We start from the raw sequence: 68,801 nt of genomic DNA on the forward strand, positions 1-68,801 counted from the left end.
TCGAAGGATGAGTTGAAAATGCATCGCTGGTAAGTGACACCGGCATTTTTCAGACCAAAAGACATCTTTACATAGCAAAAGACCCCAAAGGGCATTACAAAAGCAGTGTTCTCCTCATCTGCCCGATACATTCTAATATGATGGTACCTTGAACGGGCGTCTAAGAAGATAAACCTCCATGTGCAGTTCCTTAGCTTAGAAGATAAACGTCCATGCACACCTTCTAGTATGAAAAATCACAGCTATCAAATAGCGAAATCTTCCCAATTCTTTCTATTGTTGCCTACGGATCACAAAAGCAAGTTAATATCAACAAGTGATCAAATTGGCTTTGATACAAATTGTAGGAGAAAGAACGATGACTCGAGGGGGGGGGTGAGTAGATGTCTTACTAAATTCTTTCAAATCGGATGGCCTTCTCCTTTTGTTTCACCTAACGCACCTCAAAAAACTCAAACGAGAGCAAAATCTGGAAAGTAGCAAGATGCAATCAAGAACGCAAATGAAATCATGGCTCTCATGGTTATATATGAACCCTAGGTTCCATTGAAACCAATTCCATGAGTCATAACCACAAAATAATGCAACTTGAAGGAAGAAACACTATGATAAAAAAGGAATAGACACCGAGGGAAGGAACACTCAAAGTTGATGATTTAGAGGCAAGTGAATTCAATACCCAATTGTATACATTTGTACACGAATTTTAAGCCTCTAGCAACGAGAAGAATGACTCCAACAAGGTGAAATTTTTTAGCATAAGCACAAAAACAAAAATCACAACCGAAAACTTGCAAACTCACAAAAGAACCAATAGAGAGAAACTAGAAGTAGATGAATACAAGCATGAGAAGAAAAATAAACTTTATTAATTCCAAAGGTTATCCCTATTTTAAACAGATTACATAGATTTTTTTTCTCACAAAGCTCTCATCTAATATATAGGCTAAGCACTTCTCTTCCTCTCCTCTAAAACCTTAGCAGAAGGCTCTCATATGGATAGCTCAAAGGGCTCAAGTGGCTGGTTCAACCTCTCTCATATCTCTATCCCTCTATTTATAGGCCTAGGTTTCTTGAACCCTAAATTTTCTATTTTTTCCCAAAATACCCCTCTCTTGTACTACACTCCTATCTACCAACGTGAATATTTTGGTCTATTTTCTCATCCATCCATCGGATGACCGTGGTGTCTTCATGACTTAGCTTTACCTTGACGCAAGCTTCGTGATGATGTCATGTACACTCCACCCTTCCATGATTTTGAGGCCAAACTGCGAAACCGCCTTACACGCTTCTCAAAGCATGATTCACTATTGCTTGCTTTGACCCCAGCAAGAATCCCGATATCGACACGTGTACTACATCTTGTTATCTTGACTACCAGCAAGTTTCTCCCACTCCCGATCCCTCGGACCGCCTTGTCACTTGCATCGACATCCCCTCCGCTTGACTTTGTCAACATGCCGTCTTTATCTTTCCTTTCAAGTTTTGCTTGACTTCCATGTGCACAGTTAGGACCACCCTTAAATTCGCCTGACCTCCTCGATCATATGGCACCAAGCACCCCACTTGGTCTCGATCATCCCGTCGTCAGTCGCCAAGGTGTATCCATCACCTACACAACTTTAGACAAGCAAACACATATATCTAATTCTATTATAGATTAGTCCATAATCAAAATCCTTAGTTAAATCACATCTCAGAGAAATTGTGAACGCCGGATGATCCAGCTTGCACACCTCCTGAGAGCCGGACCATCCGGCGTGTGCAACTCTTCAGACCATGCAATCTGAAATCGTCTCTACAGAAAATACTCCGGTATGCTCATCAACCCATCACCTGAACATCCGGTGTGCACAACTTTGCCAGACCCAAGTTTTGCAACCTCTCTGCAAGAAATACTTCGGCAATCTCTCCGGTGTTCATATCTAGCATCATCGGACCATCCAGTGAGCATTTGGCCCACTAGAGCCAACTTGCAGACTCTCTACGTGTACTTGGTCTGAACGCCAGACCATCCGACACATTCATTTTTCACAACGCTGGATCATCCGGCGTGCACAATCTTCCTGAACTCAAAAATACCGACTCCAATTCTTCTGCAACTTTGGTTAGTCAAGATCAGCATTGCAGTACATATATATGATCAAGCAATCCAAAAGTCATCGAACAAAATTCACATAAACTTATTAATCACTCATCGCACATGAACCAAGGTATATTTTTACTTGGTTTCTCAATCTCCCCCTTGATGAGTGCATTGACAACCCTCAAAGCACAAAGAATTTGGATTGAACAACACCAACAAGAGAAGCTCATCCAAGTGAACAAAAAACTTAAGAAAGAGCAAAATATGTCACTTGGCATAAGAAATATTGCAAATGCCTGAAGAGAGGCAAAGACTTAGCCATGAACCTCAAAAGCTCAAAAATGCACAAATGCTCCCCCTTGATGAATGCATATTTTTCACATATTTTTAGATTTTTTTTCACCTTTCGATTATGCAATATTCTTCTTTATGGCTTAGTGCATATTTTCTCCCCATTTACCAATGCAAACATCAAGGATAAAACACCATGCAATATATGAATATGCAATCCTAAGGAGCTTTCCCAAGTATACTGCAAAGCATTTACAAGAGCTAGAAGCATCAAAGGGTTATGAAGGGTAGAAAGCGGAGCTTACAATCGCACAAAGGCTAAAAAAGATACAATATCACAAGAACATAAAGCGTGACAAGCTAAACTGAAGAATTAATGGCTCATTTAAGTTCAAATAGGCGAATCATGATAAAAGTGACCACCACATAAGCATCTACTCGTGCCAACGCAATACAAGTATTAAGAACTAACTAACTTCAATCTTATATGAGAAAAACAAGAACTCATGGTAGAAGGCTTTGCAAACACTCACATATAAAACCAAGACTTAGTTTGATCAAGTGACTAAAAAAGATTAAACATTTTAGGCACATTTCTTTGTATTTCATTTTATTCTCAAGTTGCCTCTTATCGTGCGACTGGGTACAATAAACACCTTGAGGCTTCAAGACAACCGTATTCGATCATATTTTTTCATAAGAGACTTGATTGCTCAAAAGAATTCAATTTGCACAAGTTATCAAGTTTTTCACAAGATCAAGTTAAGTAGTGTCTTTGCGACACAAGAAACACATATTCTCCTAAGGTTTTATCATGAGCTAAACATTTAACAAAGATAGAAAATATAGTGTAATATTTCCCAATCCACTATCATGAATCAAGATGCCTGGAACAAGATATTCATCTAACTAGCCTTATCACAAGCATTGACTAAGCCAAAGCAATTATGAACATGGTGATCAAGAATATATCATTTCATAGTCTACATAATTCATAAAAATGTCAAACTTCCTCTTTAGGAAAGCTAGCTTGCTTAAAATATTTCATGTCAAAGCCTCAAAACAAGCCTAAGATTAAAAGCTCGCTCTACACAACTACTCAACTTAGGCCAAATTTAATATTAGCAAAATAAAATACTAAAGACATACAAATCAAAGCTCAACTACTATGTTTATCTTACATGATGAGATACAATGCAAATATAACAAAAGTAAAATAGAGTATATACAAGAACAAATTCCTCTCACACAATGCCATAGGGATGGCATACTCCAAGCTCACCTCTCAAATAGGTAAATTTTGTTGCATCTAGAGGCTTGGTAAAGATATCGGCTGGCTAGTGTTGAGTATCTATGTAGCTCAACTCAATATCTCCTTTCTTATTATGGTCTCACAAGAAGTGGAATCTCACATTTATGTGTTTTGTTTTGGAGTGTTGAACTATGTTATTTGCAAGGCTTATGGCACTAGTGTTGTTACATAAAAGTGGCACGCTCTTGAGGTCTAACCCATTGTCCCTCAAAGTAGCAATCATTCATAAAATCTGTGAGCAACAACTAACAGTAGCTACATATTCAACTTCAGCAATAGACCGCGCAACGTTAGACTGCTTACGAGAAGACCAACACACAAGAGAAGTACCTAAGAAATGATAAGTACCGGAGGTACTCCTTCTATTAATTCTATAGCTAGCAAAATATGCATCCAAAAAACCTCGAAGAGAGAGAGAGGGAGAAGAAGAAGAGATAGAAAACCAAAGACTATACTCACTGATCTATTTGAGAAACCTCATTATGCTCTTCACCACTTGGCGGTGAGAAGTCCTTGGTGATGCTTAGAATCAGGTACACAAACAGACAACAAAGTGAATGTCAGGTCTTGTCGCCGTCAGGTGCAGGAGAGAGACAATCATGCTCATGTACTCCTATTGGTCTACCTCTTCACCATCTTCATCTGGATCAAGCTTGGTTGAGGTAGCCAACGGTGTTGCCAAGGGCTTTGCGTCGCTCATGTTGAACTTCTTTAGCAAGTCCTTAGTGTAGTTCATCTGGTGGAAAAATATACCTTGCTTTCATTGCTTGATTTGAAGCCAAAGAAAAAAAGTTGAGCTCACCCATCATCGACATCTCAAACTCCCTGCTCATAGTTTCTGCAAACTTGGTCACAAGTGCACGAGAAGAGCCAAAAAAAATAATATCATCCACGTATATCTGAACAAGAAGAAAATCATTGCCATGCCTAAAGAAGAACAAAGTTTTATCAAGCGACCCCGTTACATACCCGTGCTCTAACAAGAATGACTTTAGCCTATCATACCAAGCCCTAGATGCTTGCTTAAGACCATACAAAGCTTTCTGAAGTTTGTATACTCTATGTGGGTATTTGGGGTGTTCGAAACCTGAGGGTTGCTTAACATAGACCTCTTCTTCTATGGAACTATTTAGGAAAACACTTTTGATATCCATTTGATATAACTTGGACCCTTGGGATGCTGTAAATTCAAGGAGGATCCTAATGGCTTCTAGTCTAGCTACTGAAGCAAAGGTTTCTCCAAAATTTATCCCCTCTGCTTGAGTGAAATCTTGAGCCACAAGTCTAGCCTTGTTTCTCACTATAGACCCACCCTTCCCCTATTTGTTCTTGAATACCTATTGGTGCCTATGGTGTGAATGTAGAGAGTGGCTATATAAGGACTCAAACTTGATTTCTCTCAAAGTTTTCTTGTTCTTCATGCATGGTATTGACCCATTTGAATCAGATAAAGCATATCCAACATCATGAGGCTCAAAAGAAACAACAAATATAGAATCAGTGAAATAAGCATTATAAGCAGATTTGGACCTCGTTACCCTTTCATTGATGTGGCCAATCATCATCTGTGGATGGTGTCACCGTTGAATATATTGAGGAGCTTCGCAGTGCGAAAAGATATCTCCCTCAAACACTACTGGTGCAGGCTCGAAAGCAGCTGAAGTGGAAGTAGAAGTTGCAGGACCCTCTACCAGTGTAAAAGAGGCAGGTACCATCTCGAGAGCAAGTGGTAGTAGGAAGTAGGGGATCATCCTCGTCATCCCCGAGAGCTGGAAGATCATCATTTACAAAGATGCTTTAGCTCATCTCCAGATTACCTGCGCACTCAAGAGCAGGATTAGCACAAGGGGTTGATTCATCAAATGTCACATCACAGGAATCCATGATGATTTTAGTATCAAGATTAAGAACCTCGTAGGAATGACCATGAAGAGAATACTCCAAGAAAATCCCATCAGAAGAATGTGACTCGAACATATCAAGATTGTCATGCTTTAGGATAAAGCATCAACAACCAAAAACTCTCAAATGGAAAACCTTCGGCTTCCTCCCAAAATGCAACTCATAAGAAGTCAAATTCAAGATCGAGCGCAAAAAAAATCTGATTGGAGACATAGCAAGCCCTCCGCCAAAAACTTTCCAGGAGTCATATGCTCATCAAGCATCATCCTAGCCATCTCAACCAAAGTATGATTCTTCCTCTCAACTACACCATTCTGCAAAGGAAAATATGGGGTAGAAAACTGATGCTCAATACCATATTCAAGATAGAAAGCATAAAAGAGATAATTCTTGAACTCAATGCCATTATCAGTGCGAACTACTTTTAATGCACCAGAAAGTTCTTTGAACAATCTAAAAGCCAAGCTCTGTAAGTGTTAGAATACTTCATCCTTACTCACAAGAAAGAAGACCCAAGAATAGCGAGAGTAATCATCAATAATGACAAGAGCATACTACTTTTCACCCACCAGACGAACCTAGAAAGGACCAACAATGTCTATATGGAGAAATTCTCATAATCGTTCATTCATCACTAAATTAACTGATGGATGAGAGGCGACAACCATCTTGACATACCGACAAGGAGCACAAATAAGGTTTTCTCAAACTTGAGCTTGGGCAATCCTCAGATCAAGCCTAGGAAACTCGAACGAGTAAGCAAATCAAAGCTCATGTGTTCTAGTCTTCTATGCCACATCCAAATCTCAAAAGAAGGTTGAGCAATCAAACAACGAGAAGAACCAAGAGACTCAGAAAAATCATCTCTAGAAACTCTCCTAACTCAGGAAATACGATAAATCAAAGCGTCAAAAGAATCAAGAACTCGAGAAGTATTACGTTTGAAACGCACTTCCAAGTCCTCATCCAACAACTGAGATACAGAGAGAAAGTTGTATCCTAGATGCTCCACCAAAACTCCATCCTTGAGAGTGAAAGTCTCATTCACCCTTACCATACCTTTGGCTTTCACCCTTCCTTTCTGATCATCCCCGAATGTGATGTACTCATGTCGCTTAATGGGGGTGAAGCTAGAGAACCATGATGCATCTCCGGTCATATGACACAAACAACCGGAGTCGATGAGCCACTTATTCTCCAGGTCTCCGGTTGCCACTTAAATGCGAGAAGAATAGTAGGTGGATGGCTCAGTAATAGGGTTAATCATAAACTTCTTGGGAATCCAGTACTAGTTCATCCACCCTGAAGCAATAAAAGCAGGTGCATGCAAATCAATACTAGCACGTTGGGGGCGAGAACCACAAAGAGGAAAATGTGGTCTGCCAACGCACTACAACTCAAGGCCTCTTACATGTGAACCAAACCATATGAATCATGGTAAGATCCACGCTAGACACCACCTCTAGGAGGAAGCTAAGGAACGCTTGAAACTCGTGAGTAAGAATAAGGAAAAGGCTCTTGTACACCAAAAGAGGGGCGGTACATGTCTCGAGTACTCCACACTCACTCACGTCGCTCATCCCTCCTACGGCGGAAGAAAAATTCAACCAAGTAACCCTCTCTCTGGCAGTAGGTGCAGTGGTAGTGTCTCTCGGAAACTCGACTATCGGTCACTTTGGGCTTTCTCACAGAAATTCTCACCTTAGGTTGCGGAGCTTTTTTAGTTGTGGTGCGGGTTTCTTCTTAATGGGTTGTAGTGTGGGTTTCTTCTTGATGTGTGGTCATGTGGCATTAATCTAGATTTTTCAGCTTCTAGGGTAGTAGATGTGGTGAACATAGTCTTACCCTTCCTATTGTAAGCCACCCTCTCAAACCCCAAACCAAGAGTCAAACCCGCATTGTGAGCACACATCTTGGTCTTGGCCAAGATCAAATTCATTTTTTCCTTACCATCTGAGCACTTCTCCACTAGAGAAATGAGGTACTCATTCTCAATCAAGAGCTTCTAAACTTGGCCTCTAACCTAGCTGAGCTTGTCACAAAAGACTATGCAGGTGGAACAATTCAGTTGCACGTCCTTCGAACATCAAACACTTTCCAAACTAGATTCTAGCTCCTTAAAGCGCTTGTTTTTCAGTTTGACATCATTTACAAGCAAAGGACAATTCTTACAAGCGCCTAAGAGAGTAGACCTAGACTCTTCCTCAAGGAGCTTCTTCTCTGCACTCTCAAGCTGACACATTCCGAAGCTCGGCAAGTTCAGCCATGACAATTAAATAGCTCTCACATTCCTCAACATCAAGCATAGACCTAAACAATGCAAGTTCAGTAGGCACAGACTCATACTTCGGCCTAAGCTCCTTCAACTCACACACAGCTTTGTTAAGTAACGTATCCTGACTAATGAGAGCATTATTCAAGGTATCAACTTAGATGGAAAGCTGGTCGTAGGAAGGCGATACCTAGGCGGAATCGAGCTCGAGGTCGTTGTCATTATCGTTGTCGTCTGCCATGAAGCAAAGGCCGATGAAGTCCTTATTCTTCTTCTTGTTGTCCTTCACTGGCATCTCCTCCTCCTTCAAGCTCACCTCCTCACTTGAAGAGGTGTTGATGTCGCTGAGAGCTACTACAAATGCCCTCGAAGCTGCCTTCTTGGCTATCTTGTTACGGTTCTTCTTAAAGAAGAGCTTCTTATTCTTCTTTTTTTGCTTGTCGTAGTCGTGGTCGTGGTCTTCTCTTTTCTTGAGCTTGGGGCAATCCGCCTTGAAGTGAGTGGTATCACCACACTCGAAACAAGCATGAGAGCCTTCTCTCCTCTGGTCTCTTATGTTGTAGAAGCGAGTTGACTTCTTTACAATGAGTGCAAGGTGCTCATCATCCAGTGCGTCCACTTGCTCCTCTGTGATAGAAACTAAGGAAGACAAAGCAAATCCACTCGGTGATGTGTTAGCACAAGAGAAGCTAGCTCCAGCCTGACTGCCACCATTAGATCTGGAAACTAATGTCATGTTCTGAGATCGGGGGTTTCCGAGACCTATCCGAGCCGCCTTAGTTATCTCGATGGACTTGAGCTTGCTGAAGAGTTCATCACAAGTCAATGTGTCATAACTTTGTGACTCTTCAATGCTTGTGATCTTCACTTCTCATATGTTACGATCAAAAGCATAGAGAATCTTGAATGCCCTCTCATGATCAGAGTAGGGCAAAACACTAGTGGATCTAATGTTGCTAACAATTTCATCAAATCTAGCAAATATAGCATCCAAAGATTCACCGGATCTTTGCACAAATATTTGATATTTTTGGTTGTATATGCTTTGGCGTCTAGCCTTAATCTGATTAGTGCCTTCATGAATGATACTCAAAGTAGACCGGATCTCCCAGGCAGTACGAAGGTGCTGGACCCTATCAAACTCATTCTGACTTAGGCTGGTGAACAAAATATTTCTGATCTTATTGTTGGCCTCATACTGTTCAATTTGAACCTGAGTCGTGCGAGCAACAGTGATCTTATAGTTAGAATCAACTATTTCCCAAATTGCACTTCCTTAGCTTAGAAGATAAACCTCTACGCGCACTTTCCAATACGAAAAATCACGGCCATCAAACAGTAGAATCTTTTCACTTCTCTCTATTTTTGCCTATGGATCACAAAAGTCAGTTAAGGTAACAGGTGATCAAACCGACTCTAATACCAATTGTAGGACTAAGAACCATGACTAGAGGGGAGTGAATAGGCATCTTACCAAATTCTTTCAAATCAGATGGTCTTCTCCTTTTGTTTTACCCAATGCACCTAAAAAACTCAAACAGAAGCAAAATCTAGAATCAAAAACGCAAATGAAATCATGGCTCTCATGGTTGTATATGAACCCTGGGTTCCATTGAAACCAATTCCACGAGTCATAAACACAAAAGATTGCAATTTAAAGGAAGAAACACTTTGATGAAAAAGGAATAGACACCGGGGAAAGAAACTCTCCAAGTTGATGATTTAGAGGCAAAGGAATTCAATACCCAATTGTTTATGTTTGTACATGAATTTTATGCATCTAGCAACGAGAAGAATGACTCCAATAAGATGAAAAATTTCAGCATAAGCACAGAAACAACAATCACAACCGGAAACTGAAAAACTTACAAACTTGCAAAGGAACCAATAGACGGAAATTAGAAGGAGGTGAATACAAGCATGAGAAGAAAAATAAACTTCATTACTTCCAAAGGTCAGTCCTATTTTAGACAGATTACAAAGATTTTTCCTCACAAAGCTCTCACCTAATATCCTAGCACAAGACTCTCATATGGATAGCTCAAGGGGCTCAAATGACTAGTTCAACCTCTCCTATATCCCTACCCCCTCTATTTATAGGCCTAGGTTCCTTGACCCCTAAGTTTCATAGCTTTTTCCCAATATACTCCACTCTTGTAGTACACTCCTACCTATCATCGAGGGAATTTTGATCTATTTTCTCCTCTATCCATCGGACGGTTGTGGCGTCTCCATGACTTAGCTTTGCCTCGACGCAACTTCGTGATGATACCACGTGCACTCCACACTTCCACGGTTTTGAGGCCAAACCGCAAAACCGCCTCTCACACTTATGAAAGTGTGACTCACTACTGCTTGCTTTGACCCCAAGTAAGCATTCTGATGTCGACACGTGTACTCCGTCTTGCGATCTTGACTATCGGTAAGTTTCTCCCGCTCCTGATCCCACAGGCCACCTTTTCACTTACACCGGCATCCCTTTTGCTTGACTTTGTCATCACATCATCTTCATCCTTCCTTCTAAGCTTTGCTTAACTTCCATATGCACAGCTAGGGCCACTCTTGACTCTGCCCAGCCTCCTCGATCGTCTGGCACCAAGCACCTCGCTTGGCCCCGATCATCCCGCCGTCGGTCGCTAAGTTGCATCCATCACCTACACAACTTTAGACAAGCAAACACATATCTCTAATTCCATTGTAGATTAGTCTATAACCAAAATCCTTAGTTAAAGCATATCTTAGAGAAATTGTGAACACCTGATGGTCCGGTTGTACACCTCCTGAGCGCCAGACCATTTAGTGTGTGCAACTCTACAGACCATACAATCTGAAATCCTCTCTACAGAAAATACTCCGACATGCTCATCAATCCATCACCAGAACAACCGGTGCGCACAGCTTTGCTAGACCCAAGTTTTGCAACCTTTTGCAAGAAATGCTTCAGCGATCTCTCTGGTGTTCATATCTAGCATCACCATACGATCTGGTGAGCACTTGGCCCACCAGAGCCAACTTGCAAGCTCTCTGAAAGAAATACTCCAGCGTTCATATCTCTCAGTCACCTGATCACTCGTTGTGCACTTGAGTTTTTGCTTCTGAGTTGCATTACTCCAGCGTGTACTTAGTCTGAACGTCGAACCATCTGGCGCATTAATTTTCCATAGCGTCGGATCATCCGACATGCACAATCTTCCTGAACTCATAAACGTTTGTTCCACAACTTTGGTTAGTCAAGATCAACTTTGGTTAGTACATATACATGATCAAGCAATCCAAAAATCATCGAACCAAATTCACACAAACTTATCAATCACTCATCGAACATGAAACAAGACACATTTTCACTTGGTTTCTCAGAGCACACTAGGCTCGTCTGGGTTGTTTCCCATGACGAAAACCTCGCAACGAGCGAGGTCCTCGAAATGGACCCTGTGACCGTCGCAGATCCATACATGGGCCCTATTTGGCATAGTTGAATATTATGAGCTTTTGCTAAAAATCAGCTTTTAGCATACTAGTTTTTCAGAAAAGTCACTCTCAACCAGCTTATCAGCTTTTAGCTCATTTCATTAGAAGCCTGTTTTTCAGCTTTTCAAAAGTCAGCAATAAGTCAGCCTATTTGTTTCAACTTATAGCTTCTGAGAAGTAGAAGCCAGTAATAAGATGTCTCAAACAGGGCCATAGGTAGCCCAACCATGGTTTTGAGCTTGAAGAAACGTGAAAAAATACGCCCCTATCTGGCGCGCCAACTATCAGGGGATAATCCTTGACAATGAATCCAAGGTATACCTTTCGATGTACACGTTGATCTATATTTCTTGCGTTTGGATCGAAGGGACACAAGAACATAGTGATTTATCCAGATTTAGGTCTCTCGTGAGATAATAGCCCTACGTCATATGCATTTTCTTATGAATTAGATGAACTTGTTACAGAATGTCCTCTATAAATTGAATCCTCTTATTTTTATATAACAGGGGAAAATGATAGCATACAAACAGACTGTGCCAAGTATAGTAGCAGACCTACTTTTGACGAAGCCAACAACTCCTATGGCATCATTACGGGGGCATGCATGCCCATCCTGTCCGGGTCGTTGTGCAAGCCCTGTCACGTCCGCAGAGTGTTGTCATGTTCGCATGCGAGACCGTCCTATAGCAATAAATGCTACAGGACAGGTCATGCCAACTTTACATCTGTGTCCAACCATACTCGCTAAAAGGAGGTGACTGAAAAAGGAAAAAAACTTAAGTAGATAGTATTTAATTTAATTTGACTGGTTAGTTGAGTATCTGGCTTACGACCAGCAGGGACTGATGGCAAGATTGCCATCATCGACTAGGAGGCTGGTCGCCTGAGCTCTGTCCTGGTCGCAAGGTGAAATTATGATCCTATGGATATCAACCGCCGGTTACCATTTAGCTGCACGAGACCCATTTTATGGGGCACCCCTTACCCATCGCACCGATACTACTTTTTAAAATGGTGGCTAAATTTGTTGGTCTAATTTATTTTCGCCATTTAAGATTATGACCTCCGATATATTGATAATGAAGAAGCACACACAGTTTACGCAAAAGGTGAGGAACATGATTTGAACCCTGCTAATTTATTTTCTATATTCATAAGAACTAGAATGGTTCAATTGGTCGGCTAAGATTTATTTGCTTATTTGAGTATACTGGTGTGTCATGTCACCAAATACTCTCAATGTCAGTGAAAACCGCTTTGTAAACCGCCATTGCTTTGTAATTTGCTTCAGTTCTGATATGTGCAAACACGAAGTAAGATCCTGTTAAGTATCTTTTTTTTTGATCTAGAATATAAATAAGTTGACTTATTTAAGTACTTACAGGTACTCTCAGTTTCAACTTTGCGATTTTAAATATCCTACTTCAAGAATTTTAGATAGTGTTTGGTTCGGTCAAATGTAACGCATTCGGATTACAGTGCTATTCGAAGCCGTTAGTTAGCGTTTAGTTACGGCATCCTGTAATTGGAAGCCGTGGTAACTGAAAATAGACCAATGCAAAATCGATATCACGGAAAATTGGGTGTATCCCATACCGTTACCGTGTACATCAATTCACCATCTCCTTATCTCTCTTTCACTCGTGAGTCTCTTCGCACACACCGCGCCTACGATGGCCATCGCCCTCTTCTTCCTCCTCATCACCGATCTGCGCTCCCCCTCTAATTTGTCTCCCGCACCCACATACTTGCTGTCTTCAGGCTTCAGCCACCCCTTCGCTTGAACCCCCTCAGCGCCGTCAGGAGGTGGTGAGCAGATGCGCAGATGCAGATCAACCGATGGTGACCTCAGTATTTAATTGGTCGTTTCTCCGTTTTGCTTCCCTTTGCATGGATCGATTTGTTTGTAGCTGTTGAGATCTAGCGGAAGATAACTTTTGTTTGTTCTTTGATGCAAATGATGTCGTTTTCTATTTCTACTCGGATCTAACCCTGGTTTTTTTTTCAGATGAGGCTTTCGATTTCTAGTTATTTAGATTTAACTCTGATTTTAGTGACGAAACACCGCAATGGCTTTCAATCCGATTCTAATTACGTTTGTGTTACAAAACTTAAACAAAGACTATCTTAAGTTAAAACTCTGCCGACTAGGTTCTAAATTTCATAGATCATGTTGGAATTTCGTTTGTGGGATGCGGACACCTGGATATATATAATCCAGATAGATAGACGCGGATGGGTCGGGACTTAGGTGAGCCCAAACAAGACCTCGCACGTTGCTTCTTGCAGGCAGCTGAGGCGCTGCGCCGGCCGCCGGGCACTGCACGGTGGGCCCTTCTGCTCCGGGGCCCCGCGAGGTGCGGACGTGGAGGAAAAGGCTGACGGCTCCGCTCCGGCCTTCCCGTGCGCTGCTTTTCCTCCGATTTCTTTTCCAATTTCTTTTGTTCGTAGTAGTAGTATCTTTACGAAGGGTGGGCCCCAGCCCTGGAAAGGCGAACAGAAACAGATGGCCGTGCTGCTACGCGCACACGCATCGCTCCGTGTGCGGGACCCACCTACTCCAGACTGCCCAAAAGTTCATCCACTGCTCCAGTACAATTGCGAGCCTAGGAAATGGAGCCGCATGACGTGGATCTGCGACCGCCTTGCGTGACCGGCTGCAGCCGGTTACGCATCGTAGGTACAGCGTACATAGCCGCTTTTGGGGTTGGCGGCATCTTTTCCTTGCGATCCGTTTATGTTCGGTGCCGTTTTCACTGTTTTCAACTGAGGCAAAACTTGCAGATCGGCTACTAATACAAGCCATTGAGCACCGGCTACTAATACACGTTTATCATGTTGCATTTTAAATAGTTTTTTGGCTGTATTTAAGTCTTACGGTCACCGTTAGTTTAATTTATTACTTGCAAAACATAATTCATCTCTAAATTGATATGATCCTAGAACGGGTCAATCTAAGCCTATTGAAAACCTTTTAACGATATCAGTAGTTTAGCTGATGAATTAACCGTATTATGTGTGCCCTTCTCTATGCAACACGTTGGAGATTTAAAAATCGTATCTCTTGACACCTCATCATAGATTAGAGATGCCAATTTCATATGGAGCTATCACAAAAGCTCAAGACTAACATGCCAACATTTTCTCTATATAGTCATGACACACTGTTTCTCTTTTAAAAGTATTTATATAGCAATCCAGCACAAAACAATCAACTATTTACACTATTATATACATATCCATTGTCTATTCCCCCTCGCTTGTTATATAAACCTATCCAGTCCCCATTCCACACTAACTGCCACCAACGCAAGTGCCCCCCCCCCCCTGCTCACAATCTTCTTTTTTGTCGATGGCACCGCCTACGATGCCAGTATATCTCGTTGACTTCACCATCCATCACTTGTTGTTTCCTCACCACCGTTATGTTCTTCCCGCGCTTCTTCCTTGACGCTGATTTGGACCTAACATACAATCTCACGTCAAAAGCCATCTCATAACTAAGCACTCCAATATTACCACCATTGTAGACCTCCTCCACTTGCCGGTCTCCTCCATTCCCAAGGCACCACCATCGTTGTAATCGCCCAAATTGTGCATCCATCCTTTCCTTTTATGCGTGAGCTTCAGCAACTCCAAACCGTAGCTAGTGAACCTTAATTCTCTCTTAACAACAACGAGAGATAGTGCCACCAAAGACAAAGATGGAGGGGATAACACACAATCCTTGAAGCAAAATCGAACTGTAAGGAATTTTATCGAAAACCTTAAATATCTTGCAACATTCTTTTTTACATATAAAAAGAGCTATAATATTTAAAAGCAATAGTTAAAAATGCGCTACCGCCAACATCATCCTTCGTCCACCATCTTCCTACCCCTCCCCCGTTCTCTTCTTACCATGCGCCACCACCTTCCCTTCCACCATCAACGCCACTAACCACCCCAATATATACAGGTTGCACCCCCCATGCTCACAATCTTCCTTTTTATCGATCGCACCGCCTACAATGCCGGTATATCTCATTGACTTCACCATCCATCACTTGTCGTTTCCTCACCACCGTTGTGTTCTTCTCGCGCTTCTTCCTTGGCGCTGATTTGGACCCTAACATGCAATCTCACATCAAAAGCCATCTGATAACTAAGCACTCCAATATTACCACCACTGTAGACCTCCACCTCTTACCGGTCTCCTCCATCCCCAAGCCACTACCACCATTGTAATCGTCCAAATTGTGCCTCCATCCTTTCCTTTTATGCTTGAGCTCCAGCAACTCTAAAACCGTAACTAGTGAACCTTGACCCTATCTTAACAACAACGAGAGATAATGTCACCAAAGACAAAAATGGAGGGGATGACACACAAACCTTGAAGCAAAATTGAACGGTAAAGAATTTTATCAACCTTAAATATCTTGCAACATTCTTTTTTACATATAAAACGAGCTATCATATTTAAAAGCAATAGTTAAAAATATGCTACCACCAATATCTTCCTCCGTCCACCACCCTCCAAACCCTCCCCCGCTCTCTTCTTACCATGCCACCACCACCTTCCCTTCCACTACCGCTAACCACCCCAATATATAGAAGTTGCACCCCCTAAGCACCGGCGGTGGGTTAGCCTCCGTCCTGCTTCTATAACCGAGGGAGAGGAAAACCATGAACCCTAACCTCTCCATCCAATTTTCAAAGTCTGTCTCTCGTAATCTTCTCCATCCATGCCTCCATGCAGTAAGCAGAAACGCCTGGTGGCAAGCGTGACGTGTCCCGGTGCGCCAAGCGGCTGAGCGTTCTGACCGGCTGCCCCGGTCGCCCTCCCTCCACTGCAGCCATCAAAAAGGGCCAGCAAATTCCCTTCTTCTCTTCTCCCTCACCCGCGGGCAGCTCCTGCTCCGAAACCAGGCCGCCTCTCCGCTCCCGCATCTACGCGATCATCGCCACCGCCTTCCTCTCCCCCTCCTTTCCGTTCCTCGCCGCCGCCTCCGCCGTCGTCGTTCCATTCCCGCACGAGGGACTGCCGTCCATTCCCGGTGACCGGGCGGCCGAGATCGGCGCGCCATGGCCGCGCGCAGGGGCCCGGACTCCGCCATTAAGCTCTTCGGTCGCACCATCCCACTCCTCGATTCCGCCGCTCCCACCGCCGGCGCCGCACCCGAGGTGAGCAGCCGCAGCTTTTGGAATCGTCCTGGGTTCTTGCCCCGGGGGGGGGGGTCAGGATGGTTCCTTGTCGTCCGTTTCTGGGGAAAAGGAGGGCGAGAAAGCGGAATCCGATGCGCCTTTTCTTTGCCACTTTTTGCGCTGTCAAATGCTGGGTGCAGGGTTATGATTCCTGCTGGGATCCCGATCGCTGTTTATTTTGTTCCTCCGCCCGTGCTGAATTAGAAAAAGAAATCCTGTCGTTAAAGATTCTTTGCCTTAGAATCCCATTTGATTCCATCCCGACCAAAAGATTATCGCGTTTATGCTTGCTTCTTCAGTTTTGGCCTGGAATTCTGTTGTAATATGTGTTCCTTGGCTACTTGGTAGCATTGCGGTTTCAGGGAATTGATTCGGCTGTTTTATGTTTTCCACTGACAGTTTGCTTGTGTTGATAGCATGCCCTTGAATTCTTGAATAAAAGTATGCTAGGAGAAATCCCTGAATGTTTTGACTAGTACGTGGTGTAGGTTGTAATTTAAGTATTATTTTCTTAGCAATGGTTCGGAAATGAAAAGGAAGTTTCAGGTTCGATGAGTAAATGGATTGGCATTGAGTTGCAATACAGGTACCTTGTGTTCCTGTTGGCAACTGTCAGGATATATGAAAGCATCTTTTGTAAGAAGGGACCGGCCTGTTCTCCGGTAATCACTAAATCGGAGCCCTGGAAAATATTTTCTTCTTTTTAGTCTGATGGTCTAATTAGAGGGTGAATTGTGGTTTGCTAACAGTTCTGCTATGTTCGCTACAAACAATTAAGATTTGTATTTTTGTGTGCATGGCAATAAAGAGCTCAGAATTCAACTACGAAGCATACAAAACCTTACTGTGGCAACCTCGAAACTGTCTACAACTCTACATTGTTGGTGACTGCCTGGTCCACCAGTGATGTATCAATATGTTTTAGAACATCGATAATGGACTGTGAGCAACATAGCTGCAAGCAGATCCTTAAACCCTTCTTTAGAAATAGAAGCCTACACGTGTGCATTATAGTTAAGCGCATGTGCACTTGGCGATTGGTTTTGTAGTGAGTAGTCTGGGTGCTGACATACTAACTATGAAAACCCAGTGTCACGTGAAAGTTGTGTTTCAGCCTAATTTGGTGACATAAGTGCTATAGTGTACTCTCATAGTTGAATCAACGGTTCAATGGAAGGCAATGACATATGATTTTCTTAACAACCTCAAATGCGATGCATGGAAAATGCAAATCACGAATCATATTTGGTGGTTCTCATGAGTCCTATTTCCATGTTTAATTTCAGCAGCGGCTGTAATAAATTCTCCATGAACTTTTTGTGCTGGCTGCACCCGAATTATCTCCAATTTACCATATTTATACGCTTAATAGTAATTACTTGCATTTTTAGTGTCATATAGAGATCATAATAAAGTTTTAATATTGGACTGCCTGTGTTTAGAGCTAAATCAAAGTATCAAACAGAAATTCTTCGTGGTATATTTTACGTCTGTTGATATGTTGAATCTATTATATGTCTCTTTGTCGGTTCATATGACTTAAACTATCTGTTTCAGGTTACCAACAAGTTAGCAGATGATGGAAGAAGCAATTGTGGCATACCATGTATCCCAAACAAGCTTTCCAATGTTGAAGCAAGTTCCTTTTGTTCCAAGAATGGCAACGAGAATGGTATACAAGTTACCAGCAGTCAGCACAGGAAAATGGAAACTGATTCCAAATCTGAGGAAGTTAAAACTGAGTCTGATGGATCTGGCCAAGAGGAGGTACTCAAGAAGCCAGATAAGATCCTACCCTGCCCTCGCTGCAATAGCATGGAAACAAAGTTCTGCTACTTCAACAATTACAATGTCAACCAGCCCAGGCACTTTTGCAGGAACTGTCAGAGGTATTGGACTGCTGGTGGAACTATGAGGAATGTTCCTGTAGGTGCTGGTAGACGCAGAAATAAGCAACCATCTCTCCACCGTCATGCCATGATGCCATGTGATGGAGATGTTTCTAATGTTTCTGACGCAACTCACCACCAATCTCTTCCAGTTGAGTCGCATGTCCTTCCAGGGCCAACAAAAGAAAATGAAAGGGTTACAAAATCTGGATTTGAAGTGCCGCTTTGCAAGTCTGAGGCTCCAGTCCTTTATAACAAAGAGCAGAGTAATACTGATCTTGTTTCCTTGACCTCTGGTGACAATAAGGAAGAAAAATCATGTGCATCTTCTGTAGCAGTATCTGGTTGCTCGGAAAATTGGATGCCAGAAAATACAGTTACAAAAGAGTCCAATGACGTTTCAGGATACTGTAATGGTGTGAGCAAGCCTCATCTCCCAAGTCAGTCATACCCTACTGGACCTACTTTGGTGTTTCCCTGGAGTCATGGATGGAACAATGTTGCTGTCATGGCAGCTACTCAGTGCTCAACGCCTGTTCATGGGTTGGAAAATGGGAAGGCCAGTCCGCTTTCATTGCAGCCACCACCAGTGATGCCAGCCCCAGGAATTTGTGCGCCTGTTGTTCCCTTCCCTCTCGTACCACCTTTCTGGAGCTGCATTCCTGGCTGGCCTAATGGAACCTGCAGTTCACCATGGCCTGGAAGTAATGGGACTGCACTGCCATCTCTTCCTCCAAACAGTACAACTTGTACAGGGAACAATTCTACAATATTAGGAAAGCACTCAAGAGAAGCAAATTCGCTGGGAGGAGAAAAGGCAAGAAAGAACTTATGGACCCCTAAAGCTCTCAGAATTGATGACACAGAAGAGGCTGCAAAGAGTTCAATCTGGGCCGCTCTAGGTATCAAACCTGATGAGAAAGGTGTATTCGAATCTTTCCAGTCGAAGGTTCTGAAAAATGGAAAGCCCCCACAATCTCCTCAGGCCCTGCAGGCCAATCCAGCAGCGTTTTCGCGCTCTCAGACATTTCAAGAGGGACTTGAGGAGCGTATTATTTGATCTTCTTTATGGTCCAGTCTATGGCATCATACCGCAGATCAAGTTTTACCGCAGTAGAGGCTTCCCCTACTGTATTCCCCTAAAAAAAAAGAAAGGAGGATATCAAAGAAGGGTCAATGTTCCTATTTAAGCTTGTCTTGAATTGATGTGCTGCCAAGCACTTCAATTCGACAATCAACTCAAACCTGACAAATACTTGCCAGTTTTTCTGCTGACATTTAGGTTGGTCTGAAGTTCCTGAGTTCTCAAAGAGTGCTTATGTAAATAAATTAGGCGTGTGAATTTCCAGTTAAAGTTTGAAATGTCGATGCGTTGAGGTCATGAAGTGGGCAACCTAGTTCATGAACGTTGGCAAAATAAAATCATCGTTTGGTTTGTGTATGCTCGTGCTGGAGTTCAAACTCATGCTCCATCTGTTAGCAATAACAGCCAGAGGTGAAAAAGATACCTGTTATTAGGAATATTTTGGCGTTTTCTTGGAGGAATGATTAACTGAGGTTTTTAATTATGTCTTCTTCTCAAGTTCGTGTAATGGTTACTATGCTAACCTTGTACCAGATTGCACAGTTTTCCTTGTTTTTTTTAAAAAAAAACTTTCTTAGCTTAATTTGAGAATCATTTCAGTTTGAGAGAGACAAATCAAACATAAGAACTTATCTTAATATCGACCCTTTGATTTGATCCGTAACCACTCCCCTCATGAAAATCATGCGAACGCCTGTACCTTTTGAATGCATAGTAGCACATTGCAAGCCTGGCTAGTTACACCATGTGTCACCACTCGCCGCGGCGCTATGCCTCCGACGAGTGGCCCGGCGCCTGAGGCAGCGTCGTGCCCGTGCGACCTCGCGGCAACAGCGTAGATGATTCCGCGCGTCCGGGCAGGCCGCAGTCATCTTTTGTATCGTTTTCGCCGCCATGGCAATTGCAAGAACGCCACTGCCGGCGCTGCCGCGAGAGGGCCTCACAAACACACCAAGGCTGAGCTGATGCAGACGACGAATGGGTGCTGAAGGTGTGCCTCGGACACCTCTAGTCGCAATCAAGAAAATGTACAGGTCCATGAAGGTGTCCGGTTCGAGTTCTACGCGGAGGTGGCTGTGCTCGCCAAGCTCCGGCGTCAAGGCTCACCACCCTCGTCAGCTACTGCCTCTCTGGCCGGTGTGGCGACCGCGCGCCCAGGGGCAGATCACCTTATGGCCTGTTTGGTTGCCTCCTCCACCCACAGCCTGACCGTGGGCGTGCAAAAGCCCGGCGCGTTTGGTTGCCTGGATGCGCGACCTGGACAGGCCCTGCGCGTGTAAAATCGTTGTGCCGATTAGCAGTTTGATCAAAAAAAAACCTAAGCCAATATTTAATTAAAATTCTCTAAGAAAATTATTTTTATAACTTCTAGTAATTTTTTATGCCTCAATTAAATTCTCGAAAATCAGAAAAATTCACTAATATTTTTATCATGTGATGCACTAATTTATAAAAATATTTCTAATCCTAGATTATTAGGTAAAAAAGTAAATTTCTTTATAATACAATATATACTCATGCCGGCACTTAAATATAATCTTTTCTCAACCAGATTGAGTATATACAGCCAACCGAAAAGATCTTATTACATTTCCTGAGTCTGACTAAACTCAGTAGCTCACTAGATAGCAGCCAGGCTGAGCCATACGGGCAACATCCACAGGGTGCACGTGACGCCCCTATAATTGCTATTAACTGATCAATTAGAGTACTGAACTGTGGACTGATCAATTAGAGTACTGAACTGTGGAACCTTATTGATTCACTCCTCGATGGTTAAGTTTTCATTTTTTTAATGATCCATATATAACAATTCATATGACGTCCTGCAATCTAACAATAAGACATCTAAACCCCTAGCAAAACAGTTTAGGATATATAGTCATTTTTTTTTATCCGCCCCGATGCGCTGGTGTACGAGTACATGGCCGCGGGAACCTGTGGTGCGCTGTGAACTTGAGTCCCAGGCTGGACGTGGCCGCGGGAAGGATTTTTAATATTAGATCTAACCTCATATAAAATTTTAAATTTTTTTATATCTATCTCTCTCATCTAATTCTGTGGCTCCATCTAAACAATCGTTCCTGCAGTTCCCTTAGGAATTTGGGATTCCATTCAGTTAATTATTCCTGGCTTTGGATTGAATGCAGTAATAGCTCTGCTACGCTCAGGTAACAGTCAAAATAAGCAAACTGTAGCTAAGTGAATCATAACATACAGGGGAAAATCAACAAAGAGAAACCTTGGTAATTAAATTTTTTAGCATCCGCATATTTCACATTTACATTACACTGTTCACTCAATTACCTTGCAATTATGCTGCGACAAAAGGATGAAAAATTATCGTACATCAACAATTTCTATTTCCTTTTCACTAAATGTTAGGTGAATACATACATACACCTCGGAGGCTAAACCTATCACCTTACTGCTAAATGAACCAGCTCGTATGCACACCAAAGTGTGAAAAAGAACAAAAAGAAATGGAAAATTAAGAAAAAAGGGAAACACTAAAGTTTCTCTACTAGGGTCATGAAAACACTCTCATTGGAATTTCTAAGCGGTTCACCTGATTTACATTCTTGAATTTTTCCATCTCCCGGGCGATTTGAATATCACTGGGCCTAAAGTGTTCTGTGAAAGCCTTGATTACAAAATGTGGGACCATTCCTGTAACAGCAATGATAAGGAGCAGTAACCAAAACAAACCGGTCCCCATGATATGAAAGATAGCCCTGGAACAATTGTTTGGTATCAATTATTATGCAATTCGTTATAGATATTCACAAGTAATTGCAAAGTAAACTTCTTAGTTACCAGGACTTCCTACTCTAAGAAAAGATGATGAAATATTTGAAGAATTACAATGCAAAATCAACAAATCGAAATATTATGCATGATAAACAAAAGAGGCCATGGTCTCCAAGCCTGTCAGTTCAATAGTGAAAAGCTCCAGTTTTGTATTGTTTCTTCAGGCGATTCTTTATTCGCATGTTTCAAGAAATACACAATCTTAAATGTATAGAATAACATGATGTAGAAAAAGAACCGAAATACATTTTGCAGTTCCAAACATCAACTAGCTAAATGTTTAATGACAGCAGCGCAGCTATTTCGTGGAATACAAAAAGATAATGAATGGGATGTCACGTCAGTAGTAAGAGGTTGAAGAGGCAGTACTCGCCCATAACCTGGAAGAACCCATACGGAGTCTATCACAAAGAGGCAGATGGTTGTTAATGCCATTGTGCCCCACACAAACGCATGTATTATCCAATTCCACCAAATGATGTCCATGGCTAATTGCATATTTACAACAATGACAGGTGCAAGTGCCCACAAATCTCCAAGACTAGACATATCAATTGTGCTTCGTCTATATGCAAAATACGGTAAGTACAAAGCAACCAAACTCTGCCGGAGTGCTTCAAACATATTGAGCACAAACAAATTCACATTGTACTTCTCATCCCTCTGGCCAGATCCATATAGCTTTGGATGAGCTAGCAGTGTTGCCTTACTAAGATCCTTGTCAAGAATTCCGACGACAATTGTTGGAAGGGATGTATAAAGCACAGTGTACAGAAGGCTACTCCATTCAGTGATAGCAGTTGTCAGAGTGAATGCTGTATAAAGTACGTACCTGGGATCATACACGAAGTATTAGTTTTTTCGCAAATACCCGATTAATTATCAGAAAAAATGCTAAAGCAATAAATTCCAACCATTCAACTTAAGATAACCAGATACTATATTTGTAATCCAAGGTAGAAATCGTCTAATAGATATAGTAAAATAAAAAACCATTGTCGTTTTCCAACAAGTTTATGATAGATATAGAGGACAACTCCTGCTCTTTTTTCAAGTTCATAAAGTATTTATTTTATGCACATTAAGAAACCAAAAATCTTACCAGAAAAGAACCAAGACAAATGTGGCATTCTTGTAAAAGTTGTAAAGGATCATATAGGCCATCCTTTAATAATTCCAGCGACCATGAACTAATAGAAGAGGAACCAAGAATCTAATTTGCCCCATAGAAAATTCTAATGCCATAACAGCTTGTCGTCCTTCTTGGCCACTGATGCCAACCCCAACATCAGCCATTTGGATCATTGAAACATCATTTGCGCCTGAATACATATACCAGATTTGCACATATTGGTTCCAACTTCCAAGAGAATAAAATGTCATAATAAGAGAGGCAGGAGGGAATAATACCATCACTGATTGCTAAGGTCATATCATCTGTCCTGTTTTTGATAAGTGCAACTATCCCTGCCTTTTGTAACGGGGCTACTCGACAACATAAGACAACGCTGCATGCAGTTGCTAGTTTGAAAAGCTGCCACAAACAAAATAAGAAAAATCATGCATCAGTTTGCCACTTTACTTAAATTTTATTACTCAAACAGATCCGCCCTATTTTAAATTGATTATAAAGGTTTTTCTATTAGAACTCTCACCTATTACATAGGCTAAGCACTTATCCTCTTTTTCTTTAAAATCCTAGCACAATACTCTCATATAAGTGACACAAGTGATTCAAATGGCTGATTCATTCTCTTTCATAGTCCTACCCCTCTATTTATAGGTTTAAAAAATTTGACCCCTAAGTTTCCTACCTTTTTCCAAAATACCCATCTCTTATAATACACTACTACCTACTACCAAGAGCATTTTAGTCTATTTTCTTATCTATTCATTGGAGGGTCTTGGCGCATTCACGATTTAGCTTCGTCTTGACGTAAGTTTTACGATGATGTTACGTACTCCTTCAATCCTTCTATGGTTTTGAGGCCAAACTATGAAGATATAGCACGCTTCTCAAAACGTGACTAGCCGCCACTTGCTTCCACCTGAAGCAAGCGCGCCGATGATGACGCGTGTTCTCTGTCTTGCGATCTTGACCGCTGGTAAGTCTCTCTTGCTCCCGATCCCTCGGACCGTCTTATCACTTACACCGGTATCCCCTTCACTTGACTTTGTCAACACGTCGTCTTCATCATCTGTTTCATACTTTACTTGACCTTCATGTGTATAGCTACGATCACCCTTGACTTAGCCCGGCCCTCCTTGATCGTTCGGCACCAAGCGTCTGCTTAGCCCCGATCACCTGTCATGAACCGCCAAATTCCATTCGTCACCTGCACACCTTGAAATAAGCAAACATATTTCTCCACACTCCAAAACATCTTCAGGTTAGCACAAAATCAAAAACTTCAACTCAGAGCACATCCTATAGAAAACGTGAACACCGGATATTCCGATGTGTTCTGCTCCTAAACACCGGACCATCCGGTGAGTGCAACACTATCTGTTCTAGGAAAATTTTGCTCTCTGCAATAAAAGGTCCGGTGAAAACTTCCGGTAATCTCATGTCCATCACCAGATAATCCAGCGTGTGCCAATCCACCCTTCTGCAACCTCTCTACAACAAAAGGTCCGATGCATTCTCCGGTGTTCACAATTTCAGCACCGGACTATCCGGCGTACATAATTAAACTTGGCACCAAAAATCTCCTCCCTGGAGAAAATACTCTGATGCTCTCAAATTCCATCACCAGACCATTTGGTGTTTGCTTCCATTTTTTTCAGCACTGAAAATGCTCCGGTGCTCACTTCACCGTAACACTGGACTATCCGTTGTGGTAAAAAAAAAATCACACACCTGATATTCCAGTGAGGTATAATTTTTGGACTCTAAAACAGTCTGCTTCAATTCAAACTTTGGTTAGCCATAAATAAGATCACACACACAGGCTCATGTTAACTAAAGTCATTTCAAATCCAATAACTCATCACATGTAAATCAAGGTACATTTCAACTTGGTTTCTCAATCTTCCTCTCGATGAGTGCATCGACAACCCTCAAAACATAAAGATTTGGGTTTGAAGAATTGAAGCACGTCCAAGTGACCAAAACTCGAAAAAGAGCAAGAACCATGTCACCTGGCATAAGAAAGATTGCAAAAGACCGAAGAGAGGCAAAGACAAGCCAAAACCTCAAAAGAGCACGGAAAACTTGAAAACAAATGCTCCCCCTTAATGAATGCACATTTTTCATTTTTCTTTGTGGTTTGTTGCAAATATTCTCATTTCTTTTCCTCTGAAGCATATTTATGCATATTCTCATCTTTATGTATATGGTCTCCCCCTTTGGCAATCCAAACATCAAAGATAAAATATTATAAACATGTAATCCTAAATGAGATTTTACAAATATACCACAAAGTATTTGCGAGAGCTAGAAATGTAAAAGGGCTCCAGAAGGTAGAACGTAGAGCTCACAATCGCATAGAGGCTAAAAAAGAGATAATGACACAAGAACATGAAGCTTGCTAAGCTAAACCCGAAGAATTGGTTGGCGCATAATTTCACATAGTTGAATCATTTTCAAAGTGACCACCATATAAACATCCACTCGTGCTGAAGTAATACAAGCATTAAGAATTAGCCAATTACAACCTCAAAATAGGCAAACATATGTTCATGACAGTAGGCTTTACAAACGCTCACATATGAAACCAAGATTTAGATCGATTAAGTGATTAAAAAGAATTAAACAGTTAGACATATTTATTTGAATTTCATTTTATCCTCAAGTTGACTCTTATCCAAGAAAAGTGTCACTCGACTGGGTATGGCAAACATCTTCAGGCTTTAAGACGACCGTATTGGATCATATTTTAGCACAAGAGACTTGATTTTTTATGATTATTCAATTCGCACAAGTTATCAAGATGGTCACAAGATCAAGTTAAGTAGTGCCTTTGCGACACAAGGAACACACGTTCCCCCAAAGTTCTATCATGAGCTAAACATTTAACAAAGATATAAAATAAAGTGCAATATTCTCTAATCCACTGTCTTAAACCAAGAAGTCCTAGAGTAAGATATTCATCAAACTAGCCTTAACACAAGCATTGACTAAGCCTAAACAATTACGAACATAGTGATCAATAATGTAGTATTTTATAGCCTACATGATTCATAAAATTATCAAATTTCATCTTAAGAAAAGTAAGCTTGCTTGAAATGTATTATATCAAGAAAAGCCTAAGATTAAAAGATTGCTCCACACAACTACTCAACTCAGTCCAAATTTAAGTCTAGCAATCAAAAATGCTAAAGACTTACAAGTCAAAGCTCAACTACTATGATTATCTTACATAATAAAATATAATACAAATACAATAAAAATAAGATAGAGTATGTATAAAAGACAACTCCCCCGCATATAATGCCATAAGGATGGCACACACTAAGCTCTTCTCTCAAATAGGCAAATCTTGTAGCATCTAGAGGCTTGGTGAATATATCGGGTAGCTGGTGTTAGGTATCTATGTAGTTCAACTCAATATCTCCCTTCTCATTATGGTCTCTTAGAAAATGGAATCTCACATCTATGTGTTTGGTTTTAGAGTATTGAACTGGTTTGTTAGCTAAGCTTATGACACTAGTGTTGTCACACAAAAGTGGCACACTTCTGAAATTCAACCCAAAATCCCTCAAAGTAGCAACCATCCATAAAATATGTGAGCAATAGCTAGCAGGAGCTACATATTCAGCTTCAGCAGTATACTATGTAACGCTAGACTATTTGCGAGATGACCAACACACAAGAGAAGTACCGAAGAAGTGACAAATACTAGAGGTACTTTTTCTGTCAATTTTACAACCAGTAAAATACGCATCCGAAGAATCTCGAAGAGAAAGCGAAGAGGAAACAGAAAACCAAAACTCATACTCGAGAGTATGCTTGAGGTACCTCAGAGTACATTTTACTGCTTGGCGGTGAGACGTCCTCAGTGATGCCTGTAAGCGAGCACATAAGCAGATGGCAAAGTGGATGTCAGATCTTGTCGCCGTCAAGTACAGGAGAGAGCCGATCATGCTCTTGTACTCCCGATGGTCCACTTCCTCACCATCTTTATCTAGATCAAGTACGGTCAAGGTAGCCATCAGTGTCACAAAAGACTTCGCATCACTCATGTTGAACTTCTTTGGCAAGTCCTTGGTGTACTTCTTCTGGTGGACGAATGTACCTTACTTGTATTGCTTGATTTGCAGCTCAAGGAAGAAGTTGAGCTTGTCCATCATCAACATCTTGAACTCTCTGCTCATAGTTTCTGCAAACTTGGTCACAAGTGTATAAGAAGAGCCACCAAAATGATATCATCCATATATATCTAAACAAGTAAAAAATCATTATCATGTTTGAGAGTGAACAAAGTTTTTTTAGCTGACCCCATTACATATCCATACTCTAGCAACAAAGACATAAGCCTATCATACCAAGCTCTAGGTGTCTGCTTAAGCTCATACAAAATATTTTTAAGCTTGTAAACTCTATGTGGGTATTTAGGGTGCTCAAAGACTAAGGTTGCCTAACATAGACCCCTTCCTGAATGAAACCATTTAGGAAAGAATTCTTGACATTCATTTAATACAACTTGAAACCCTTGGATGCCGCAAAGGTAAGAAGGATCCTAATGGCTTCTAACGTAGTTATAGGTGCAAAGGTCTCTCCAAAATATATTCTCCCAAACTGAGTAAAACCCTAAGCCACTAGTCTAACTTTATTTCTTATTACAAATCCACCCTTCCCCTGTTTGTTTTTGAAAACCCATTTGGTTCCTATGGTGTGAATATTAGGAGGTGGCTCTATAAGGACCCAAAGTTGGTTCCCTCAAAGTTTTCAAGCTCTTCATGCATGACATTAATCCAACTTGAATCAGGTAAAATATGTCCAATATCATAGGGCTAAAAGGAAATAACGAATGCAAAATCAGTAAAATGAGCATAAGAAGTAGATTTGAACCTCGTTACCCTCTCATTGATGTCATTGATCATCGTCTGTGGAGGGTGTCGCCACTGAATGTGTTGAGGCGCCCCACACTGTGAATGTATCTCCCCCTCAAACACTGCTGGTGCAAATTTAAAAGCAGCTGAAGTGGAAGTAGAGGCTGCAGGACCCTCTGCTGGAATAGAAGAAGCAGGCTCCAGCTCTAGAGTAGGTGTGGTCGAGGGAAGTAGTGGATCATCCTCGTCATCACCAAGAGCTGGAAGGCCACCAAAACTGCTCGAATAGGTTCTGCGGAAGAAAGGTGAGCACCGAGTACTTGGCCGTACTTATGGCGTTTCCAGCTAAAGCCGTTGAGGGCTCCCCCACGACAACGGTGCGGGACTCGTTGTCCCTGTCCTCCTGCTCCTGTTGCGACGACGCGGACGGGTCAAGACCATCACCGCGACAGGAGGGGAGGAAGGGGTTGAGGACCTAGATGGAGAAGCCGAGACGGTCGCTGGGGATGTGGCGACTAGCGAGGGGATGTTATCGGGGGTGGATGCGCCTAGAGTTGTAGTGAGGAGTGGGTGCTCAGAAGCCATGGAGTGGTCGGGGGCAGGGCAGGGGTGGAGGCTAGTTCACCGGCGGCATTGGAGGCGGTGGATTTTGGTGGGCGCCAGCGAGGCCAAAGGTGGAAGGGTGGAGAGCTTGGAGGTGAAGAAGTTTTGGGAGTTCAGAGGTTTCTTCCGTTGGGAGGAGGGAGGCAGCAGGTGGAGCAGTGTTGAACCTTGGAGGGGTCAGAATGGAGTTTGAGGGAACCGAGGGGTTTGATGGAGAATTTCCATAGAGTTCTTGGAGGATTTTTTTCGTATAGAAATAGTAAATAGTAATTTTACTATTTAAATTGAGACACCTGTTATTTTGCAGATTTGAACTTACTAAAACAGATGGACCTTTTGAACGGCCTGCTGCCAATAGGTTGTGAACTATAGATTGACAAGAATCAGTTCCAGGGGAGTCCAAAGATCTTACGTGATATTTCAGACATATATTAGAACAAGGGTGTACATATGTACACCAAATTATTTTGCTAAAAATTGACTATATATCATACGTAATATATGTAGATATCAGTAGTTATTAATATTTTAAAATTATATACTGTATTTTAACTTAACAGACCGTTCATACTTTTCTGAACCTTTCTCACTACCGAATTCTACCGTCTCTGAATTCTACCGTTTCAAAATCCAATTAGCTCTCAAAGTAGTTTAGTCATTGAACAATTTTTCTAGCTATGTACATTTATTGTTAAAATATCATGGCTGCCACGGTATTTAAGGGACTGAGCGAGCGAATTTGAAATTTTTAAGCAATGTAAGCATTTTCCTCTATACCAAAGTACCGGTACATCAAGAAAATAAAAATTGAATGAAAACGACATTTGCCGAGGTCTATCAGACAATAGATCCCATCTGGCTCTGCTGTGTCAGTTGTTCGCTTGTGATTGGATTTCTCGAAGGCAAAGCAACCTGAGTAGGATGACGGCACTACCAAACTGGCCGTAGCAGCAGAATATCTAACAGCGCTGGAGGAATCTTTTCCTTTATATTCCAACCAACGACTTGCAAGCACGCTTCATAAATTCGGTAGACTCTCGAAAACTACTCACGATCTGTCCACGGTAATCCTATAGTATCGAAAACTACTCACGGTCTGCCCGCAGTAATGGTATAGTAATTTGATAAAATTCGATAAAAAACTATTTAAATTCTATCAATTTTTTATTTTTGAATTTTGAATTTGATTTTGATCGGTAACTATTCGGTTTCTAAATTTAGTGTGGACCAAATTAGTCAATAACTATAATAATCAAGCGGTTACTGTTGTATTTTCGAACCCTGCCTGTGAGCAAGAAAGCTGGAAACAGAAGCCTGATTCAACGGCTCTAGTTTTTACTAGATATCAACGGCCAGGATGTAATCGTCGGCTTCGAATGCTCAGTTTGTTTCAATTATTACACGTACACAGGGGGCGAAGCTACATGGAGCTTGAGTGGTGTATTGAAGTGAAGAAATTTTTTACTAGTAATCTATTTATATTGACTATATAAATTTGTATGTATTATTTGATGTATAGTAATGTAGCACCAAGTTATTTCGACTTTAGTTTCGCCTCTGCATGTATACAATTTTTTGTTTGTATGACGCATCACATTTCCACACATGTTATCCAGAGACAGGGTCAATTTGTTAAATAAAAAAAATCGATGTGGAGGAAAATGCACATAGATTATCCTTCGAACACGCTGCTAAATCTACGATTTACCATTAAATAACTACTGATTCTACAATTCAACTATCGAATAAATTGTATTTACTTCTATCCTGTCAAATAAATGTTTCAGTTCACCCCGACCCCAGCCCACGTTCTCCGTGCTCCTCGCCACCTCGAAGGACCGTGCTCTGGCTCCACTGCCGCCTCGCCGGCGCGCTGCGTCCGCTCCTAGCTTCTCCAGGCCTGTCGCCCCTCCTTCTCTATCTCCAAGAGCCCGCGCCAAATCCGCATCTAAAATCGAATCCCCAACTAAATAGGCTGGATCTCCACTCTATCCTCAACCGAATTCGGGCGAGATTCATCCCTATCCCCAATCCAACCGTGCGCCTATATAAAGGAGAGGATTTGATCTAGATGAGGGGGAAGAATCCGGCCAGAGGCCCTGCTGTAGGTTGAAGCCCGACCGCACGCGGCCTTGTGTCGCGCCGCCCCTGCTGCTGTCTGCTGAGGAGAACGGGCTGATCCCCTGGTGCGTCAGCGGATTGGCGACTCGGCCGAAGGCCGTCGCCTCCCGGTGCTGCCCTGTGTCCTGCCGGCCGGTAGCCCCTGCTGTCGGGTCCCCTGCTGCCGTCTCTGGCGCCGATGGAAGAAAGGGGCCTAGCCCCTGCTGCGTCGCACCGCCTCACCACCAGGCCAGGAGCCCTGCTGCGCTGAGGCCCGGTCCCATGTGGCTGAAGGCCGTGGCGTCCCCTGCTACTGCCGTGGAGCCGGGCCAGCCAGAGCCCCTGTTGGTCGCTGCCCTTGTGCCGTGCCATTTCCCCCGGTGAGTTTGCTTTGATTGTTTCGGCCAGCCTCTGTGTTGCGCCATGTCTCCATTGGTCGACCACTCGACCAGGTACGCATCTGTATATGCCACACATGTCGATTTGAGCTTGGCTGCTGCTGCATGTGTTGTTTTTTCGGCATTGGCTGTGTGTGTTGGTATGGATATGATGATCATGTTCACCGCCGGTCGTGGCCTGCACCATGCTCAGCTCAACCGCCGCCTTGCCGATACCTTCTGGGTCCACTTCGTGCCACCGTGGCCCGGCAAGAACACCATCGAGAGCCAAGTCATGCAGCGGGACGAGTTCGTGGCTCAGCTTCACGTCGCACTCGAGCGGTACCTGTGGCGGCTCGCCGAGCACCCCGCGATCGGGCCCAGTGATGAGCTGCATGTATTCTTGCAGGCCGAGGGAAAGATGCCGTTGTCTGGCAGCACCGATGTAGCGTCCAGGATGCTCGATGGACCGGCGCGGCTCCCGCGACAGCTCCCCTCCGGGGAGGAGGACGTGGTGCAGCCAGCCAAGGGCGGGAGGGACCTGCTGAGGATATTCAAAGAGCTCAAGCAGTCGGTTGTGATAGACTGGGTTGACGTCAAGCCACCACTGGTGGAGGAGGAAAGGGGGGTTCCTGGAGAAGAAGGAGAAGCTGCAGGAGTGGGAGCAGCAACTCACCAGCACATCACAACAGGTGATTTCATAGTTACGACCAGCGAGGCAATTGGTTTCATCTCTTGTAACAACTATATTTGAGTAGTGATTCAATTTCCAGCTATACATAAGATTTTTACGAAGGAAAATTTAATAATGAATAATGTTATTCCCTTTAGAGCTACATTCATGGTATACATTGAATTCATGACATATGAGTATGATAAATGCATCACCTTCAGTACCATCCTCCTTTCCTTTTTTGACACTGTAGTACTTCAACCATTACAGAGAGGTTTTTGAGGCACAATGTCCCCCTGCTCGGTAACTTTAATTTAAGTGCAAGGCTGTTATTGTAATTAATGTTTCTTTTATGCCAAAACATCTTAATTAGGGAAATGTTTGGTCATTTTATCATTCATCTTAAATCAAGTGAGTGTATGTAAGGCCTTCATATAATATGAGCCAGTAGTATTGTCTTATGTAGATTGACATTTAGATTGTTCATATATTAATTAAACCATAATCCATGTATAGCATCAAGATATGCTGCACAACAATCGTATGAACGTGTTCTCGAGAAAAAAAAAAGAGACTGTTCTCGAAAGATTAACAGGGCAAGAAATCAATATTTTGTAACAAGGCGAATATTCTTGAATCAGAAGCTTGAGAGGAGTCTACCCATGCCTCTTGTCAGTTGGTCACAATATCACAGTAGGTGAATAGGACAAGGTCCATATTGTTGCGTTGCGTGTCTGATAATATGAAGCAACATCAGTTGATGGGAAATTTTGTATAGAAAAGTGTATTTATGCTGAAAAGGAGTAAAGCAGTCTTGGTGGAATCTATTGCATAATCTTACTGGTTGTGTTTGAACTCTGAAGGCTGTTTAACGTTGGCATCGTCCTGTCCTCTCCACAAAGGCACAAACAGAAACACTTGTCAGGGCTCAGCAAGATATGGGTGAAACAATAGGAGCGCTCAGATTGGCATTTATCAAACTAACAAGGTTTGAGACTGAGGAGGCAATGTATGACTCGCAGAGAATAAGTGCAGCTGACAGTAAGTGCATAGCCACTATAGCTGTAAGTTATTAGGGCATGTCGATATTTGAATGCTCAAACTGTTAAATATCTGGTAGAAATGCAGACCTGTAGACTACTTTTCAATAATCTCTTCTGCTTATGAAGTGATCATATTTGAGGATCTTTCACTTTTTTTTGGCAGGGTACGCCGCATGATCATTTGAGCATAATGTTGTCTGTCCATACTGCATTTTCCGATCGGGCAAGTGCATTATTGACTGTACAAACACTCATGTCAGATCTGGCATCATTACAGTCCAAGATTGAGAAACTTGAACCTGCAGCGTCGAAGATATTTGGTGGTAATGAAGCTAGACTTCGCAGAATTGAAGAGCTAAGGGAAACAATAAGGGCTACTGAAGATGCTAAGTTTTGTGCTTTAAGGGAGTATGAGAGAATAAAGATAATGAATGTTCCAGAGCAAGAATTGGACGACCATTGCTGCTATTGTTTATTCCATGCTTTCATTACTACTCCTTTAACCTCGTATAATAGCGACCATCATTTTGTCCTTCTTATGCAAAATCAATTTCATGTAGTGGTGCAGTAAGCTTTACATATTGCTCCCATCTTGTTGTTTGTGTGAAAATAGAAACCATAATCAACAAGAGGAAGAACTGGTGTCTTCATAGCTGGGAGTAATATGGTTTTCAGGAGGCTGTATTTAAATAGGGGCCTGGAGATTTAGAATTGCTTTTGAGGATATATTCTGCAATATTCATATCCATTCATTCATGATCTGAGATATGCTCCCTTGTAACTTTGGAGCAAACCATAAGTTTTTTTTTTATTTGCCTGCTTGCATGGGCCATATATCCTTGATGTTAGGCACCTGGTTGGCAAATATAAAATAGCAGCAGCAATAGCGGTTCTTCCCTCTGGCTTGCCTTTGTTGTTGTAACTTATAAAGTAGTTTGGTTTCAATTATGTTTTGCACTTTGCTTTTGATGAAATCTCACTTTGGTGAGGCAACTGAGATCTGATAGATACCTCATGTTGTGCTGATATAACGCGCGGGAAAACAATAAAAGTGAACTCCAGAGGCTAGACAGAGAAAGGAAGGAAGATTTCCTAGGGATACTAAAAATATTTGTTACAAGTCAGGCATTGCTTCCATTATTTCATTTATTTTCTATGATGATGCTAGGAAACATCTAAGTCTCAGAATCTAATGATAGTATTTTTCACTGACGGGTCGTTATAGCATGCTAACAGCACGCCATTTTTCTAGTAGTCTCGGAAGATTCTCTGCGTTCCACCTATGCATCAACAGTTAACCAAATATTCATATGGATGCATTCACTGCAAGCAGCATTATCTCGTCTTTTCCACGTCTTACACTTGAGTATTTTCGGTGCTGGGCCATTATCTTGCAAGGCCGTGGGAAGGTTATCCTTTGGAGGAGGAGATAGAAATGTTTCTTGATTTGTTGTTTTCTCATAAGCTATATTTTTTCTTCTAATCAACGTATTTCAGTGATAGTTAACTGATGATTTTTTGGTGGATGAGAACAGGTGGCATGTCCTCTCAAATTTGTTGTCCTCTTCGTTCCCTCAAAAGCTTGGGCCCTCGGCAAACTCAACATCATTTGATGCATGCAAACCTTCTTTCTAAAGGCATGTGGGGTTTAAATTAATTTTTCAGAGAAATAATTATCCTGATGCATTTAAAATATATTAGATTGCATTACAAACATGCAAATATCCATTTCATCTATTTTTTCTTTTTTATGGCCTAACTCGTTGCCATGAGTTGCTTCCGTTGGTAAAATTACTATCCGTTATTTACCCTAGTACTAGGGTATTTTTTTCCCAAACAGATGAATTTATGAGAGTACTTATATCCATTTCATATTTTGTTACCGATACTATCGGTATCTCGGTATCTGTACTGGTATACAGTAGTAGCACGCCAACTCGAGAGGTATACGGCAGTAGCACGCTAACTCCGCCAGCCTCCGTATCTGCGGGTGCTAGTGCGAGTGCAGACAAGAGGTATCGTCGGGCCGAGTCCGATCGGGGTGTCTAGTTCGCACGCATGCTAGCAGGTCTGTTCGTGTGTAATTTTGGACAACAAAATTATAATCGTGCACGTTAGCATGCCTCTTTTTTCTCGTCTTCGGTGGTTTGCCTCTGCCCCTCCTTCTCCAACGACTCACCCCCACCCTGTCCTCCTCGATCTGCTCGTGCTCCTCCTCTTCCTTCTCCAGCATGTTCACCTTTGCCCCGCCTTCTTCCATCGTCTCCAGCGGTTTCCCGCTGTTGGATCTGCCACCGTCATTCGCCGCCATGCTAACCCAGTGTTACCAAACAGTTACTTTGCCGCTCCTACCGTCGATACCGCCCACCGACGATTCTCCATCGCCTGACCTCAGCCGTCCCCCGCCTACCTCCTTCGCCTCATCGGTTGTCACCCCAAACCTTCATCTAGGCTCATCGGAACCCTGAACTCTAACATTAATCCTAACTCGAACCTTCGTCATCAGCCGCTGGCCACCATCCGTAATCGACTCGGACAAGCGGACCGTAACTTACCTAGTCGCGTGCTCGTATCAATATTTCCGAGTCCGACCCCACTCGAGTCCGAGTCCGACCAGGCGGCAACACCGCTCGCATTCTTAGGCCGCCTCCAATGAAGACGACATTTTTGCCGCTTGCCTTTCCAGCCGTACGTTTGCCGCATGAGAGCACCGGCAAAACACTCCAACGGAGACGTCATTTGAGATTTGCCGCTCGCTACAGGGAAGCCGGAGTCGGCTTCGAGCGCCAAATTTGCCGTCGAGTTGGGGGCTCTCGTATCACTGTTCCTAAGTATGTGTGTGGGTTCAGGGGAGGAGGAGAGGAATGTAAGGTATTCCTTCCGATTGCAAATATAGGTTATTTTAGATTTGTGTACAAGTATTAAGAAAGTAGATCAAATGATCTTGTTACCCTTTATTTATTCTGTATTAAAAAAGATAACTCATTCATTTGTGAGAGTGGTAGCATTTATTAAACAAGAGTAAGACGAGAATAAAAGAGAAAAAATGCATAGAAGTTCGAGAATGACTTATATTTAGAAATAGTTGAGGAGGCTAAAATGACCTATATTTGTAATCAGAGGGAGTAGTAAATAGGGTAGCCGTTGAGGATTGAAAAAATAGAAAATACTGTAATAATATTATAAAGAATAAAATTTTAGAGTTTGTGTCGAAGATAAACTTAACCTCCAAACTTTTTTTCCTCCCTCTCTTCACAGATCTCCCACCACCACCGCACCGTCACGGCGGAGCAAAGCGGCGCCAAGGGAGCGAAGGCGATCGCGGCTCGCGGCCCGGCGGCTGCGGCGCGCAGCTGATTGGCTAGGGGATGGACGGCGGCGGGCTGGGCGGGCTCCGGTGGACCGCGGAGGAGGCGTCGACGATCGGGGGCATCGCGACGGTGTCGCTGCTGCACTCCTTCATCCCCACGCACTGGCTCCCCTTCTCCATCGTCGCCCGTGCGCAGCGATGGCCGCTCTCCCGCACCCTCCTCGTCAGTCAGTACCCCTCACAGCACCCGCCTCTTTTTCTCCTACTGCTGCGATTGCCATTCAATACTGTTCGCCACGCCCCCAGATCTGGGGCCTAAGTTGAGGAAGGGTTAATGGCGCCGGTCCTTGTGATCTTGCTAGATAGTGCGGCTAGATAGTGCTCTCTGTGGTTGGGTTCGATACTTCGATCGCTGTTGTGGCATAAAGAAATTGGGGCAGTTGTACTGCCACACCATAGTGATGCCCGGCTGCTTCGTAGTGCGTATGTCATGGACAGTGCTGCTTCCTGAACATCCGGGTGGTCTTGCCCGGGCAATGGCAGCATCTCCAGGCGCCTGTATAGGAGATAATAAGCTGCTTGTGGGCTTGCGTGTTATCCATACCCAAGTTTGGGCAAATAATTTCTTTAGTTGGACAGTTCCCAGTATGGTATTAGTATCTAATAAAGCTGTAGTTGTCTAGCTGGAGCAGTTTCCTAGGGCAATATGTAGTTGTGACCCAAGCTCCTAAGAAACGAATTATACTCGACAACATGAAGTTATGATTTATTGGCTACAACAATGTTTACCCCTGTTTGGTTCGCTATTTTGTCGTATAATTACGAATGTTTGCTTCATCCTGTGCAGGATATGGTTCGCTATTTTGTTGTATAATTACGCATGTTCGCTTCATCCTGTGCAGGATACTCTCTAAGAACTTTACCTTTATTTTGCAATCTCATATTCGATTCCCTCCTCTCTTCTTTTTTTATAAGTTAGTGATGATTACATTGTTCTTTTGCAAGCATTGCCCTTCGTTCACTTTGTTCTTACTCAGAAAATATTGCCAACTTCTGCAGCTGCATTTGGAGGTGTTCTTCATGTTGTTTCTACGGCTCTTCTTGGGATAACTGCAGTAACTATGGCAAACACTATAGCTGGCGAAGAAACAGTGCATAAACTTGCCTCTCTGTTGCTAATTTTTCTTGGAGGAAGTTATATCCTGTTGTTTGCATTAGGAAAAGGTGGTCACAGCCATGCTCATAATCATCCAATGGAAAAGATGGCAGTTGCTGGTCTTGTACTTGTACCCGCACTATCACCCTGCGCAACAACCCTTCCAGTTTTTCTTGCAGTTGGCAACTCTTCCTCAATGATGATTCTTGCGATCATTGTACTCCTCTTCAGGTTTTCACCCCATCCACTGTTTTCAGTTATTTTACTTGTCGGTACTTATCAATTAAAATGCTGCTGTTGCTTCCTCTTTTCATTTTCTTTTTCAGTGCCCTAGAATTGAGAGGGCAAAAGGAATGAACTAAGACAATATATTTTGCTGTTCAACTATAATAAGAGCTGAAAAGTATTACTGAACACTTCTCAGCATTACCTATCTATGCTTCTAAGAAGTTGCTTAATTGTAGAATTCCCTTTTTTTGTTGGGATTTATCACCGTTATGTGCCACCTTTTTTTCTGAAAGCAACATTATGTTGCACCTTATCCTAAGTTACACGGGGTGCACGCTGGGTTAAAAAAGAGAGAGTCAAAAAGATTCTTTTCAGTACAGAGTATATATTTGCTAAGTAGAAAGACATATCCTCGTTTAACATATGTAAACTTTCCTTTTGTAACATTTCTCTTGCAATCTTGCTTCATCAGTTATTATTTGTTCATGCAGCATATATACATTAGGAATCTGATGAGAACAGAAGAACAAATCTAGAGTCTAAGATATCACTGGATCAGTTTTTTAGTGTGTCAGCTCATGGAATATATTCTTACCTTTTGGACAAATCATGTTCTTGTAGTGCTATGGCTAATATTCACCAAGGGTTCTAATGATGGCTGTATATTATGCCCTAAACAATCAATTTACGTGAAATGTTCCTACAAAATGTTAATGGTCGCTTCAGTTATTGTGGCACTCTACCATTTCTTATTCTAGAGTAATTTATACTTCGAAGCTGTAGTTTTCATTCTTCTAAAAACAGATGGCAAGTAACTTTTGGGAGAGTAGTTGTAGCCATTAAAGTGCCTTTTTTTTACTTCGGTTCTAATGGGCGCATTGTTTGGATTATTTACGAGACCTACAATTTATTATACTCCTTAAATCATTTGCTTCCTATTACTGTTTTTGAGTGTTGGCTTACCATTTTTCCGCCTGCAGTACCATCACAGTGATGACATCCCTGGTGGCCCTCTCGTTCTACGGTGCTAGCCAAATCAAGTTTCACTGGGTGGAGCGCTACGACAAGATCCTCGTTGGCACGGTGTTGTGCCTTGTCGGAGTATTAACATATGTATTCCATCACCACGATGGCGATGAACACTCTCTCCATGCACATGTGCACAGGAAACTCGTGGCTCCATAGATGACTAGATAGTGAATGAAGTTCTGTTTGTTGATGTGCCAAAATTTCCTGTTGTTCCCCTAACCGTCCCGCGTGAATGCTGTATACGATCTGATTATTAATCCATTTGAGTTCACTGCCTTCCTGCCTTTGCTAGGAATTCAGATCAAGTGAATATACTATAATGGAAACTAGGTGAAGTTTGGTGTTTGAGTTGTTGATGTACTTACCTGTACTTAGTAACCGAGCACGTGTTTTATACACGTGGAATTAATATAGAATATAGTAATCCGAAGAAGTAAAAGATTATAGCATAATAAAAGAGGTATTTGTATTCATAAAAATCATAACATGATCATTGTTGAGATCTTGATCGCAACATAGTGAATAGTATATTGTAACAGTATGTGTAATGACTATTTTTAACATTATATTAGTTAGGTAAGAGCATTTATAATCATATCTCAACCATCCTAATCATCATTATATTTGTGTATCTTATCTATAGGAATATTCAACTTAACATTAGGAAATATCTTGGGATATTCCTGAGGCATTACTGTCAATATACATTCACAAATGCATATCTATTCTAATCGAGGCCGACATGTGTCCAAAGGGACCCACATCGGGTCCCCATTTCGGGGCTACTTATGGGTTCTTTCTGATTATCTTGTTGCTAGAGTTTTGCTAATCTACAAGTTTTTCTTGAAGTATGCTTTCGTTCTCTTATCAAAGGTCTTTATGTCGCATCCCTTCGTCTTTAAGGTTTCATTGTATCCCTTCATTCTTCGGACTTCGTCGCATCCTTTCATTTTTAGGGCTTCGTTGTATCTCTTTGTCCTCTGTGTACTCCCTTCGGGGTCATCGCTTACGTCCGTAGACCTCCAACCCTTTGTTGTACGTCGTCCGGCCTAATCCCTACATAGCATAGGGAAAACATTTCTGTCTTGACGTTAGTCTTGCTATTTTGCCTTTTGGGTTGGTTGATATAATCAAAATCAATTAATAGAGACCAACGTGGTATCATTCCCCCAACAATCATATAATTTCAAGATTGAGTAGGATAACGAGTATCTAGATAAGAGGATGGAGTGGACTATACCGTCCAGAGTTGGTCATCTATAGCAACTTTGTAAGGAGGATCAAGATGCTGACTGATTTGTGAGGGGATAAAAACCATTCTTGCATAGTATCTTGGTGTAAATATAGCGCGACAAAGATAATCTCCGTGGTAGACGGCGGTGGAGGCGACGTGCGGGCGGCGACACACCCTCTCTAGAAAGCCGGAGATGTAGGCGAAGTGTGGGATGCAGTACAACCTCTGGAGAAACACGACGGTGAATATATGGAAGACAAACAATGGGAGATTGAATGCATTTTTAGAATATATTGAAGACAAATATTAGACGTTTAAGTATAAAAGAAAAATAATATGAGATTAAATATATTTTTTGAAGAAGTAAAGAAATCCAACTTTACATTATGATCATTTGATCAACTTATGTAAGCGATGAAAATCGATCAAATCTATTACAACTCGTACATTTTATAAGAGCATAGATAGAGGGATTCATTAGTTGATCTTGTTGCCAAGCGTTTCAACGGATGCTTTATTTGATATTCTATTTTTTTATTTTGTTTTTAAGATACAGTAGTTAATTATTCGCCAAAATATTGTTGTAGATCTTGACTGTGAAATTCAAATGATTTTGGTAAATATTCGTTGCGACTACAACCTGGTCCTCGGATGCATTGTTCTGCTTGCTTTGTACATAGGCTGAAGGTAAACTTGAACCAACATGTTCGGCCGTATGGGCCAGGATGCGGGAGGCGTAGGCTTTGCTCGTCCAAATCCAGCCCAACTAACCCTACAAAGGGCCGGGCTGGGCCCAGGAATGACGCGCGGCAGGCAGAGCGGCCACGCCGCCGCCGTCGCCGATCCCTTTCGTCTCCCCGCCAGCTCCCTCTTACGGCTTTCCTCCCGCGATCCACCGACCGAATCCGTATCCTCTGCGCGCGCTGGCGAATGGGCGACCACTACCAGGCGTTGGGGCTCCGGCGCGACGCCACCAAGGCCGAGGTCAAGGCTGCCTTCCGCCGCCGCGCGCTCCGGGACCACCCCGATCGCCACGCCGGCTCCACCGACGCTGCCGCCCGCGCCGACGCCTCGCACCGCTTCCGCCAGGCGGCCGACGCGTATCACGTCCTCTCCGACGACCGCCGCCGGGCCGAGTACGATCTCCGGCTCCGCCCCGCCTCCTCCTACGCGCGCGCATCTCCCTCCTCCTCCTCGTCTTGCTACGGCTACGGCTACGGCTACGGCCAAAGAGGTGGTTCTTGGCGCCGGCCGCCTCGAGGGGGAGGTGGCGCCTCGGCGGGATCAATCGATTGGGAATTCTTGCTGAAGGCGGTCACGCGGCGAGGATTCCTTATCAATCTGGGGTTCGCCAGGTAAGCCTGATAGGCGTCGGAATTTTTCTTCTGTTCAGTTGCTACCAATACTCCAATAGCGCGGTGCAAAATCATGCTTAATGCCCCTCGGCGGATTCCGGAAATGCCTGCAATTTAGCGTGTACCTTAGTTTTGCTCTGCTGATGAGTGCATCTCATGGTTATTGATGAGTGGCTGACCGAGGAAGATCAAAATGTAGCCAAACATGCAGATGTGGCGTATTGTGATCACAGATTTCAGTTGCACATCGGTTGTAGTGTTGTCGACTTACTAGAAATTATAGCATGTTTATTACCGTTTCTGTGGGTCAAATCCAAATTCAGAGTATGATCAGTTCACAAGAAAACTGGGGCTGGATATTTTTTAATGGCATTCTATTTTAAATTTTATTGCTTATTCGATATAATTCAAGGCCATTCATACTTCATAACTATTGACTGTTAAGAAAGTAGTGTTAACTAGAGGCTGTGAAACTATATTTGAAATGGCTGCTGTTGGTGGTAATTGATACCTACTTGATCTAGCTGTGGCAATACAATCAATTGCTTAAGCAAGCTGGTTGGGGGAATAAGTGCCATGTATGCTTGGTACCAGTTGTCCGCAGACATGCTGATTGTTACAAACTGGTGTTGTTCCATGCAGTGATTGTTGCAGTCTACCCAAAGTATTATAGTTATGGTGACCTTTCAGTATTTTTAATATGATAGGTGTTGAGAGTTAGGGGCTCATTGATAACTCTGTATTGCAGTGTATTGCTGTCTGGAGCAGCTTTTCTTGATGGAAGTATTCTAGATATTTGGAAGATGAATAATTCTGGGGTAAGTGTCGTTCATCATGCTCCTTCATTCTTTCTCCCAATGTTTAAGTTAATTCCCTTGGCATAATCACTCGAACCCCTATTCTTCTGAATATATTTCGATCAAAGTGCCAACTATCATACGTAAATTGTTAAATGAACTTTGACTTGATTATGGTAAAATGTACTAACATCTTTGGTAAGTTGGAATTCCCTCAGAAAAAAATCCTCAAAACTTTGTTAAGTTGGAGAAAGAAGGGAAGCGGCAACATTAATCATTTTATTAATGCATCATCTTCTTGTTGTTATCATTGTTGCATCACAAGAGTGGAGCCAAATATCTTAAATAAGCAAACAAAAAAAGCAATTGGATGATTTAGTCACATAAAAATTCAGCATAAAACAGAGATATCTTTTCCCTTTTCCTGGCTGGTTGATTAGTAATACAAACGTAGAAATTACAATGTTCCCAGTACCTTCCATCGTGATTGTATATTATATTGGAAATTATGGAATAGCTTCAGGTCTCTGAATGATGTTTACAATTTTGTTTTAGAGAAAAAAGTGTCAAACTTTTTTAGAGAAAACAGAGAGAACTTTATTTTGGCATTTATCTGACTTCACACTGTCAAAAAAAGATATTTCTATAGTTTAGCATGATCATTTGTATTGAATCCTTTGTTGAATCATATCTACACATAATTTGATGACCCATGGATTATGCACTGTGATGCTATTTGCATGCTTGGCAGTAGTTTAGACTTTAGTGAGCCCACAGCCTTTAATCTGTTGCATGTTAGAAAGTAAAGCGGGTTATATTCTGTATAGCCTTTTGCTGATACCTTTTAGATTTTGATGTCAACTTTGCCATTTCAATGCTAGCTACTTGACACACATCGACATGGTTGTGTTTATTGTGTGTGCTTAAGGCTTAGGAGTTATGGAGAGACTTTGGTAATCGTCAAAATATTGTAAATTGCATTGCACTAATGAAGTAATAATTGTAATTCTAGAATGGTCCAGGAATAAATGCAAATATTGAATAATACATCCTGCCATAGATAAAACATTTCTACTGACAGCAAGCCCCTCAAGCAGCCCAGTTCTGATGGGTGGGGTAAGAAGACTGATTGGTAAATTTTCAAATAATTGAGTGATGAGACAGGAGATGAGGAAAGATGGTTACATGTAAATGTCAGACAGTACATTACCACTTGAGCTTTATTCTTGGCATGTTACGAATGATGTAACGAACAGCTTGCGCTATATTTACTGTGCAGAAATCATTTGAGGACGCAATGGAGTCAATTGAGAAGGTAAAAAAGACGCAGAAGGGTAATAGGTAGAACTTGAGAAATGCCGTTGATCCTTGATACATATACTGATGTGTAAATCTATGTGCATATTGTTGTTCAGACCCTAATGCACAATAATACGTATGGGCTGAATTTTTTTTTGTCAAAAAGTGGCGCTGGATCCTTGTAATCATGTGGGCCTATATTCGCCCTTAGAAACTATACTTGTATCAAGATTCTTCCATTGCAAGAGACCGAGTTACACCACAATTATTTCTTTTGTTGAGCAAACTAAGCATATTAAAAAAGTGAGCACCGAGGGGAGGATGTTCCTTGGAATTTCATTAAGAGGACGCCGCGCTTCGAATCCGGGCTGGCTCAGTGAAATCGTGTTTGACTGATGGTTAGCACCGTGAGAGACTTGATAGCAAATGAAGCATATTGAACAATTCACTGTCATAAATGCTTTAAGAAATATTATGGACTCTGCAATTGTACATACTGCTATTCATTGCAAAGATGAAATCAATAATCAGGTTGTACTGTAGTCATAAGAGCTAGCTAGATTGTCAGTTTGGATAAGGTGTAACTTCGGAGCTTCTGACTAGTTGAGAAAGCGACTGTGATTGATGAATTTTAGTTATTAATTTTTATAATAATTTTTTAGTTTCTCAGTATACCTAAAAGCCATCTAGAACCTACTTCTCAGCTATTTCCTCGGTCATAGCTAAAATCTATCAAAAATTAAGGTCAGAAGCTAATCCTATGCAAACGGGGGTTTGTTTCCTCAGCTATGTGGTATCTTTTGTTTTTTCTTGGATCAGAAGTTTGAATTTGCCTGGTGAGTAACCCATCCGAGCCCAACAGAAACCATATCTCCTATCTGTTCCAAGCTCCAACTCACCGCGGTTGGGTCACCGGAAAAGGGTCGACACGGTGTGGACGCGCGCCGGCCGGCCGTGGCATCGTCGTCCACTCGCCTGCGATGGGCCAGCCAGGACAGGGACGGCCTCATCCTTGTAATCATTGCGTTCAGACCAGTAATGGCAATGGCATCGCCTGCCGTAAAAAGTTTTCCCTCCTGAAAGGCGTGGCACTCAAGTCGTTCACACTAGTCTCTTGAAAGTCGAAATTCGCTATGACTCAGGGACCAGACCAGCGGCACCTAGAGTCGGTTCTATCTAAGACATTTTAGAATGAAACAATCTTTAAAAGTAGATTTTGATATAATTCCTCTTACGATATATTATCATCGATCGCTATAAAATTAACATCATAAAGCACATTAAATATAAATTGATGTAACTTTTGTAAACTAAACATATATATATTTAACTAATTGCTGCTCAAATTTTACAAAAATTAACTTTTTCAAATAAAGATACGGTTTACATAAATGGACGGAGGGGTAGTATATTAGTTGGATTAGATTAGAGATGATTAACGTCATTTCATCAGTTAATTGCTAAGGCAAGAATGAAAAGCAGCAGGGCAAACATGGCATGTAGTACTAATTACTTACACCACATGACAAAAAGAGAGAGAGATCTACATCATGGACATCGACAACCCGCAACCGTCCGATCATCGCATCGGACGGACCAAAAAGCACCTAAACGATTAGAGAGCTAGAGCAAAAGCAAAATGCACTATGAATAGCCCAAAATAAGAGCTACGCATGCATCAGCATCTATGAATATCTCTGAAATCTGAATCCCTCTCCATCTCTTTGGGAAGATCAGATGATTCCCCAGCTCTCCAAGGTCGGGAAGTCGGGCATGAAGGCCGGCGCACACGCCATCGCCTCCAGCTCCTGCAGCACCGAGCATTGCTCATCAGCTCCCAGCGCGGCAGCTACTGCGGACGCGCCTCCTCCGCCCGAGCTCTTCCCCTCCGGCGCCGGCACCGTCATGGCGGGGTCGAGCAGGAACGCGGACGTGTCCAGCGTCGGGAGCACGCACGCGGGCGCTGGCGGCCAGCTGGGCGCGTCGGATGCGTGCTCCGACGCAGCGGCGGCCTGGACGCCGGAGGAGGTGCCGGGGACGGGGAAGCCGGTGATCTCCTGCACCATGCGGCGGAAGTTGGCCGGGTCTGCGGTGATGTACGTCGTATGCGCGCGGCGGGAAGGACGCGGCTTGCGCTTGCTGACGCGACCCCCTTTGGGTCCCGCCAGGGACTGGGCCGCCGGCGCCGGCGCGTCGTGGCCATCAGAGAGGAGTTCATAGGCGAAGAAGGTGGAGGAGGACGGGGTCGTTGGAGAGTAGAAGGAGGCGGCGGCTGTGGCGGCGTGGGCGGGCGACATGGAGGCGCGGAGCGCGGAGGTGAGCGCCTCGTTCTCAAAGGCGGCGGCCGGGCCGAGCCAGGCGGGAGAAGCGTAGTAGTGGCTGGCGGCGGCGTGAGCTGTGTGGGTTGGCGCGGGCACGGGGAGGTGGGACCAGGTGGGGTCGAGGACCGCGCAGCGGTTCGCCATGGGAGGAGGCTTTAGAGGTGCCGCTTGCTTCCTCGCCGCTTGGATTGGGAGTGAGTGGGTGGGGAAGGTGAGGGAGGCGGCAAGGGAGGGGCGGTAGGGTATTTATAGGAGGAACGGGGTGCTGCAGGCCGAAATAGTGCGCGCACACGCGTTGTGTACACTCTTTGGCGTCTGCTCCCTTCGCAGATATTGAAGAATTTATTATTTCCATTGTTTTGTTTTTCACATCTCCTATATTTTAGGTGGCTGAAATAAGAGCAACTTAGGTCATCTCTAGCAGCTTCCTTTTCCAGTTATACAGTGTACCACAAAATATTGTACCACTCGAATTTGCCATCGAATGGCCGGAAAAGCTCTTCAGTAGGTACAGTATCAAGTGTTACAGTGTTGGGGAGAGAGAAACTAATACTCCAAATTTGTTGTTACACTGTAGTATCCACAACATTGTTCATAGATGTTGACTGTGGGTCTGGGGGGAGGAGAATAGTAATAAAGGTAGAAAATAGGGTAGCTGCTGGAGATGAAAAAATAAAGAGTGTTGTAATAGTGTTAGAAGATACTGTAATAGTATTATAAGGGATGAATTTTTAAAGTATCTGCTGGAGATAGTCTTACATAGTTGACGTCGAAGCTTGTCGGTAGGTTAGGTTTCAATGAGAGCGGGTGATTTGGGAGGCTCCTTCGTCACTGGGCTTAAAGGAACTCTGGTGAGGTAGACAAGCACGATAGAGGAGACAGGCAATGGGTGGGGGTGATGAGGCGCTGGTGGCCACCGGCCAGGGTGGTGGGGTGAAGATGCATCCAGTTTCTAAATATGATTTTGGCAATTAATGATAATACCTATAGACCAACATTTATGTTAAAAATTATTAGTGGATTGTTCTATAGAAGATGCTTAAGTGATAAAGCATAAATTTATTGAAGAATGTCATAAGATCAAACGATATGTATCAAGGTCATTGAGCTCTAAGTGATGCTCACATGATGAAAAAGAAGCTAGAGAGTAAAAAAACTTGAAGTTTGAGGATGGACTTAAGAATATTAACAATAAGCATGAAGGTTAAATCACTTATGGAGATTAACTAACTAAAGGTATAAAATTGTAAATTGAGATTTATGGACTAAGTTATGTGCTATGTTCTCGAGAGTAAGTTGAGATTAGGTTTCATATAAAAGTAAAAATTGAATTGAGATATTCAATGTACCGAGTTGGAAGAGCAAGACTAAGACAAGCTCAGTGGGCAACTTGTGTCCTTGATGATTGAGATTCATATCTAAGTGGTGAACCAGATGAAGATGATATGAAAAAAAAAGTCTTATATGCTTGATTCATGAGAAACAATTAAGTGAACTTCATCGAGCTACCAAACGATCAAGAGAGGATGACATGGGAAGCGAGGATGAATATCATCATCAAGCTCAAGTGAAGAGTTAATGACAAGCCTAAAAGAAGCATTGGGACTCGAATGATGTGTTCGTCAAGTATAAAGGGATGGCTAGTTCAAGACAAAGGTATAAAATATATGACACTTCTTTTACTGGTCAATGGTGATTAGAGAAGAAAAATAACCGGATTGATAGGATAAATGACATACTATTAATAGAGGTCTAAATGATTACTTGAGTTTTATTATGTGTTGATAAGCTTAATCTTACATGTGCTTACTTGTAGGATGCTATAGTTTACAAATGGGTTTTGCAAATAGCTCAAATCCATATTTCTATGCCATGTGGCATGTCACTAAGTCTGCAAAGGTGTTTTGCAAGTTGCTATAGTGAATACTTTAACACTTGGTCGTATGGAACCTTTAGGTTGCAATTTTGTCAAAAGGTTAAGGTTCATATAGTTTTTATTGTGGTGGATCTTTGGACTATGTTTTAGGTTTAATCTAATGTATTTGAGATCAATTAATCAGTTGCGGTGTGTAGTCCTCTGAATAAGCTTTATGTAGAGTCTAAGATCATATAAATCGGTCATCAGATTCAAAAGTTATTGTCGTTTCTCTGAGTGTTAGCTGTGCTGATATGAGAGTGGTGGTCTGACCGCTGGAGCTAACATAGAAACTTTGTTTTCCTGGAGAGGTTGGCGGTCTGACCGCTGGAGCTTATAGAGAATTTTCATCTCTTTGGAATGAGCGGTGGTCTAACTACCAAGGTGGTCGGTCTGACCGCTGGAGGTTATAGAGAACCTCTGTTTTCCTAGAGAGGTTGGTGGACTAACCACCATAGAACAGAGAGGTTCGTACTCTCTGTCCTAGTTGGTGGTCTAACCGCCAAGATGGACGGTCTTACCACTAGAGGCATGAAAAGGCTGTAATGGCTACAGATGTGCAAAGAAGTCATCTCGGGTATAACGGCTAGTTTTGATAGCGTGGCCTATATATACATCTTTTCCAGCAACTTGGAGTAACTTTCCTGCCCCTGTTGAGCATACTTGAGCTAAGTAAAGTCCTCCTCACACATTTATATATGTGTAGCACATAGAGGATAGTGTGAGGTAAGAATTAAGTGGATTTGTATTAGAGATTGAGCTTTAGGTACTTGGTGAGAGTCGAGTTCGTCTTAGCTTGTTACTCTTCATGTTTGCCAACACCTAGACAGCACGGTGGCGTTGTGATCCAGTGATCTTCTCAAAGAAGCTTGTGAGAAGGTTCGATGTGATTGCGAGAGGCTTTGTGCACATCTTGCTAGAGTGGTAAAAGTGCAACTATAGTGGAATCGATGTAGTGAGTGGTTTATTAGATTAATCCGGCTCAAGATCATGTTGCTTGTGGTGAGCCTCTTCTCGTAGTGAGAATTATATACTTGATAGAGGAGCGGTTAAAGACTTAAACCTACATCAACATGAATTACGGGAGACCGACAAGTCTTCGAGACTACGGTAAAAAATCTGGTGTCTCTTTTTTTTTTGTCTACTTAAGTTTATTTACATTGTGCAATTTATATTCTTAGAATGATAATTGCCTACATGTCATCTAATGTTGCAAACATTGATATAGACATCGAATTGATCACTTTGTTGAGACATAAATTTTAAGGGTTTTATATGTGCTGTAGTCGGTCTTTTTATTTCGCATTAGAATCGGTTATATCTTGTAGAAAATTTAGAACTTCCTTGATCCTACAGGGAGGACGGTCGGTAGGCCAGGTCGGGGCAGGGCAACCTGGATATATTGATTAGCACGATGACGATGGATCCAATGGCGATGGACACCGTCGAAGACAGCTGAAGTTGGGCGGGTGGAAGAGCGAGGTGAGGGAGTGCGCTGCTGGACAGAGCACATAGAAGAATGTAGTAGCAAGATTAAAGATGATCTCCGGACTATACAATCTAGATCCGATGGCAGTGCTTTGTTGACTGAAATTCACCTCATTTTCACGCACATGGAGAATAGAAAACCCTTTGTTTTTGTTTCTTTTTTTGCGGGAAGGCATAGTTTGTTTTGCATCACAAAGGTATTCTTAAATTTATGAAGTGTGTTGGAACCGAGTACATCACAATTCATCATGTGTTACTAGTGCTAAATATAAAAGAGTGTAGGACACTATTAGTGCGGAAGCTTTGGAACATAATAGCACCGAATTATTAATTGACAGTAGTATGGAAGGGCCCGAACGGGGGAGATAATGAGATTTTGCAATGAACGATAGTGCGCCCTTGTTAAAGTAGGTCTTAGAATTGACAGTAGTATTGGTTCGCAGTGCATCATGCACAACTGTGCCAATCAAATTGTGGCAAAAAAGGAAGAGCGAGAGCAAGGCTGACGCGGCGGACAGGGTGCGCGTGGCAATTGTTGGGGAGAGAGGAGACGAGAGGAGTGGGGGCTAAAGATGTCTATATAAATTGTGTCTATTGAGTTAGCTCGAGGTAAGATACCGTAGATATTGTATAGCTTAAGTAGAGACGAGCTAGATCGATATGGCATGTATGAGGCTACAGGTCGTATATAGATCGAGCGCGCAGCATGATACGACACGGCTCGATTGAGTTTGGGTCGGTACAGGCATGATCAAATCTGTGCCAGCACGGGCATAACATGGACAAGCACGGACAAGTATGATCTTGTTCGACATGTCTGGATCTGACTATTTTTTATTTTATATATTTTTAATTTTATAGTTATTTTTATCTATTTTCTATTTTATCTTATTTTTATCTATTTTTAATTTTATAACTATTTTTTTATTTATTTTTACCGACTATGCTGATAGGTCAATCGTGCGTCGTTGGCTGCCCGTGGCGCCATGCTTGTCATGCCTTTCATGCCGGTCATACTAGATATATTATGGAAAAAAAATGCAAAAACCCCCCAAAAGTCACTTGGATTTTAACTTCCCACCAAAAATTGTTTTGTTGCAAAAAACCCCCAATGTTTGATTTTGTTGCAAAAACACTCCCAAAAATTCAAAACAATTTAAAAAATTCACAAAAAAATCTAAAAAAAACTAGAGACAATTCTAAGAACTTTTGTGAAATTTGTTTTCAAAAATAATATCCTTTGCATCATATTTCATGAAGAGTAAGTTTGAAAAAAAAAAGAAAAACGTGCAACTCATTTATTAATTCGAGTTAAATGCATAATTAATTATTTACTAATCCAAAAATCATGAAACAAAATTTTTTAGTCTTCTTACATGATCCTTTATCTTGTAAAAATACATGAAATCTTGAAATAGTTATTGTAACGTGCAGGATTGAGTAAATATGTTGTAAATAGATTAATTCATAACTAATCCATAACACTCCCAAAATTAGTGAAACCACTTTTATTAGTTTACTTAAACAATTATTTATGTAGGAAAAATAATGGTAGACATGACAAAGTTAAAATAACATGAGTTAATAAATAAGCTGCACATTTTCTTTTTTTTTTAACTTTCTCTTCATAAAATATGATGCAAAGGATATTATTTTTGAAAAAAAAAATTCACAGAAGGTCTTAGAATTGTCTCTAGTTTTTTTAAATTCTCTTTATGATTTTTTTTATTTTTATGAATTTTCAGGGGATTTTTTTAACAAAGTCAAACTAGGGTTTTTTTTACAATAAAACAACTTTTAATAGAAAAAGTCAAAATCCAAGTAACTTCTAAGGAGTTTTTGCATTTTTCCCCGTATATAAGATCATAGCACAGCCTGTTACGGTAGCCAAACGTTTAGATCAGACCATAGCCTGACCGTACCAAAATAGACGTATGTAAGACCGGATAGATAAGACCATTTACCATCTGTGGTGGGGATTACGGAAACCGCGTCGCAGCGTAGCCCATGCCGTGGCTGGCTGGCCCCATCTTGCCCAGAAGGCCCCTCACGCAACGGCCGTTCACCGCTGGTCGACGCGGACAGTTGTCACACTTCTTGCAGACCAAGCCAAGTGCTGTTCCCCATGGCAAGGCAAAAGGAAAATGCAAAAATTTACTGTTTACACCAGTAAAAAGCCGTACCAGGCACGTACCGTGTCGGGCTGTGTCAGAGCGCTAGCGGCACTTGCGCGTCTCCCCGTGCCCAGCTGGCCAGCTCCATCGTGGCTGATTTCATATACTTTTAATTTAGCCCGTGCCCAGCTTCATGTAGTTAGGCAAAACAACTGATCTGACAAGTAATTTAAATAGGAGAGAAAGTCTTTGATTTTTAGAAAGAAACTACATCATCTATTAAAAATAGTAGATGTATTTTTTTGAAAAAGTTAAATTTTATATATTTTAATTAACATTTAATCAAAGTATAAGAATGTTTAGCGTATAAATATTATATAACTAGGTTTTATAACTATAAATAATATATTTTATGAGGAAATCTTAGTCAAAATCTAATATAAAAGACTGAGCCTAGAAGAAATACGTTTACTATTTCTGAATAAAGAGAATAGCTCTTTGAGATAGAAGATTTTTTTTAAGACAATTAATTGTAGATCTTAAAAAACTAACGACACACATGTATACATTGAAAATTTATTTCTTAACAATAATTTTTTACTCTCTATTCTCTTAGACACCAAAATAATACATTGACCTACTCCCCAAATTAATTAGTACTAGTGTACTCCATCCAATTCAAAATAAGTGTTGATTTGGATATCGATACAGTCCTTAAAATATAATTTTTACTACTACTTTTTATTATAATATATTGATATAATATAGCAAAAATAAATTATTATAAAAATATTTTTCGAGACAAATCTACTCGTGTTATTTTTAAGTATCCAAACACAATATATAAAAAATAATTTATAGCTAAAATTAAAAAAGTTAACTATACTTAAAAGAACGACACATAAAAAATATTTTATAGCTAGAATCCTATGAAAGATGCAAAAAGAGCTACTCTAGGTGTGAATGCAGTTAGTGAGGAACGTTGTCGGATGGACGGCGATGCTCCGACATGTGTGGTTGGCTCATTCCTTTTGCTTTGATGGAAGAAAGGGTCAATCTAAGCCGCGTCGTCACAAACCGGGCCCCGCGCCGGGGGGTCAGATCTCACCCCCAGATCGGAACAAGTCTGCCGCCCTTATCAGATAAGATTATCTCCAACTATATTCTTTTTATTTAATTTTTTTCTGATTTTTTTCTATTTTTTTATTTTATCTTATCTTCAACATCTTGATTTTCAGTGAATCGCGAAGAAAAAAAAGAGAATCCGTCCTTAAAAAAGATAACTTAAAATCTCTTTATAATAAAAAATCGTAAAAAAAAACTATTAAAATACTAAAAGAAACAAAATCCCACCGTGAAAGAGAATCTAAACCAAGAAAAACACTTGGAAATAGTCTAAGCTCGAGCTGGGCCATTGGTGCGGGGCGTCCGCCACGTAAGCTTTCGTACGGACCGAATGCATCCACAGCTGACACCCATTAGACGGACTCCAATGGGTGGCTGCAAGGAAGGAAGTGAGCGCGTGGGACAGAGATGGAAGCTAGCTGCATGCATGCTGGCGTTCCAGGGTAAGCTTTTGCTTGCAATGCGACCATGCTGACTCACCCAGCCCCTGCCGGCCGCGTGGCACTGTGGTAGAGTACTAATGCTAGCTGTTGGTGCACGCAGATTCGCCACGTACTCTCTCCTTTTCTTTTTCACCTTGAGTTGATGCCAGGGCCTGGCCGGCCGTATGAGCTAGCAGATCAGCAGCGCCCCACTTGGTACGTACGTGTAGACACGACGCGACGTGTGTATATACATCGTACTTGACACGGTCTCCAATAAATATATTTAATTATTATTTTTATAACTGCTTTTTAAATAAAAAATTAGATGATATCAAAGTATTTTTATAATAAATTCACTACAATCATTTTTATATATCAAATCTCAATAATTTTGTGTATATTAATGATCAAAATTTTTAAAATTTAACTATATGTATTCTAAACAATATCTATTTGGGAAAAAAAGATAGTACTAAGGAAATGTCACCCGCTTGTCAGTGAAGTAACCACTCACACCTCACGTACGGACGGTACCGTAAGCTCTTCTTCTATCATGATCCTTCTGTCACAAGCATTTCGAAAGTATTAAGGAATTGCTATTATGAGTGTAGTTCAGTGATTTTTTAAAAGAATAATTAGAAAGAAGATATAATATAGGAGAAAAATTGATTATTCTTTATTTATCTGTGTTTATAATGAGGGTTATGCTCGTATATATAGTGTCAAAAATTCCTAAGAGATAGAATCGAATCTTTCGAAAGATCGAGACAGGTCCACATTCGATTATAAACTTCAGGTTTCCTAACACTCTCCCTTGATATTTCTTGTAAAATGCATATATCTTATTAAAACTCTCAAAAAATTCAATAGAAAAAATTTGAAAAAAAAATACATAACTCACGATATAGTCACAAAAATTACCTCGTTAAAAAACCTTAACATGAGAAACCTTAAAAAAACTCATCTAAGGGAATAATAGTATAATTCACCTAAAATGATTCATATAATCTTCATGATTAACCTTTTGTACTTAATCTTCTTGAGTAAGATTTAATTCTATATATCGGTATTATGTGAAAATTCTCTCTTGAAATATGCAACTTTCTAAGCCTCATTGTCCCAATGCCACGAACATATCTTGTAAAACTAGATGCAGGGAGACTTAGTAAATAAATCTGCAATATTCTCACATGACTTGGTATGTATTACATTTATTTCATTCATTTATGCAATTTATTAGCATAAAAGAACTTGGGTTGATATGCTTCGTTAAGTTGCTTTTTACAAATCCTAATTGCACTTGTGCAATACATGTAATATTATCTTCATACATAATAGTAGGGGTGTCAATAGTGTTCAAACCACATTACTGCTGGATATGACTGATTACTCTTCTAAACTATATGCATTCTCGTGCGGCTTCATATAAAGCTATTATTTTCAAGTGGTTCGTTGAAGTAGATGTAAGACTTCGCTTTGGTGATTTCCATGAAATTGCAATTCCACCACATAAAAAAACATAGTCAGTCTGTGATTTCATTATATACAGGTCTCACAGATACCCAATATCTACGTATCCAACCAAACTTAGATCCTGATTCTTTTTATAGAACAGACACATATCTTTGCTACCTTGCAAGTAACGCGGAATATCCTTCAAACCTTTTCAATACCTTTCAGTGGGCTTTGCACTGTATCATGCAAGTAAGTTTACTGCAAGCGTTATGTCTGGCATAGTGTAATTAGCTAGATACATTAGCGCATATATTGCACTTAAGTATAGGAATTCCGGTCACAATACTTCCTCCCTCTCTTATCTAAGTATATAGAGATCTTGATTTGCTTGCAATGAACTTCCGATCATGGGGTTTTAGCGAAAAATGATTTTTCAAAACCAAACTGCTCTAACACCTTTTGAATGTAGTTTGACTGATATACAAAAATTCCATCTATCACATGCTCTAGCTGCGGGGCTAAGAAAAACTTGATTTTACCCAAATATTTCATTTCAAATTAAGACTTCAAGTACATACTTGCTTCTTCTATTTCTTCTTTTGTACCGATGATATTCAGATCATCTTCATATGCAAAAATCTATTCTAGGACCTAACTATTTTAACCCATATAGCGATTTCTTCAATTATATGGTATAAAGATGTTTATTTCTTCTATCCTAATTCGGCAATGGTATCCCTTCAGATGCCTTCATATAAATGTTCGAATCTAGACTCCCATAAAGATATGCGGTCACAACATCCATCAATTTCATTTTCAACTTCAGGTTCACTGCCATTGAGATTAAATATCTAAAGGTTCACTAACACCACTGGAGAATAAATTTCTTCATAATCAATGCCTGGTCGTTGAGTGAAACCTTGTGCCACTAGTCATGCTTTATATCTCATAATTTCATTCCTTTCATTTCATTTCTTTTATGAACAAAAACTTACTTGTATCCTACTGGTTTTATATGGGGAGTTGTGCGGTATACTGACCCAAAAAACCTCTGTCAGTCTTCCTAATATGACTTTATTCTACATTCAGTGAGAGATACAGGCTTAGGGTTATGATCTATAATTATGGTAATTTTATTTGCAAAATATGAGTCAACTATTATGGTTGCTCTATTCCAAGATTATCCCTGAATTCACTTAGTTTATTACTATTTCATCATGGATTTTACTTTTAGGTGCTTCTATATCTTACTCTTCATAATTTTCTACTATGGGAGCAAGATCCTTTAGTTTATCAGCATCGATCTCAGTGCGCGTATTTTCGCTGGTTTCTTCATGTGTGAGAAGATCCAAATCCGGTATGCCTACTTCCTGATGTTTCATACCATCGCCATGTCTCAACTGGCTCCCCTTCTTCTTTCTTTGGGATATTGTTATGATCGGCTGTGGTAAGCTCTTATTTTCTACTTTCGTCAGATGTCTCCAGCTACTTCGGACTTGAGGAACCGAATTTCTTGTTATTTTATTATTTTTTGAAGCTCCTAGGACAAGATGAGGGATATCTTCTTTTGGTATTTCCACCCTCTTCGGTGCATTGTATGCAGGCACATGCGACTTTGTCATGCTCTTTAAATCATAAAAATGATCAGGTAGATCGTTTACTAATTTATGCAAAATGATAATTTTCCATATTTTATCATTTGCTTTACTAGTGCGAGGATCATGTGCCGCAATTCCTTCGGCCTGCAATATAATTTCTCGATATTTTTCATCCAAGGGTATATTTCCTCCCCACAATGACGAAACATTATTTTTGTGAAATATGCAGTCAGCAAAGCGGGTTATATGCAAGGTCCCATAGTGGTTCATTGTGGCAGCGGTATTGACACATAAACCATACATCCAAATTTGCGTAAATGGGAATTTTTCAGAATTACTCCTTGTAATAGGAGGATGGTCTATAATTAATGAGAGCTGCCACATATAAGACTGTATGTACCTAACATGTAGCAGATAAATTATAATGCTGCAATAAAGTTCTAGCAATAAATTTTATTCTTTTTATCAGTGCTTCGTCTAGTCCATTCTGAGTGTGGACGTGTGGTACAGAATATTCAACTTTAATTCTCATACCAATGCAATACTCATCGAATGCTTTAGAAGTAAATTATCTAGTGTTATCTATTCTAATGGATTTCACTTGATGGTCAGGAAAATTATTCCTGACCTGTATGATCTACGAGATCAACTTTGCAAAGGCGTGGTTGCGGGTAGATAATAGACATACATGCGGCCACTTTGAGAATACGTCTATCGATACCATAAAGTACCAAAATGGGCCAGAAAACTGCTGAATAGGACAACAAATATCCCCCCTGAATTCGGTCCAGGAATGCAGGAATTTCATCTTGTACCTTCAAGCTAGACGGTCTTATCATTAATTTTTCGGTAGCACATGCAGGACATACTAAATCTTCCTGATCCAGAAAATTCTTTATATTTATACCATGACCTTACAAGTTAGTAATTATGTTTCTCAACATTCTAAGATCAGGGTGACCTAATCTATTATACCATTGGGAGAATAATTCTGCACTACGAAATACAGTCTTTAAGGTAGTGAATACTTCATGTGCTTTAATACGAGTGTAGTACAAGTCACTGCTCATGGAGGGAAGTTTTTCTAGTATTCTTACTTTACTATAATGCTTAGTGATGAGTAGGTATTCTCTACCATCTTCTTCACATGTTTCTATATGGAAACCGTTAGCGTAAATATCTTTAAAACTTAAAAGATTTCTTATAGATTCAAGGTACAACAATACTTCTTCAATGTGCAATATAGTTCTCATAGGTAGTATGATTATGAATCTTGCAGAACCTACTATATTTATTTCTACCAGTGACAGTTATCACTTTTCCAGAGCTATTTCTAATAGACTGGAAATATAACTTCTCTCTTAAGATGGTGTTTGTGGTTCCAGTATCCACAATACACACTATCTCCATGTCACCACACATATTCTAGAAATACCGAAAAATATTGTTTGTAGCTAAGCTTGCTCTTTTAGAGCTTTTATTTATTCATTCAATCCTTCTAAATTTAGCAACAAAATAAATGACTGATTATTCTAATTCTAGATAGAGTCTGCAAAATATCCAGCCACTTCTTCTTCAATGACTTTCTTTTCCGCTTCATCCTTCATGGCATATTCTATGGCAGTGGAGGAGGGCAAAGTAGAGGCCTCTGTATCCTTCGTTGGGAGGTATTTTACTGCCAGTGTAGGAGCATCATTAACTTCCATGTGAGATGCTACCCTTTTAATTGTGGCTACTTTGTCCACCTCTATCTCCACTGTAATAGTAAGGTGTGCTTCTGGTTGATCCTTCTTCTTCTTCTTGTATGTTTCCACACCATTCTTTGATACTTTGCAGATTCTGGTTCTGCTTACCATATGGCTTGACTTCTTTTATTGTCTTGCCATTGTCCTCACCAGGCTTGATCTTGTCTGCCACCACTTTTCTTCATCCCTTCCTCCGCTTCTTATTGCAGTTCTTGCACGCTTTGAAAGAGTTGTGATTGACTTCTAGGCCACTACTCTTCCCTTGCGACTAGGATAAGAAGTTCTTGTTTATGACTTCATCATGAACTTCATGAAGGTGCAACACGTCAATCAATTTAGAATACTTCTTGTATTTTGATTAACGGTGATTGTGTGTGGATTCTATCACATTTGGGTGGGAAGTGGAGAGAATCTTCTGAATTTTCTCCTCTTCTATGATCTTTTTCACACATACACATAGGAGTGAGCAAATGCGGTGCAGCACAGGGTTGTACTCTCTGACATGCTTGTAGTCACATAAACAGAGCTGGACCCACTCTTGCTCTGCAAGAGGCTTCATGATGTACTTAAGGCGCTTAAAACACTCCTGCGGTGTGTCCTATAGTGCTTTAGCGTTGGTCATTGCCATGTACTCATCCTTCAAAGTAGGGGACAAATGATGGCTGAGAAAATAAAGTGCATGATCATTCTCATCCTCCATGGGAACCATTTCACTACTTGTTCCTAGGCCAACAGCGGCGCAGAGCTTTTTCACTCAATGTACAATCCAAACATCCGAAGCCCAAATAAGATAGTTCCAATCATCTGCACTCAGCCCAGCGAACTCCTTGTTCATGATGCTAACAATCTTCATATTTAAGTGATGCAAACATTACTACTAGTAAGGTTACATCGTGTTGCTAATTAGGATTACTGTAAATTTTCTGATATTTTCTATGCTATTATATGAATTTAGGATTACTGTAAATTTTCTGATATTTTCTATGCTATTATATGAATATTACTGAATTTAAATGCAAAAAAGGCAATTTAAATAGTAATAATAACATACAAATAAATACTGCATAATTGCTCAAACTAATGCAAAATTCAAATTCTAGAGGTACTTTTCTGCAAGCAAAATATCTTCGAGGTTTTATGCAAACTCCTAGGGTTTATACGCAAAATTCCAGGATTTATGTAATTTCTAGAAACCATAGGGTCTAATATGCAAAAACAGGGCCTCTGGATAATTTTCTGAATAACCAGGGGCTAAAATGCAAAAGATAGAGACTATGCTCAATTAGAGGAAAACTCTAGGGGCTAAACATAAACTTCAGATTTTTTTCTTTATTTTCACTGGATTTCATTTATTATTGGGCCAGTCTGCCTTCAAATGGGTTGGCCCGGCCCATCCGGCCCGCTTGCCCCACACATATATGGGACGGCTAGGGTATAGAAATGCTAGCCACCTCCCAACCATTCTGAGTAGTGGCCGGCGTGCTCGATGCCCATGCGGGGCGGCGCCGACAAGACAACGTGGTGGCCGGTGTGGGATGGTGCCAGCGTGATTGATGCGAGCGGTGCCGGTGACCCGTGGAGGCCTGTAGAGGCCAGTGCTTGCATGACATCGGGTGGTGGCGCGTGCTCAAGGTGGCGTCGGCGGTGGGTGCTTCGAGCAGCGCGGTCGGGCGCACGGCGGGGTGGTGGCCTGACAGCACCGCTTCAGGAAGCGCAAGCTTCCACGCGGCTTGGCGGCTTCAAGGCAGTAGCTCACGGAGGCGACCAAAGCGAGCGTGACACGACAGCGTGCCCCAGCACCGCCTGCAATGCGGTGCAAGGCGGCGGGGAGCCATCGACGGTGTGGCATCAATTCAGCTATAGGCTCAGGCGATGTTGCTTCGGGCGACGTGGCATCCTGTGCTTCTGGTGCGGCCCATCGGCCGGTGCTCTGGCATGGATGCGGTTCGGTAGCGGCTCAACCCGATGGTTTAGCATCGGGTGGTAGCGCGTGACGGCACCGCTTCAGGCGGTGCAGAGGTGCGGCGTGATCAAGCGCGCAACGAGCTGTAGCGGCCGGTGCGACACGCTGTGGCGTTGCCTTGGGCGGTATCCTTCTCTTCTTTTTTTCTTTGTTTCTTCTAGATCTATGGCGGTGGCCATCGAGCCATCGCATACTGTGCTTGAGGGCGACCACCGGATTCGACCGGCGGCGTGACGACTGTGGGGCGAGCACTGGTGGGGAGGCCGTCGACTTGCATGCTGGCGAGATGCCATGTATGCCTTTTCTTTTCTTTTCTTGTTTTTTTGATTTGTGCAGAGAAGGCAGTTGATGGTACCGCTCGGCGGCGAGGTGGTGGCTATGGGCACCACCAGATCGGATAGGCGAAGTTCATGCGATTGACTATTGTTCATGCATACATGCTATTGTTCACATATTGTTCATGCTATTCACGCAAATGTATAGATCTGAAGCAAAAACAATGGTTGCAAGAGCACGTACCGAATCGATCGTACCTTTTAATTCTTGCAAACAGATTCGTGTCACGTAGGGCATATAGGCTAGGCATTGACCTGCCCGCTTGACGATGATGTCGATGCGATGCAGATCGGTCATAGGCAGATTCGTTCTACTAGCTTGGTCTTGGACAGAGCTTTGTGCTGATAACGTATTAAGTAACTACTGCTACCGGGTGTAGTCGAGCAATCCCTTGAGAAAACAATTGCAAAGAAGACACAATGTAGGGGGAGAACTGTTTATTCTTTATTCACCTGTGTTTACAATGAGGGGTTCTGCCCCATATATATGTGCCAAAACCTCTAAGAGATATAATTGAATCTTTCAAGAGATCAAGATGGGCCCACATTCGGTTGTAAACTTCAGGTTTCCTAACATGAATAATGGGAGAAAGACGAATTTAGATTGGGGTTAAGAGGAATTGAGATTTGGGGTTTAGTACAATAGTCTGTTCTTGCTTGTCTCTCCCCTTACAGATATCGTGTTTTTTCTCAAACACACCACTCGACTACGCAACCCACTCAGCTGGGCCATAATGGCTATTGGGCCGCCTCGTCCTGAGCCCACGTCGCGGCTGGATCCCGGGCCGGTGCTTCTTGGAGGCCTCAAGTTCAGTAGCGCGCCTAGAGACTATGAAGCAATGCCCCCAAGCCAGCGTGTTAGGTAAGCTGTGACATAGCACCGCCAAGTCCTCCTAGGTTGCAAGAGTCTCCGATAGTCCAGTCCAGTGCACCCGCACTTGCACCATGGCCATCGCTCCTTTAATTTCTTATATAGCCTCCGCTCGAACCGCACATTGGGTTGCCTTGACTTCTTTAGGCAACATCGGAATGGCCCCCGCTCTTGTTTCTGATGGATGCAACACCTTCGTCAACTGAGATACATGCACCACTGGATGTACTTGACAATCATCGTGAAGCTTCAGCTTGTAGGTGATGACTCCGACATGGCTCAACGCTTGAAAGAGACCAAAGTAGAGAAACACAAGTTTGTGATTAGAACATCGCGCCATTGAGGATTGGACGTACGACTGTATATTTAGGTATGCCCAATTGCCCACGGTGAACTCCCGGTCAGAGCGTTTCATGTCAACTTGATGCTTCATTCGTTGTTGTGCTACCTTAAGATGATGCTTGATCAGATCAGTCATCATTTCGCGCTCCTTCATCCATGTAGCCTGGTATGGTACAGAGCATCCCGACGCCTCCATTATTCCGAATTGTCCTGGCGGATGCCCATACAAGACTTCAAAGGGAGTACCAGAACTCGGCTAAGGCCAGCCAAGAACTCCAATTGTGTGCGCAGTAATGGACAGAGTAGTGGAGATATGTCTCAAGGCATTGGTTTACCCTCTCTGTCTGTCCATCCGTCTCTGGATGATAAGATGTACTCATGTGCAATTGTGTACCTACCATCCTAAAGAGCTCTCTCCACAAGGTTCTGGTGAAAATCCGGTTTTGATCCGACACCAACAATTATGGTAACTCGTGTAGCTTATACACATGATTCATGTAAACTTGAGCGGCTTGCAATGGGGTGATAGGATGGGACAGGGGAACAAAATGGGCATACATGGAAAACTTAACGACGACCACAAGAATTCAATTGAAGCATCAACCACATTATGAATGGCAAATATTCCTCTCACTATCAATATCCCCATCACAACCCATCAACCACAAACATACCTTTAGACCTGTGCACAAAGGATTACGAAAGTGAATCAAATAACCTTGTTGCCCTTCATTTATATTGCATTGGGAAAAATGGCTCATTTATTTGTAATATTGAAAGCATTTATTTAGCTAAGGAAGAAAAAAGGAAAATGTGCAGATAAGGTATAGGATGACTTATATTTAGAAGAGAAGTATGATATTTTTTAATTAAAATGGCTTCATTCTTTTCTTGAATAGGAACAATTAGCCAGATATTACCTTTCATAAGGAATAAATGTGCAAATATTGGGATGTAACCATTGAACTCCACCTTCTTCTTAGGTGGCGCCGGCAAGGTCGGACGACAAGCCACTGCTCGAGCTCACGTTACGCATGGCCACTTCATCGAGTACATAACACTAGCAATTGCACACGTGTTACACACGTGGAATCAATCCAGTATATATCAATCCAAAAAAATATGGAAAATACATAATAAAAGATTGAATGTATTTTATATATGGAACGTAAATATTTGACATCTAGGTATGAAAGACAAATAATGAGAGATTAAATATATTTTTGGAAGGAGAAACATGGTCTGATTTTGCACGGTGGCCATTTGATCAACTCGGATGGACAGTGATGATCGTTCGGATCTGTCACAACTAGTAAATTATATAGGAATATAGATATAGATGAGGAGACGTGCACCATTGATGCTGCGGTGACAGGTTTATTGACGCACGGCTCTTCTCTCGCGGATCCTTTTAGTCCATCGGACTGGACTGCACGTAGAATTATTTTTATTTTATTTTTTGTTTTTTCCACAAAATACATCAATTGCTGTATTACAATTTAAGCTTTGGTTAAACTGTGCTCAAACTAACTCTTTGGTCCCCAAATCAAGTCCTGTCGCAATGCTCCAACTTAGATTCCATTTGTCAGATTACCCTTTGGAAGTAAATTTGTCAGATTGCCTTGATTAATCCCAGTCTAAATTACTATTGCAAAACAGGTGCACTCGGAGGTAGATTGCATGCGTACTGAATTTTGTGGCGCCCTTGTTTTGACCCTGGCTTGTCGTGAATTTTGCTGCACCGTTTCCCTATATGCTTTTTCCATTATAGAATTTTGTGAAGCATGATTAGCACATAAAACACAGCCAGGCAAATAGAAGTAGCAATCCAACATTGTTCATTGCAGTGTATATCAGGTATCCAAAGCAATTCTTTGGCAATAAAGTTGCAGCATGTATATATCAGGTATCCAAAATAAGTAGAGAAAGACCAACTCAGTCTGCAAAATCATCGAGGAAAACTGGCTCGCCTACAGCATGATGCATGAGTAGAAAGTCTTGCAATGCAATGATCGTTTCAGTTCGCTATAGTCACCCACAAAAACTAGCATCGAAACAGAAAATAATTTTTACCTGCGACTACTGAAGGCTCCCCTCCGTCGGCATCAGTTCGTTTTTTGCCCTAGAGAACGCATGACAGTTCCAACTCCTTGGCAGTGATACAACCTGGAAAGAACATACCCATGTCATTCAAGTCTGGAAAGAACATACCCCCATTCCATTCTAAGCTGCGGAACTTTTCAACTTTCAAAGTCTCAATTTTTTTATCATTATGGCTTGTCTGTGTTATGGACAGATAACGCAAAAGGAACAACTGTACAGCAGCAAAAGTGAACCTCAATTGCAAATTTGCAATGGATAGAAACAAATCTCTCGGTATCTAGTGACCGCGCTTTTGCATTTGCACAAACAAATTCTGGAACACTTTACATCAACAGAAAACCACATATCCTTCTGAATGAAGAAACTTGTGATGGAGTTGGCATGGAATTTTCCCAACTTGTCGAACTTGAAAACGTAAATAGCAAGTTAGCATTTCCATAACGTGGCAGATTGCGACATACTTCCAAACCAGAACAGCATCTCATAGCAATGTAGTGAGGCAATCTGATCAGGCATATTCAGATTATTCTATTGGATGCTGTTCACCGCGATACTTATTAATAAGAAGATGGTAGACCCAATAGCCAGACAGATTACGACGAATCAAGGGGCTGTTTGGTTTACAACCCAACCGCGCCAAGCCAAATTTTATCCATACCAAAACTAGGGCAGTGCCAAATCATGAACAAAAATAGTAATGTTTGGATGGTAGCCAAACCAATTTAAAGGCTTGGCCAAAACATGGACAAAAGAATGATGTTTGCATTGTAGGCATGTCAAAGTTTGTCAACGTTGTATGTATATATGGGACCCATATGATATCTAAAAATTTTTAGTACCGAAACATAGTAAATATGGATCTTATTTTATAGAATAAACCGTAAGTAATTCAAAGGTTCAAACATATCTTAAAAAGGATAATTAGTTTAGAAAATATGGCCATTTGAAACTCGTTAACTCAAAAAATCAAAGCATTTATAGCAACAAATGGAGTAGTGACACATCTGCAAAGGAGGGATGGCTGCCAAGCTAAAATTCAGGGCACCATTTTATGCACCGGCATATTGTCCAGGAGCCAACGTTTACTTTAGCTGGGCAAGCCAAATTTAATTAGGGCAGGCCAAAATTTGGCTTCCAACCAAACGAAGGCCTTTTTTTTTTTTGTCATGACACAAAATTTGGTTTGGCCACCTAGAGGCACCAACCAAACAACCCTCAAGAACTAGCAAACGAAAATAGAAAGTGAGACTGACAGCACTGGTTGCATCCACAAAGTGGTTATCGAAGATCCGGAGACACCCACAAGCGGTCAACCATCGTAGGCAGTGGCAGGTCCAAGAAGGATCATGGGTGTACATATGTACACCAAATTTTTTTGCAAAAAAAATCTACATATACGACACAGAAGCCCACGACCACACCACACCCTATCGGCCCACGGCCCATGCCGGCTCCCCACGCCCACTCGACGCACATGATAGTATGACACACGCATGCATGAGTCCAACAGAAGTATCATCGAAACTTAGAAGCAACATATGGAGGGCGGCGGCGGGTTTGGCAGAGCTCGACGGTAGAGGCGGGCCTGGCAGGGCACGACGGTGGTGCGGTCACCAGCAGGGCTGAGGCACGGGCGCTGGTAAGGCACGATGGCGGCACGAGGAGGCGAAGCCGGAGGCGGGCCTGATAGGACATGATGCAGACGAGGGCATTGCTGGTGCCAAAGCCACGAGGCATGCGGACGTGGCACCGATTGGGCATGGCCGAACTGGCCGCGGTGGCACAGGCGCTGGCCTCTTTGTCTCCCATGGCTGTGAGTGCTCTCAGACCCTCTCCGCAGCTCCGCTGCCCTCTATATGTCGTATGTTGCTTAATTTAACATCTCTATGCTACTGTGTATGATACAGCGCCTAGCAAAATTTTCCAGTCCTAAACAAGGAAAACAAGCAATGAATTATGTAATGTACAAATGAAAGGAAGCATTTAGAATCCATGAATATATGTACATCATGCTTAGTAAGCGCTATAACAAGAAAGCCAGCCTGAACAGTTATTGGATTGATCTCGGCTCTAACGGTCACATATCCTAACTAACTGTCGAGTCCAAGGGGGTCATGTCCCCTTCGTCCCACGCCACGATTGGAGGCGCAACCAACAACTTGGTTGCAGTCCTGTTTCCACCAGCACCACAATAAAAAGGGGAATGCCGAGGCTCCTGGGGAGATCCATCTCACGCAGTTAAACGCACTCCCGATATCCAAAAAACTCAAACCGATCAAAAAAGGGCGCTACAGTGTGGCGAAGACCGCCACCGTTCCATCGCCAGCATCTACATCAAGCCGGCCACATCTACATCACATGCATCACGCTGGCGACAACAGCATTGGCGGTCTACACGGCGTCAACCATCATCATCACGTATGGCAACGCCTACATCACGTTTCTCAATCTCGTCTGATGGCGCCACCGAACGCAGGTATATATTCACTCTTCCGCAATTAAGAGGTGCTTGATCTAGAGCTAGAGCATCATATTAATTAGCTAAGGATTAGACCTAATAAAAGTGAGTTGTTATATCTAAAAGTGCATATAGGCCCCCTAAGTGGGTTTTGACTTATTGATGACAAACGATTAAGTGACTAATAGTTTGCTGAGTTTATGAACATGTTTTAAGTCCCATTGGTTAAGATAAGAGTTATTAGCGTCCCTCAAAAAGAAAAGAGAAGCGGCATAGTTACTCAATTGGTTTAAATTTATTTTATTTTGAATTTGAGTCAAGGATAGCCGTACTATCAAGAGGGATGCATGTTGATAGTATTGAAGATGTCTCAGTACTCAAAATATCATTTTAGGACCAAAAGATGAGAGACACAATCACTCACAAATATCAGGAAATAGTTTTTGTTGTTTGAGCTCGAAGTCTCCGGGTTAGCCCGGATACTCCAGACTCTGTCCAGTTAGATGGAGTCTCCGAGTGAGACTCCGTCAGAGAGTCTCGGTTTGAGTCGAAGAAACTCAACTCGAAGTCTTCAGGTTGGCCCGGATACTCCGGGGTTTTGTTAGTGGCTGGAGCCTTCGAGTGAGACTCCTTTAGCAAGTCTCGGGTAAAGCCGTGTGTGCTCAGCCCGAAGTCTTCGGGTTGGCCCGGATACTCCGGTGTTCTGGTTGCTGCCGGAGTCTCTGAGTGAGACCCCGCTAGCGAGTCTCGGGTAAAGACTTTGTGTGCTTAACCTGGAGTTTCCTGGTTAGCCCGGATACTCCGGTGTTCTGTTCGTGGCCGGAGTCTCTGAGTGAGACTCTGCTAGAGAGTCTTGGGTAGACCTTAAGTGTGTTACCCGGAGTCTCCGGACCCTCCAGAAAGGCTCCGGACAGTGTACTCTGCCCAAGTCTTTGTGTGTTACCCGGAGTCTCCGGGTAAACTCAGATACTCTGGGTCAGTTCAAAATAGACTGTAACAACTAGTTTTTTGTTGTAAGCTATATATACCCCTCACCCCCTTTGTTAGGGTGCTGCTAAATGAACTCGTGCACACATACTTTCAAAGCCATCCAATAGCCTCCCTAACTCCTCTAGAGCTCAAATATGTGCAAGATTTGGAGATTAGGGTTTGGGAAGTGAGATTGAGTGCTAGAAAGCAAAAATTCCATTTTTGAGCACTTGAGGTCATCAACGAGCTTTTGATTCGCAATCTTTTCTCTTGGAGCTGTGAGCTCCTAGACGGCAAGGCGTCATCCAGAGAGCACCCAAATTTGTGAAGTTCCGCGGGAAGTTCGTGTTACCCTTGTTGAATTGAGTAAGAACCCTCACTTGATCTTTGTGGTCGCTTGGGAGAGGAAAGGGTTGGAAAAGATCTGGCTCTTTGTGAGCTCCTCAACGGAGATGTAGGCACCTCTTTGTGAAGTGGCCGAACTTCGAGAACAAATTCTTGTCCATTTCATTTTGTTGCACATTAACTTGCTTTAGTTAATATTTGGGGATTTTTCCCGATCTACTCGTTAGTGTGCTTGTGACTGCAGGGTGTTGGTGATAAAGTATTTAGACCTTCTCTAGAACCTGTGGTAACCCTTGGAATCACTTATATTTACTCTACAATTACTCAGTTTCGATTTCCTGTATAATCCGGAGTATCCGGATCCAATTATCCGCTATCAAGTTTTTAAATTGCAGGAATCGCCTATTCACCCTCCCTCTAGGCCGCATCTAGTACATTTCAATATCCTACTTTAAAATCCATCAGTTGTTCTTTCTTAAGTTGTGCTATCTATAAGAAACAGATATAACTCTGTTAGCAGTTTCCATGAGCACTACAATTCATTCTTTGACTAAGTAAAGCATAATGAACCTTTATTGCCAAGCTGCAGCACTTGCTCCAACCCTTTGGCCCAAGTTTTATTTGAGATGGACATGCCCCTCTGAATCACAACACTAAAATTTGTTATGAATTATGCAGAAGCCTCAAGGGTAATGGTAGCGCGGGCTCAAACTAGGCGGGGCACGGTGGCGGTGTGGGAATGAGCAAGGTGGTGAGCACGCGACTGCGGGCATCGGCATGAGCGCGACGAGCATGTACGCATTGAAAATGGTGGGCCCGCATCGCAGGCTCATCCATGTTCCCTAAACTGATCTTAAGATATCAAAAACTTGAACGAACAGGGGATTCAGGGGAGCGGCGTGCTGGCTAGGCATTAAGAGCCCACCCAACTCCTGATCTCAGACAACGGAATAGGAATCGGCAAAGAGTTCCCCAGACGATTTTCTTGGAGGAGCACGATCACCACAGAGGTATCGAGAAGGCTGCTCCACGATCTATGTACGTGAGGGAGAGGGAGGGAGCAGGAGAGGAAGAGGTAGTACCATCGCCGTCTTTGTCTAAGAGGCTAAAGGCCTCCTTGAACTCTGCAATCTTATCGTCGGCAAGCTGGTCCGCCATTGGCCACCGGTCGGGGTGACGAGGACAGGAGAGGGGAGAAGAAGTGGTGGCGTGAGCTGGCTAAAGTGAGTGACTTGTCTGCTAGATGCGCCACGGTTGAGGTTCAGAATAGCGCTTGCTTGCTGATGATGCTCTACTAATTGCGAAGAGTATCGAGTCATATAATTTTCGTAAACCATAATGGTAGAATTATTACAAACTTATACCTTTTAAAATAAACTTTACAAGATACTCCCTTCCGTCTAAAATAAGTGTCATTTTGAGTTTAATTATTTTTCTTACTATATATTATCAATATATTATAACAAAAATAGTTAAAATTGTATTTTAGGAACCGTGTTAATATCCAAAATTATACTTATTTCAGACCGAAGTAGCAAACTCATCACCCATGCCACGTAGGCAGCCACATTGCGCCCCTATGTCGTCGCCATGTCACACTAACATGTCCGTTGGAGCTTCTTGTCCATGATGGGTACAAAGTGTCGCTTTGTAAATCAGTTGAGTTATGTGATTTTGTGAATATTACGAAGTATAGGAGAATGTGTTTTGTGAAATTTACTAGAGA

At 42.0% G+C, this 68,801-nt stretch overlaps 5 protein-coding genes and 1 pseudogene across 7 annotated transcripts; 4 read left to right on the forward strand and 2 right to left on the reverse strand.

The window, feature by feature from the left end:
- Positions 1 to 15,974: 15,974 nt before the first annotated feature.
- Positions 15,975 to 19,564, forward strand: LOC133910080 (cyclic dof factor 2-like). Of its 2 annotated transcripts, XM_062352605.1 has the most exons (3): positions 15,975 to 16,500; positions 17,068 to 17,183; positions 18,079 to 19,564. In XM_062352605.1, exons 2-3 carry the CDS (start codon positions 17,073 to 17,075, stop codon positions 19,468 to 19,470), a joined length of 1,503 nt encoding a protein of 500 aa, XP_062208589.1. In that variant the 5' UTR covers positions 15,975 to 16,500; positions 17,068 to 17,072; the 3' UTR covers positions 19,471 to 19,564. The 2 variants fall into 2 exon arrangements, with proteins under 2 accessions (XP_062208589.1, XP_062208595.1); XM_062352611.1 differs by lacking the exon at positions 17,068 to 17,183 and having other exon boundaries at positions 15,976 to 16,500.
- A 2,225-nt stretch (positions 19,565 to 21,789) lies between these two features.
- Positions 21,790 to 23,737, reverse strand: LOC133931193 (phospholipid-transporting ATPase 1-like; annotated as a pseudogene).
- A 6,958-nt stretch (positions 23,738 to 30,695) lies between these two features.
- LOC133910099 (sorting nexin 2B-like) lies at positions 30,696 to 33,851 on the forward strand. Of its 2 annotated transcripts, none has more exons than XM_062352627.1 (3): positions 30,696 to 32,071; positions 32,916 to 33,116; positions 33,259 to 33,851. In XM_062352627.1, the coding sequence occupies exons 1-2, from the start codon at positions 31,426 to 31,428 to the stop codon at positions 32,996 to 32,998; spliced, it is 729 nt and encodes a 242-aa protein (XP_062208611.1). In that variant the 5' UTR covers positions 30,696 to 31,425; the 3' UTR covers positions 32,999 to 33,116; positions 33,259 to 33,851. The 2 variants fall into 2 exon arrangements, with proteins under 2 accessions (XP_062208611.1, XP_062208604.1); XM_062352620.1 differs by having other exon boundaries at positions 32,916 to 33,093.
- Positions 33,852 to 36,321: 2,470 nt separating this feature from the next.
- On the forward strand, positions 36,322 to 39,094 carry LOC133910116 (uncharacterized). The gene is made up of 3 exons (XM_062352637.1): positions 36,322 to 36,632; positions 37,465 to 37,792; positions 38,770 to 39,094. Exons 1-3 carry the CDS (start codon positions 36,464 to 36,466, stop codon positions 38,972 to 38,974), a joined length of 702 nt encoding a protein of 233 aa, XP_062208621.1. The 5' UTR covers positions 36,322 to 36,463; the 3' UTR covers positions 38,975 to 39,094.
- Positions 39,095 to 40,869: 1,775 nt separating this feature from the next.
- On the forward strand, positions 40,870 to 43,771 carry LOC133910138 (chaperone protein dnaJ 72). The gene is made up of 3 exons (XM_062352656.1): positions 40,870 to 41,407; positions 42,156 to 42,225; positions 43,484 to 43,771. The coding sequence occupies exons 1-3, from the start codon at positions 40,983 to 40,985 to the stop codon at positions 43,547 to 43,549; spliced, it is 561 nt and encodes a 186-aa protein (XP_062208640.1). The 5' UTR covers positions 40,870 to 40,982; the 3' UTR covers positions 43,550 to 43,771.
- Positions 43,772 to 44,975: 1,204 nt separating this feature from the next.
- On the reverse strand, positions 44,976 to 46,036 carry LOC133910126 (calmodulin-binding protein 25-like). The gene has a single exon (XM_062352646.1). It carries the CDS (start codon positions 45,966 to 45,968, stop codon positions 45,237 to 45,239), a length of 732 nt encoding a protein of 243 aa, XP_062208630.1. The 5' UTR covers positions 45,969 to 46,036; the 3' UTR covers positions 44,976 to 45,236.
- Between the last annotated feature and the right edge of the window lie 22,765 nt (positions 46,037 to 68,801).

This window comes from Phragmites australis, chromosome 1 (assembly GCF_958298935.1).
Source record: "Phragmites australis chromosome 1, lpPhrAust1.1, whole genome shotgun sequence".
NCBI classification, from domain to species: Eukaryota; Viridiplantae; Streptophyta; class Magnoliopsida; order Poales; family Poaceae; genus Phragmites; species Phragmites australis.

Coding starts and splice junctions, on each gene's coding strand:
- LOC133910138 (XM_062352656.1), top strand. CDS start 40,983: ATGGGCGACCACTACCAGGCGTTGGGGCTCCGGCGCGACGCCACCAAG. Junction 41,408..42,155: donor ATCAATCTGGGGTTCGCCAG/GTAAGCCTGATA, acceptor TCTGTATTGCAG/TGTATTGCTGTCTGGAGCAG. Junction 42,226..43,483: donor GGAAGATGAATAATTCTGGG/GTAAGTGTCGTT, acceptor TTTACTGTGCAG/AAATCATTTGAGGACGCAAT.
- LOC133910099 (XM_062352627.1), top strand. CDS start 31,426: ATGTCTCCATTGGTCGACCACTCGACCAGGTACGCATCTGTATATGCC. Junction 32,072..32,915: donor TCACCAGCACATCACAACAG/GTGATTTCATAG, acceptor TGAACTCTGAAG/GCTGTTTAACGTTGGCATCG.
- LOC133910116 (XM_062352637.1), top strand. CDS start 36,464: ATGGACGGCGGCGGGCTGGGCGGGCTCCGGTGGACCGCGGAGGAGGCG. Junction 36,633..37,464: donor CTCCCGCACCCTCCTCGTCA/GTCAGTACCCCT, acceptor CAACTTCTGCAG/CTGCATTTGGAGGTGTTCTT. Junction 37,793..38,769: donor ATCATTGTACTCCTCTTCAG/GTTTTCACCCCA, acceptor TTCCGCCTGCAG/TACCATCACAGTGATGACAT.
- LOC133910080 (XM_062352605.1), top strand. CDS start 17,073: ATGAGTAAATGGATTGGCATTGAGTTGCAATACAGGTACCTTGTGTTC. Junction 17,184..18,078: donor AGGGACCGGCCTGTTCTCCG/GTAATCACTAAA, acceptor TATCTGTTTCAG/GTTACCAACAAGTTAGCAGA.
- LOC133910126 (XM_062352646.1), bottom strand. CDS start 45,968: ATGGCGAACCGCTGCGCGGTCCTCGACCCCACCTGGTCCCACCTCCCC.